This window comes from Salvelinus fontinalis, chromosome 21, assembly GCF_029448725.1.
Source record: "Salvelinus fontinalis isolate EN_2023a chromosome 21, ASM2944872v1, whole genome shotgun sequence".
Taxonomy (NCBI): Eukaryota; Metazoa; Chordata; class Actinopteri; order Salmoniformes; family Salmonidae; genus Salvelinus; species Salvelinus fontinalis.
Genome location: NC_074685.1, coordinates 30,314,724 through 30,386,812, shown reverse-complemented (window position 1 = coordinate 30,386,812; position 72,089 = coordinate 30,314,724). Strand labels below are relative to the sequence as shown.

Below are 72,089 nucleotides of genomic sequence, written 5' to 3'. Positions count from 1 at the left end.
GCATCTCCGGCGCGGCCCACGCTTGGATTGCGTCCTACCTGACAGGTCGCTCCTACCAGGTGGCGTGGCGAGAATCTGTCTCCTCACCACGCGCTCTCACCACTGGTGTCCCCCAGGGCTCTGTTCTAGGCCCTCTCCTATTCTCGCTATACACCAAGTCACTTGGCTCTGTCATAACCTCACATGGTCTCTCCTATCATTGCTATGCAGACGACACACAATTAATCTTCTCCTTTCCCCCTTCTGATGACCAGGTGGCGAATCGCATCTCTGCATGTCTGGCAGACATATCAGTGTGGATGACGGATCACCACCTCAAGCTGAACCTCGGCAAGACGGAGCTGCTCTTCCTCCCGGGGAAGGACTGCCCGTTCCATGATCTCGCCATCACGGTTGACAACTTCATTGTGTCCTCCTCCCAGAGCGCTAAGAACCTTGACGTGATCCTGGACAACACCCTGTCGTTCTCAACTAACATCAAGGCGGTGGCCCGTTCCTGTAGGTTCATGCTCTACAACATCCGCAGAGTACGACCCTGCCTCACACAGGAAGCGGCGCAGGTCCTAATCCAGGCACTTGTCATCTCCCGTCTGGATTACTGCAACTCGCTGTTGGCTGGGCTCCCTGCCTGTGCCATCAAACCCCTACAACTCATCCAGAACGCCGCAGCCCGTCTGGTGTTCAACCTTCCCAAGTTCTCTCACGTCACCCCGCTCCTCCGCTCTCTCCACTGGCTTCCAATTGAAGCTCGCATCCGCTACAAGACCATGGTGCTTGCCTACGGAGCTGTGAGGGGAACGGCACCTCAGTACCTTCAGGCTCTGATCAGGCCCTACACCCAAACAAGGGCACTGCGTTCATCCACCTCTGGCCTGCTCGCCTCCCTACCACTGAGGAAGTACAGTTCCCGCTCAGCCCAGTCAAAACTGTTCGCTGCTCTGGCACCCCAATGGTGGAACAAACTCCCTCACGACGCCAGGACAGCGGAGTCAATCACCACCTTCCGGAGACACCTGAAACCCCACCTCTTCAAGGAATACCTAGGATAGGATAAAGCAATCCTTCTGCCCCCCCCCCCCCCTTAAAAGATTTAGATGCACTATTGTAAAGTGGCTGTTCCACTGGATGTCATAAGGTGAATGCACCAATTTGTAAGTCGCTCTGGATAAGAGCGTCCGCTAAATGACTTAAATGTAATGTAAATGTAATGGTTCTTCTCGCACCTGGATTTTGCTGTGAAGTTCCACTGGAAACTACTGTAGTAGGTTTCTGAATGCAATTACCGCTGTTACATAATTGACGCTGCTCTCTGTCCCTCCCCAGCAGAATGGTTCTGAGCGCTGTTTGAACTCTCTGATTAAAATTAATTTCCCAATCAAAGGCTTCACTTCTTAAGTGAGGAATGTGTCATCTGTTTCCCTCAGTTTCATTCTCATATTGACCATTAACTTTAACCATTGTTTGTTTTCTTTAGACCATGTTCGAGAAGCAATGAAGTTAAGAGTAATTTCACAAGGAAACTTTGCACCTAATACAGTAAAGTTTCAAAGTCTTCCAAATATGTTGACCATATGTCTCTGTTGTCTAATGTTATTGTTAATCATTATAAAGTATGATATGAACTGAAAGTGTTGTCAATTGAAGCATATATGAGACACATTTAAGCAACAGCTATAGTGCCAGTAACACAACTATAATAAAAGTCTTGCCAAAGCTAAGTGTGAACTTTACAACAAATTATTCACAGGTTTTCTACTTTAATATTACGATGTCACTGTAATAACCTTTTATCCTAGAGCATATAGAGCATAACAAAGAGAGAGTACTTGAGTTGAAAGGTTATGCTGAGATTAATGGACTGGGGCAGAAGTCAGGTTTCAAAATAGATCCTCTATGGAGCAGGACTAACCGTGTTACTTTATTCCATTTGTCACACCCTGACCGTAGATTGCTTTGTATGTTTCTATTTTTTGTTTGGACAGGGTGTGATGTGGTTATTCTATGTTGTATGTCTAGGTGTTGTATTTCTATGTTTAGGCCTGGTATGGTATGAGGCAGCTGCCAATCGTTGTCTCTGATTGAGAACCATACTTAGGTAGCCTGTTTTCCCACTTTTGTTTGTGGGTGGTTGTTTTCTGTGTGTGTGTTTTCACCATTCAGAACTGTTTCGATTTTCATTTCGTTGTTTCACTTTTGTTATTTTGTATTCAGTGTTCAGTTGTAATAAATTTAACATGGACACGTACAACGCTGCATTTTGGTCCGATCCTTCCTATTCCTCATCAGACGAAGACGACGAACGTTACACCATTAAAAGTCATAAAGTCAGAAAAACAAAGGAGCGAAAAGTCCCTCAGCTTGAAAAGTTGGCATGTTAGTATTAATACATGACAGGCTAGGCACAAAGCAATCATCTTAGTGAGACGAGATAACATCTGCAAGGTTTCATGTTGTTCTCAATATTGAATGGGTGAGAGATTGTGGCAAGCCGGTCATGTTAAAAATCTGTACGGCATTATATCAACAAAAACCAGTCAGATGCATTATTCAGAGAAGTCTAACAGCAGGTAATTAGAAGGGGGAAACATATTATGATATAAGCAATGCATGGTTGTGGAAAAGTTCGGTTTTTACCCTGTACATACTCACTACTGGTTTACATAGGTTCTTATCCTCTACATGACTGGTGCGTCCAGAGATGCATACTCTCTTATCGTCACTCAATGCCTAGGTTTACCTCCACTGTACCCGCACCCTACCATACCTCTGTCTGTAAATTATGCCCTGAATCTATCCTACCACACCCAGAAATCTGCTCTTTTTATTCTTTGTCCCCAACACACTAGACGACCAGTTTTGCTAGCCTTTTAGCCGCACCCTCATCCTACTCCTCCTCTGTTCCTCGGGTGATGTGGCGGTTAACCCAGGCCCTGCTTGTCCCCAGGCGCTGGGGACTTCTGTAACCGTAAAAGCCTTGGTTTCATGCTGTTAACATCAGAAGTCTCCTCCCTAAGATTTTTTCCCCCCACTGCTTTAGCACACTCCGCCAACCCGGATGTCCTAGCCATGTCTGAATCCTGGCTTAGGAAGGCGGCCAAAAACTCTGAGATTTTCATCCCCAACTACAACATTTTCCATCAAGATAGAACTGCCAAAGGGGGAGGAGTTGCAATCTACTGCAGAGACAGCCTGCAAAGTTCTGTCATACTTTCCAGATCTATGTCCAAACAGTTCGAGCTTCTAATTAAAAAATGTATCTCTCCAGAAACAAGTCTCTCACTGTTGCCGCTTGTTATAGACCCCCCCCGCAGCTCCCAGCTGTGCCCTGGACACTATAGGTGAATTGATTGCCCCCCATCTATCTTCAGAGTTCGTTCTGTTAGGTGACCTAAACTGGGATGTGCTTAACACCCCGGCAGTCCTACAATCTAAACTAGATACACTCAATCTCACACAAATTATCAAGGAACCCAACAGGTACAACCCTAAATCCGTAAACATGGGCACCCTCATAGATATTATCCTGACCAACTTGCCCTCCAAATACACCCCTGCTGTTTCAATCAGGATCTCAGCGATCACTACCTCATTGCTTAAATCCGCTATGGGTCCGCGGTCAAACGACCACCCCTCATCACTGTCAATCGCTCCCTAAAACACTTCAGCATGCAGGTCTTTCTAATCGACCTGGCCCGGGTATCCTGGAAGGTATCCTGGAATATTGACCTCATCCCGTCAGTAGAGGATGCCTGGTCGTTATTTTAAAGTAATTTCCTCTTTAATTACCATCTTAAATAAGCATGCCCCTTTCAAAAAATGTAGAACTAAAAACAGATGTAGCCCTTGGTTCACTCCAGACCTGACTGCCCTCGACCAGAACAAAAACATCCTATGGCGGACTGCACTAGCATCGAATAGTCCTCGTGATATGCAACTTTTCAGGAAAGTCAGGAACCAAAACACACAGTCAGTTAGGAAAGCAAAGGCTAGCTTTTTCAAACAGAAATTTGCATCCTGTAGATCTAACTCCAAAAAGTTTTGGGACACTGTAAAGTCCATGGAGAATAAGAGCACCTCCTCCCAGCTGCCCACTGCACTGAGGCTAGGAAACACTGTCACCACCAATAAATCCACGATAATCATGAAATCAATAAGCATTTCTCTACGGCTGGCCATGATTTCCTCCTGGCTACCCCAACCCCGGCCAACAGCTCCGCACCCCCCGCAGCTACTTATCCAAGCCCCATCCGCTTCTCCTTCACCAAAATCCAGATAGCAGATGTTCTGAAAGAGCTGCAAAACCTGGACCCGTACAAATCAGCTGGGATAGACAATCTGGACCCTCTCTTTCTAAAATTATCCGCCGACATTGTTGCAACCCCTATTACCAGCCTGTTTCGTATCGTCCGAGATCCCAAAGATTGGAAAGCTACCGCGGTCATCTCCCTCTTCAAAGGGGGTGACACTCTGGACCCAAACGGTTTTTGACCTATATCCATCCTGCCCTTCCTTTCTAAAGTCTTCGAAAGCCAAGTTAACAAACAAATCACTGACAATTTCGAATCTCACCGTACCTTCTCAGCTGTGCAGTCCGGTTTCCGAGCTGGTCACGGGTACACCTCAGCCACGCTCAAGGTACTAAACAATATCATAAATGCCATCGATAAAAGACAGTGCTGTGCAGCCGTCTTCATCGACCTGGCCAAGGCTTTCGACTCTGTCAATCACCGTATTCTTATCGGCAGACTCAACAGCGTTGGTTTCTCAAAAGACTGCCTCGCCTGGTTCACCAACTACTTCTCAGATAGAGTTCAGTGTGTCAAATCGGAGGGCCTGTTGTCTTGACCTCTGGCAGTCTCTATGGGGGTACAACAGGGTTCAATTCTCGGGCCGACTCTTTTCTCTGTATATATCAACGATGTCGCTCTTGTTGCTGGTGATTCCCTGATCCAACTCTACGCAGACGGCACCATTCTGTATACATCTGGTCCTTCTTTGGACACTGTGTTAACAAACCTCAAAACGAGCTTCAGTGCCATACAAAACTCCTTCCATGGCTTCCAACTGCTCTTAAACGCTAGTAAAATGAAATTCATGCTCTTCAACCGATCGCTGCCCGCACCCGCCCGTCTAGCATCACTACTCTGGACAGTTCTGACTTAGAATATGTGGACAACTACAAATACCTAGGTGTCTGGCTAGACTGTAAACTCTCCTTCCAGACTCATATTAAACATCTCCAATCCAAAATTAAATCTAGAATCGGCTTCCTATTTCACAACAAAGCCTCCTTCACTCACGCTGCCAACCATACCCTCGTAAAACTGACTATCTTACCGATTCTCGATTCGGCGATGTCATTTACAAAATAGCCTCCAACAGTCTAGTCAGCAAACTGGATGCAGTCTATCACAGTGCCATCCGTTTTGTCACCAAAGCCACATATACCACCCACCACTGCGACCTGTATGCTCTCGTCGGCTGGCCATCGCTAAATATCCGTCGCCAGACCCCCTGGCTCCAGGTCATGTATAAGTCTTTGCTAGGTAAAGCTCCGCCTTATCTCAGCTCACTGGTCACCATAACAACACCCACCCGTAGCACGCGCTCCAGCAGGTATATCTCACTGGTCATCCCCAAAGCCAACACCTCCTTTGGCCGCCTTTCCTTCCAGTTCTCTGCTGCCAATGACTGGAATGAATTGCAAAAATTGCTGAAGCTGAAAACTTATATCTCCCTCACTAACTTCAAGCGTCAACTATCTGAGCAGCTTACCGATAGCTGCAGCTGTACACATCCCATCTGTAAATAGCCCATTCAATCTACCAACCTCAGACCCATATTGTTTTTATTTAATTTTCTGCTCTTTTGCACACCAGTATTTCTACTTGCCCATCATCATTGCATATCTATCACTCCAGTGCTAATTTGTTACATTTTTATTACTTCGCTACTATGGCCTATTTATTGCCTTACCTCCTCACACCATTTGCACACACTGTATATAGACTTTTTCTATCGTGTTATTGACTGTACGTCTGTTTATTCCATGTGTAACTCTGTGTTGTTGTTTGTGTCGCACTGCTTTGCTTTATCTTGGCTAAGTCGCAGTTATAAAGGAGAACTTGTTCTCGACTGGCCTACCTGGTTAAATAAAGGTGAAATAAAAAAAAATAATAATACTCACTGAAGTTTTTGCAAAGGTTCTTATCCTCTACATACTCACTGCAGTTTCTTTCAGCGACGTAAATTAGTCTCCAGAGGAGAAAAATGCTTATTTTCATGGATTGACAAATGATAGCCTCTAGCTCATTATTGGAATAATTATTTGTGGTACACTAATGCGTTTTTAACAACCCCATTGGACAATATGATCACTAGTTTGTGTGGCCTATCATCATTTCAGGCCAAGTGACCTAACAGTGAATGAATTGAAATGGATGAAGAATGTGTTGCCCTTGGTGATACATATCCAGCTACTGTTAATTGAAATGTATGACACAATTACTGCAGTGCCAGGCCTCTTTGTTTCAAGAACACTGGGACCAAACATTCTGTTCCCTGCATATTCCTGTCTCCAAACAGGAAGTGAATGATTATACCCATGAACATGAATATTATCAAATGTTCATGTTTGACTAATGGCAGTGATTGGGAGGCTAGATCATCCAGCTAGATCATCCATGCTCTACAGTGAGGACCTTGTCGATAAAGGGGTCAGACGTCTGGTCATAGTCATAGTCTTTTTAAATGTCATTTCACACCTTGAGAATATTGAAAATGCACGGACAGCAATAACAGTAGATGATTGATTGTAAAGTGTTCAGATGATTTACAGTGTACCTTATGGGGGTTTAATTATTCTTTGAGCCATACAGTACAGTTGTGATAGCTGAAGCGATGGTGAGGAGTAACCCATCTAAAACCCACTTGGGATTCACTTGTACACTGTATTTCTGAAGCTATTCCTATAAGAATGTGCATGTCTTACTTATACTTGGGAGTATACTATTCATCCCTGGTGTCCTTAACCTTCCGGAAGGTACACATCTTTGTTGTATCTCAACAACAAGTATCTCAACTTGTACCCCCACTTTTGCCCTTAGAACAGCCTCAATTCGTCAGGGCATGGACTCGAGAAGGTGTCGAAAGCGTTCCACAGGGAAACTGGCCCATGTTGACTCCAATGCTTCCCACGTTTGAGTCAAGTCGGCTGGATGTTTTGGGTGGTGGACCCTTCTTGAGGCACACAGGAAACTGTTGAGTGTGAAAAAACGGAGTAAATGGAACATGAACAACATCTACTTAATTTTTTCAGATAGAAATAACACCATTCTCCATGCACTGTAATTTACACATTGATATGAACTATTGATAAGAGCTAAGTAAATGAGTAAGGTGTTTCCATAAGGTGATTGTAAATATAGACGTTTTAAATAAATGAATTGTTTTAGATATATTTTAACTTGTGATCCCTGGAGACAAATGTGAAACTAGTCATATGCAGCAAACTGAAGCATATCAACATATCCCCTTTACCAAATGTATGAAACGCTGGCCTTATAACTTGCAATAAGGACATTTGGAGACCCACGCTATAGACTTCTGTAGCCATGGGCAGATGACAGCATAGCACCAAACCTACCGAGTTGACTTTTTACGCTTCTGCTACTCTCTGTTCATCATATATGCATAGTCACTTTAACCATACCTACATGTCTATACTACCTCAATAAGCCTGACTAACAGGTGTCTGTATATAGCCTTGCTACTCTATTTTCAAACGTCTTTTTACTGTTGTTTTATTTCTTTACTTACCTACACACACACACACATACACACACACACACACACACACACATAACTTTTTTCCCGCACCATTGGTTAGAGCCTGTAAGTAAGCATTTCACTGTAAGGTGGTGGCCTTATAACTTGCAATAAGGACATTTGGATTGTTGTATTCGGCGCACGTGACAAATAAACTTTGATTTGATTTGGTTTCTAGAATGTTCTAATTATGCTCTGCTTTTTTGACACTGCACTCCACTGCAGGCTCTAGTTTAATCTTATATTGATTATTGTCCAGTCATATGGTCAGGCGCTGAATATAATGACCTAGAAAGGCTGCAGATGGCCCAGAACAGAGCAGCACATTTTGCTCTTCTCTGTAAGCTGAGGGCTAATATCAATACTATGCATGCCAGTCTTTCTTGGCTAACAGTTTATGAGAGACTGACTGCATCACTTCTTGTTTTTATAAGAAACATTGATTTCAAATTGATTGCATAGTCAACTTACTCACATCACACACACTTACGCCACCAGACATGCCGCCAAGGGTCTTTGCACAGTACCCAGGTCAGGAACAAATTGGAACAGCAAACCTAAAGCAACACCTCATGGCACATCGCCTCTCCCGCACAATCTCTAATACACACTCTAGATACCCAACACATTATTATTCTTTGGTTGTATTGTTTCTTTTGTTAAATTTGTGTAAATTTGTGTGTCTTTAGTTGTAGTTTTTGGCTTTGGCTAATGGGGATCCTAATAAAATCAATCAAAAATTGTGCTCTGACTTTCGCTGTACTTTTTTACAATTTGTATCATGTTAAATATTAGCCACTATCAGTAGCCACCGTCAATTGTACCCACATACATGTATCACTGTCACATGAGTGTCAATTTTCTTACATTTTGCATCATTCCATTACATAGTTAGTTAACCTTTCTTTCCTCTGTCATGTTTGTGTGGTTGTTCCTGAGGATTGATTGCGATAGTGGATCATATTAAGCTAACTTATTATAAGTTGTGTAATCATTTGGGACATGTAGCCTATTTGAATCATTATGTAACGCAGACCATAGGTTTCAGTGTAAACCTGGAGCCTGACGCACAGTTCACGACGACTGGACCCTTGTCATCACAGTTCCATGATTAGTGAGGATTATTAGGGTACATTTATAGGACTACTGTTGAACCCCTACTGTACACTTTTCTCACCTTCCAATATTTCATGGTTTGAACAATTGATTATGGCATCTTTCAGGATGAATCAAACCACTGTTTGAAGGCTGTTTGAAAATATTTTTTTGCATTATTCTTGAATGACCCTAAATAATATAAAAGATCAGAGTATTTTTAAATCAACCAATTGTTGCTGAAAGTAGACAAATATGTGTGTACTTAGGTCTACATGGCTTTCTTTCCTTGACCCCTAACTGTTCTCTCCATATTGTGTCTCTCGAGAAAAGTCTAATCAAAGCTACACCCAATTAAAGGGAAGGCTTTAGATAAATGTTCAGGAAACCCTATTGAATGAAAACTCCACGAGAAATCTGTTGGCCAGCAAGTGGGAGGGTTTTCAGTCGTTGAATTACATTTATTCAGCGGGAGCAAGTAAGGCGTGCGTAAGAAAGGCGTAAATGTCCTAAGTCTGAATCGGGCCCTATATGAGTATATTATTCATTTATCATATATGATTGTTTTTGCTTTTCGCTTTGAACTGATAACCGGTTTTGAAAAAATAGAAAATCATTAATAGTACTGTTTGTCCATTTTGAGATGCCGTAGCCAGTCTACTATGCTATATGGATTTGTTTTAATTAAGAAGGTCATATCATTTAGCTATTTGATATTGAATTTTAAGACTCCTTGAAGTATCAAAAAATATATACGAAAATTATTATGTTGACATTTTTTATTTGGCCTTACTGCTATTAGCCTATACAAACGCATTGAATAACTGATTCACTACATGGAACATGAAGTCCCAAAAATAAAATAAAAAGGAAGTTTGTTCTGAAGTGTCTGTCCTATATTTGAGAGATATAAGAAAGATCTGGAAACATTTTCATTAATTGTTTTTACACCTATTGAACCCCTTATATTGGCACTAAACAGTCTCCATACTTACATCCATACATTTTTTTTCAACTGGTACCGTGGGACCTTCAGACGAGAGCAAAACAACTGACATGTATGTGTTTGTTAGAGTGTCACCTTACAATAGAGGGGTCATAATGTAGGCCAAACCGTTCGGACGCTACAGACGATTTTGTGAGAAGACCAATTTTCGGGATGTCTCATGGTCTGACAAACACTGCTCTGTCACCTTTCACTGCAGACGTGGAAGTACGACATCGGTGGATGCAGTGGATAGACACGCAATCAATGCAAAAAACAGAAATATCTTGCTTAAACCGACACATTTTTATGGGGATTTGTTTTGTTATGCTAATTACATTTCCGAAAGGATGCTCTCAATGGTGCATCTGTAGAAGTTTGTGAGGGTCTTAGGGGCCAATTGAAAATTAGGGACTATGTTTCACTTCCCTGTGTGTGAAACACTCATTTTATTTGACTAAGATAGATGAGCTGCAGTAATCACTCGTTCCTATTTGCCACCATTCATATCTAGCTACTGTCAGTGACTCAAGCACAATCAAAGGCATTTATCGAAACAAAAAGTCAAAGTGGAACAGAAGAGAAGTGCTGTAGTTTATCAGGAGTTGGCATCCGCAAACTATCGAGCAGGTCTCTTTTGAGTAATGCCAATAAAACCCAAGCGCCTAGGATGGGGTTCTGTGATGTTGCCTTGGGCTCTTACAGTATCGATCCTGAGCATGTTTGTGTTCCTGAATGATTCATGTGTTACGGAAATTGCCTATGGAATACAAATGGGATCTATGTTTAAATACTGAGAAACAAGTCCTAGTGCTCGTTATACAAGTATTAACAACCCTTTCACTCATAAAAGATTAGTCCATGAGGCCATTGGAAATATTTTTTCTGGTTAAATATTGATTTTATGAAATATTCCCATCAGAAAGTTAACCTTGAATGACTGTATGATTGACTGGAAAAACTATTGTCTTTTATTCTTTTATTTTTTCTCCAAAACAATTATTTGCATTGTACTTTTACCTACTATACATTATGCCAATAAATGTGTGGAGGAATCTAAAAGACCAAATTCCCCTGAAAGTTACAGTGGGCAGAACAAGTATTTGATACACTGCCGATTTTGCAGGTTTTCCTACTTACAAAGCATGTAGAGGTCTGTAATTTTTATCATAGGTACACTTCAACTGTGAGAGACGGAATCTAAAACTAAAATCCAGAAAATCACATTGTATGATTTTTAAGTAATTAATTTGCATTTTATTGCATGACATAAGTATTTAATCACCTACCAACCAGTAAGAATTCCGGCTCTCACAGACCTGTTAGTTTTTCTTCAAGAAGCCCTCCTGTTCTCCACTTATTACATGTATTATCTGCACCTGTTTGAACTTGTTACCTGTATAAAAGACACCTGTCCACACACTCAATCAAACAGACTCCAACCTCTCCACAATGGCCAAGACCAGAGAGCTGTGTAAGGACATCAGGGATAAAATTGTAGACCTGCACAAGGCTGGGATGGGCTACAGGACAATAGGCAAGCAGCTTGGTGAGAAGGCAACAACTGTTGACACAATTATTAGAAAATGGAAGAAGTTCAAGATGACGGTCAATCCCCCTCGGTCTGGGGCTCCATGCAAGATCTCACCTCGTGGGGCATCAATGATCATGAGGAAGGTGAGGGATCAGCCCAGAACTACACGGCAGGACCTGGTCAATGACCTGAAGAGAGCTGGGACCACAGTCTCAAAGAAAACCATTCGTAACACACTACGCCGTCATGGATTAAAATCCTGCAGCGCACGCAAGGTCCCCCTGCTCAAGCCAGCGCATGTCCAGGCCCGTCTGAAGTTTGCCAATGACCATCTGGAGGATCCAGAGGAGGAATGGGAGAAGGTCATGTGGTTTGATGAGACAAAAATAGAGCTTTTTGGTCTAAACTCCACTAGCCGTGTTTGGAGGAAGAAGAAGGATGAGTACAACCCCAAGAACACCATCCCAACTGTGAAGCATGGAGGTGGAAACATAATTCTTTTGGGATGCTTTTCTGCAAAAGGGACAGGATGACTGCACCGTATTGAGGGGAGGATGGATGGGGCCATGTATCGCGAGATCTTGGCCAACAACCTCCTTCCCTAAGTAAGAGCATTGAAGATGGGTCGTGGCTGGGTCTTCCAGCATGACAACGACCCGAAACACACAGCCAGGGCAACTAAGGAGTGGCTCCGTAAGAAGCATCTCAAGGTCCTGGAGTGGCCTAGCCAGTCTCCAGACCTGAACCCAATAGAAAATCTTTGGAGGGAGCTGAATCTCCGTATTGCCCAGCGACAGCCCCGAAACCTGAAGGATCTGGAGAAGGTCTGTATGGAGGAGTGGGCCAAAATCCCTGCTGCAGTGTGTGCAAACCTGGTCAAGAACTACAGGAAACGTATGATCTCTGTAATTGCAAACAAAGGTTTCTGTACCAAATATTAAGTTATGCTTTTCTGATGTATCAAATACTTATGTCATGCAATAAAATGCAAATTAATTACTTAAAAATCATACAATGTGATTTTCTGGATTTTTGTTTTAGTTGAAGTGTACCTATGATAAAAAATTACAGACCTCTACATGCTTTGTAAGTAGGAAAACCTGCAAAATTGGCAGTGTTTCAAATACTTGTTCTCCCCACTGTAAGTCAATGATAGTTTGGATGATACTATTTGGAAAGGAACTCTGTGCAGGAGGCACATTTCCCATTACATTACTGCCTTTCGTTGCAATGGGCTGACAGATGCCTTAAGCATATAATGCAAATTCCCATAGGTTCAATGCTGCCTAGAAACTGTCAAAAGAGGACTGCAAAAAAATCCTTCAGTAAAACAGCAGAATGTAAATGAGAATTTTCACTATTGAAGTGATTCTGTTATTCTGCTATTATATCATTCATATTTTCTTCACAAAGGATCGTGTTATTGCTTTTACAGTACATTTGGAAAGTATTCAGACCCCTTGACTTTTTCCATATTTTGTTACGTTTCAGCCTTATTCTAGAATGGATTGAATTGTTTTTTCCCCCTCAACAATCCACACAAAATACCCCACAATGACGAAGCAAAAACAGGTTTTAATTTTTTTTTTCTATTTTAGTTTTTTAAATAATTAAATATTTAATTTACATACAGTACCAGTCCAAAGTTTTGAAACCATTTGAATAATAGTGAAGACGTCAAAACGATGAAATAACACGTGGAATCATGTAGTAACCAAAAAAGTGTTAAACAAATCAAAATATATTTTATATTTGAGATTCTTCAAAGTTGCCAACCTTTGCCTTGATGACAGCTTTGCACACTCTTTGCATTCTTTCAATCTGCTTCATGAGGAATGCTTTTCGAACAGTCTTGAATGAGTTCCCACACATGCTGAGCACTTTTTTGCTGCTTTTCCTTCACTCTGTGGTCCATCTCATCCCAAACCATCTCAATTAGGTTGAGGTCGGGTGATTGTGGAGGCCAGGTCATCTGATGCAACACTCTATTACTCTCCTTCTTGGTCAAATAGCCCTTACACAGCCTGGAGGTGTGTTGGGTCATTGTCCTGTTGAAAAACAAATGATAGTCCCACTAAGCGCAAACCAGATGGGATGGCGTATCGCTGCAGAATGCTGTGGTAGCCATGCTGGTTAAGTGTGCCTTGAATTCTAAATTAATCACAGACAGTGTCACCAGCAAAGAACCCCCACACCGTCACACCTCCTCCTCCATGCTTTATGGTGGGAACCACAAATGCACAGATCATCCGTTCACCTACTTTGCATCTCACAAAAACACAGCGGTTGCAACCAAAAATCTCAGATTTCGAGTCATCAGACCAAAGGACAGATTTCCACCAGTCTAATGTACATTGCTCGTGTTTTTTGGCCCAAGAATGTCTCTTCTTCTTCTTAGTGTTCTTTAGTAGTGGTTTCTTTGCAGCAATTCAACCATGAAGGAATAATTCACGCAGTCTCCTCTGAACAGTTGATGTTGAGATGTGTCTGTTACTTGAACTCCGTGAAGCATTTATTTGGCCTGCAATCTGAGGTGAACACACTGATGAACTTATCCTTTGCAGCAGAGGTAACTCTGGGTCTTCCTTTCCTGTGGCGGTCCTCATGAGAGCCAGTTTTATCATAGCGCTTGATGTTTTTTGCGACTGCACTTGAATAAACTTCTTGAGATTTTCCGGATTGACTGACCTTCACGACTTAAAGCTTATTTGAGATGTTCATGATATGGATTTGGTCTTTTACCAAATAGGGCTATCTTCTTACTCATGAAGCTGGTTGAGAGAATTCCAAGAGTGTGCAATGCTGTCATCAAGGCAAAGGGTGGCTATTTTGAAAATCTCAAATGTAAAATATATTTTGATTATTTAAACAATTGTTTTGGTTACTACATGATTCCATATGTGTTATTTCATATTTTGTATGTCTTCAGTGTTATTCTATAACGTAGAAAATAGTAAAAAATAAAGAAAACCCTTGAATGAGTAGGTGTGTCAAAAACTTTTGACTGGTACTGTAAGTATTCAGATCCTTTACTCAGTACTTTGTTGAAGCACCTTTGGCAGCGATTACAGCCTCAAGTCTTCTTGGGTATGTCGCTGAAAGCTTGGCACACCTGTATTTGGAGAGTTTCTCCCATTCTCTCATCAGATCCTCTCAAGCTCTGTCAGGTTGGATGTGGAGCGTTGCTTCACAGCTATTTTCAGGTCTCTCCAGAGATGTTCGATCGGGTTCAAGTCTGGGCTCTGGCTGGGCCACTCAAGGACATTCAGAGACTTGTCTTGAAGTCCCTCCTGCATTGTCCTGTTAGAAGATGAACCTTCGCGCCATTCTGAAGTCCTGAGCACTCTGGAGCAGGTTTCATCAAGGATCTCTCTGTACTTTGCTCCGTTCATCGTTCTCTCGATCCTGACTAGTCTCCCAGTCACTGCAGCTGAAAACCTTCCCCACAGCATGATGCTTCCACCACCATGCTTAACCTTAGAGATGGTGTCAGGTTCCCTCCAGACGTGATGCTTGGCATTCAGGCCAGAGAGTTCAATCATGGTTTCATCAGACCAGAGAATCTTGTTTCTCACGGTCTTAGAGTCTTCAGATGCCTTTTCGAAAACTCCAAGCTGGCTTTCATGTGCATTTTTCTGAGGAGTGGCTTCTGTCTGGTCACTCTACCATAAAGGTCTGATTGGTGGAGTACTGCAGTGATGGTTGTCCTTCTGGAAGGTTCTCCCATCTCCACAGAGGAACTCTGGGGCTCTGTCAGAGTGACAATCTGGGTTCTTAGTCACCTCCCTGACCAAGGCCCTTCTCCCTCCGATTGCTCAGTTTTGCCTGGTTGCCAGCTCTAGGAAGAGTCTTGGTGGTTCCAAACTTCTTCCATTTAAGAATGATGGAGGCCACTGTGTACTTGGGGACCTTCAATGCTGCAGAAATGTTTTGGTACCCTTCCCCAGATCTGTGCCTTGACACAATCCTGTCTCGGAGCTCTACAGACAATTCCTTCTACCTCAAGGCTTGGTTTTTTGCTCTGACATGCGCTGTCAACTGTGGGACCTTATATAGACAGGTGTGTGCCTTTCCAAATCATGTCCAATTAATTGAATTGGTGACAGGATTTACCTGAGCTCAATTTTGAGTGCCATAATTATGTAAATAAGGTATTTCTGTTTTTGTTTTTTTATAAATTAGCAAAAATGTTGAAAAAACTGTTTTCGGTATGTCATTATGGTGTATTGTGTGTAGATTGATGATCATTTAAAATCAATTTTAGAATAAGGCTGTAACGTAAAAAGGGTCTGAATACTTTCCGAATGCACTGTATATTGGCTAGTACTACTGGGAGTGGTGGGATTCAATTAAATTAGTTTGAAATCCCGCAAGAATTGGACGAACAATATGAATTTGAAAGTCTTTTCATTTAAATGAAAGGAGTCAGTCACACCCTTCTATGACCTATTAGATATTCAGTGGCAGGAAAGCATTTTTACACTTAATAAATTGCCAATAACCCTCCGATTGGCCTTGCATTCACAGGGTGGTGGTGCATCGGCAACCCCACATTGATTTATGTCTGTTTCAATGTTGTTTTCAGCAGGTCTCCACTCTTGGGTTTCGCAATAATTACATCTTTATGATACATTCCAGCGTAATCAAGAAAAAATTGTGGTTTCTCAGGAGGTTAAACATGGTATTTATCCAAATAGAAAATGTTATTACGTTACTAGAGACAAGACAATCACTATTGACAATGCTTTCCCCTCTGTGGACATGATAACCAGGAACAGAGGCTATTTTTCCCACTCATGCAAAGCAAGCTGGTGATTAACTATACATTATTCATTTGCTTGAATAGATAACATAACAAATGTAAGAAAGAGAATACTTTATTTGTAATATATTTATACTTTTACACAAGTAAAATAAAATGCATATGAATGAAGAGTGAATGAATAGACAGCATTCTTTTGTGAATGCTAACTGTAACCACAGCGTGACAAGAAAACAAAACGTAGAAATATCAAGGTCTCGATTCAATCTGTTGTGCTGAATATCAGCATAACAACCTGTTCGAAACTGAAAGGCAATGTTCCTACGTTCGAGGAGACTGCATTCACGGTAAACGCTGCATATGTCAGCTCAATCTTGCTAAGGCTGAACTTCGGCGAGACGGATTGAATCGAGACCAAAACATTTGTACGTTTACACTTATAAACATAAAAATAGCATTTAAATCAATGTTTCACTCTTTAAAAAAAGATTAACAAAAATACATGGAGTAATAAGATCTGTCACATCTTTGGGGTTGTTATGAAGGAAACCTCAAAAGGTTCTTGATTTTAAACAGTAGTGCTGTTTCATTGTCTTTGTAATAACCAGTCACCACCATTGGCAGAGTAAGCTTAGAGACGATAGGACCTCCCAGAAGAAGTACTTTTTATAGCTGAGAAAAACATACAGTATCAACTGGGCACAAATCCATGAAATATATACATTTGGAATTGACATACTGTAGAAAGGCATCCATTTGTTGATGTGTTTTTTTTTACCTCTTCCATTTCTCTTTTCAGATTCATATCTTTAGATCTATGAAAGATTTTCCCCTTCCCACCCCTGGCACTTAACAGGGCCTCCTGTACTGGCCTTACAATGGCCCATATCATCCCTCAGTGATTGTAATTCCTAACAGAAGTCTAAGGATAGCCAAAACACAGGAACAATGACAAGCCTCCAAGCTCCGATTGTAGATCCGTGGGACTTGAGACACAGAGAGTCTGACATGTTCTCCTTTGTACACATTTTATTTTTTTCAGGGTCATTGGAGGGATCTAGATCCTCTGATGAATGGTCCAGATTGTTAGATAACGTTCCTCCTGGCCCATCGTTCAGACTCTCTTTGTTCTGGGGTTCGTTGGGGTCAGCTTCCATAAGCTTTGTTTTGGAGATGTTTTCCTTCTCCTTCAGAGGATTGTTGGTGATTTGTCTGCTGTTGTAGGAGGACTGATCTGGAAGACCCTTACTGGAGATGATGGAGGACTTGTCGTTGTCTGAGAGGCAGCACCTAGGAATACCAGCCCTAAGTGGACTCTCCGTGGTGAGTTTTCCAGAGCGCGTCTTAGAACTGAACACACTAATCCAAGTATGTTGAGAGCTCTCATAACAACCCTCCAGGTCAGGACTCATTAGCCGTTTCAGGTCTTTCCCAGCCAGTCTAGCTGGAACATGGCACTCAAGCTCTGAGCTAGATCCTTTGAAGCCCTTGAACCAGTCCCACAGGGTCCTGGCCCGGCAGTCACAGATCCACTGGTTCCCATTCAGACGCAGGTACTGGAGGGACACCAATGGGTCCATGGTCTCCCCTGTCAACACTGTTAAATTGTTGAAGAACAGAAACAAAGTGGTCAGCTTGCGCAGGTCATGAAATGCCTTGCGCTGGACAAATGTCACTAGATTCTGATGGAGAAGCAAGCGATCCAGGCTTACCAAGCCACGCAGCATGTGATCCGTCACAGTCTTTATCTTGTTGTTGTGGAGGAACAGGTAGGTCAGGTTAGCCAGGTCCAGAAATGTATCATCATGGAGAGTCAGTAAACTGTTGTCCTGGAGATAGAGGTGCTGCAGGGAAAAGAGTCCCCTAAACACACCCACAGGCAGCTCAGACAAGCCACACCTGTGCAGATGCAGGGTGTGCAGTCTGGAGAGGCCTCTGAAAGCTGTGGGGCTGATGATCCTTAGATCATTGTCCCCTATGTCCAGCTCCTCCAGCCTCTCCAGGCCGTAAAAGGCCCCGGCCTCAATGTGGCTGATGTTGTTGGAGTAGAGCCAGAGGACGGTGAGGTTCCTGCAGGGGCTGAAGCTGGTTGAGCGCACTACGGTTAGCTTGTTGTTCTGGAGGAAGATTCGCTGGCTGTGGACAGGGATTTCTGTGGGGATGGAGTAGAGGCCCTGCTGCTGGCAGGCCAGGGTGGGCCGTGGCTCGCTGTGGCATATGCATGGGGCTGGGCAGCCCTCCACTCGACCCTCTATCGGAGGCACTAATTGAAGCCAGAGGATCAGAATGTAGAGTTCGCCAACTGCAAATGAGAAAGACACAAGTGGGTAATGAGAGTTTGTTGGGGTTCACAGGGAAAAAAACAATCTGCTGTAAATCATCCAAAATAAATAAGGTGCTATCATTTAGCATACTGTAGCACATTTAAACAGTCCCTTAAAATTACTCACAGTTGCAATATAGCTATAAAAGCTAGAAACTAAAAATAATACAAGTAGAAGTGTGGAATTAATTTTATGCGAGAATATTTTGATTTTACATATTCAAATATAGTGTTCTTTAGATTTTATGATTTTATGGAATGAGGCAGCAACACACTACCTTCTATAAAATGGCCTTGGCCATATTTGCAAACGTTAAAATAAATCAGTTTTGCAAGTCTTAACAGAGTAGAAGATCCTGGTTTAGTTTTCGCCGGCTGTGCCACAACATTTCATCTCTGTTCAGACATCTAACTGCATAAGGACGGTGACATTCTTTTTTCTTCATGTATTTTAATGAAAAACTGAATTCAAAGACATCAGGGCAAACGCCAAGGGGATTATACAGCCCCACAGAAACCAATATTTATTAAGTGAAATGGATATAATGCAATTATGACACTCAGTCAATTTACATCAAAAACTCTGCATTTCCCCCTATGAGTAAAGCACACTTTACTAATCTAAAAGTGGAGAGCAGCTGGATTACACACCAGCTGGAGATTTATCTCAAATTGGGTAACCTTTAACCAGTTCAATTTCAATCCTTTCCTGGAAGCACAGACCAGAGAGAGGAAGAGGAAGGACAAGGATGGAGGGAGGGAGGAAACGAGAGAGTGGGGGTGGGGGTTGGACTATTTCACAAATTAATAAAACATTGGTGGGTTGAGCAAAAAATCCTCCACACTAACAGAGCAAATGGAACTAATCACATATGAGGACACCTGGGAATTGCCACTCGGCCTGTTCTAGAGATCTCAGAGTGGATTTGCATGCTTGAAAGGGCAATTGACACAGGTCTCTCATGCCAGTGCTGACATCATATGTAACCTTGTGGAGTGCCTACTGCAGATGAAATCAGACAGAACTCGTCTCCAGTGCCGGATGTGCTTTCCTCCTACGGTTACTACACTGTAAGTCTCTCTTATCGTAAAAGGATACCCCAATTTGATAGAACCAACATATTTGCTTTCATTGCCTTTAAAACGTGCCATTATGCTCAAAGGTTTAACATTGCATTACTATGTGCTTCACCAACACATTATATGGACTACAGGTATTTCCCTGTTGATATGTGCAGTTAATTCATGGAAACAAGAGGAATATAATATGGTTGTAATAATGGCTATGAGCAATTTAGAATTTGTGAGGCTTGTGAAGGCTGTCAGACCGGCAACAGTGAGACTGGAGTCTAATAAGGCACAGTTTCTTTTTAAACAGAAGGAGTGATCATTTGTAGAGACAAAGCATCTTCAAACCAGATGGCTTATAAATAACAGAGGAATTATGACTCCAAAGCCAAAGAACCAACAACCGAATGATACATAGACGCATAGAGAGAGAGAGAGAGAATGATGCTTGTGAACCAAACAATAGATAACGCTAATTCACACAATATAATCTATTTGTATTCTAGTCATTTCATCAGAGCAATTCCAACTAGACAGTCATATTATTAGCATTGCCCGATATGTTCTGGGATGTGGGCATTGCCCACTGGACTCAGAAGCAGGCCTTAGTCACCTAAATTAAATAATCCCCTGGCACAGATGCTAGTTTTGGGACTATTAGACCTCTCCGAAGAAATGCTCACAGCTCCAGCATTATTTTCTCTATCGTAAAGGTCCCCACGGCTAATTATTATGTAAATTAAGCCATCATAATTTCAGGCACTGAGTGGTGGTTCCCAAATGAATACTATATTTGGACACTGTAAGAACTAAACAGAATGTGTGCATTTTCCGACCATAAATTGAAAGCTAAAACTGTACAATGCACTCATTGATGTAGGTAAGTATTGACATGAGAGTCATTTCATGTCATTTCAGCAAGCCATGACAACCACCATCTCAGATTGTTCTGAAATCATTTCTGTAGTTAGAAACAGGTAAGATTGGCATTCCTGATTTCTGAGAAATGAAGATATTGATTGCACCCAAATTGCCAATTTTAAATGTAATTTATAGGATTTAGACAATATTCAATAAATATTCTGTAGTACCCAAAATTCGATCTGGACAAAACATTTTCCTACCAATGAGTAAGACATTAGGAATAAAAAAAGGCCAAAAGCCACCCACAGACGCCCCACACCACACAACAATCCCATCCCAACAACCAGTATACTGTATAAATTCTTTATGTTTTTGTAGTATAAGCGGTTTGGACCATTGCTTCGTCAAACTATGTAATGTATTACTGTGAATCTGGTGATGTTTTTGTCCACCACTGTTCAGAGAAATTAGTCATTGAAGTCGCGTGCATTGATTACCATCAAGTAGTGTGGAAGTACCAGATTTGGAGCACTAGTTGCTACTGTTCCTGCTATACCGCCTCACTATTTTCTCCATTTTGTTCGTCTCTTGTGTTTATTAAATAGATCACAACAGTTCCTTTGCAACTTTGGGAAGAAAACCAATAGATTTTACTCATGAGGAAAACATGAGGGTGGCAGGTAGCCTAGTGGTTAGAGCGTTGGACTTGCAACCGATCACATCCCCGAGCTGTCCCTGAATAAGGCAGTTAACCCACTGTTCATAGGCTGTCATTGAAAACAAGAATGTATTCTTAACTGACTTGCCTAGTTAAATAAAGATAAAATTGTGTGGTCATCCTCATAGTTCAAGCCAGTCCTCTGTGAAAGCAATTCTGTTTATCCTTCTCTTAGAAACATAATGCTTCCACCTAACAATCCTTAAATAGACCACAAGTGACAGCTCTCTGAAAGGGCTATCTCTATGGTGCAATTATAATATGAAGACTTTTCCTACAAGCCCATAACTTTGATGGAGAAGTGGGCTAGGGGACTAAAATGTTGTGACAACACTAACAAAATAATACATTGGATGGCACTCTTGTGTTGGTCAACAACAACAAAAATATCAGGAAGCATCTCTATAGGTATTGTGATTAGTGGCATTGACCAACCAACCTAATACCATTACAAAACACTATACAGTGTGTGTTTGGGACTTTTACCATTGAAGACCAGAAGACTGAATCTATTAGAACTGCTTTCGCCTAATGGTTTGCTTGTTCAACTGGAATGGTGTAACAGTAACTAATCTAGACCTTTTGTGAAGGGAATAAACCATACACAAAGGGGACGTTTCTTGGACACAGATTAAGCGTAAGAGAAGACCTGAATTGCTATCATGGAAGACATGAATTGTGAGGCTGACCACACAATGTATTTTCTTCATGAGCCAGGGAATACATTACATAGTATGGAAAAGCAATACTCCAAACAGCTTCATACTACTTGTCAAACATAGAGACTTGAAACTTATACTGGTTGTTGGGGTGGGATTGGCGTGGGGTGAGGGGGTCCGTAGATTTTTTTGCGATTTTAGAGATTCTCCATGTTTTACTCATTAGTAGTAAGAAGTTTGGTCCAAATCAGATGTTGGGTACTATATTTATTGAATATTATCTGAGTCCTATAAATTAAAATGGCCAATTTGGGTGCAATCAATTAGCTTAATTTCTCAGATATCAAATTATATTTCAGAAAAATTAAGTTGCAGGAATGCTCATTGTATCTGTTACTAACTACAAAACCAATTTTAGAACAATCTGAGATGGTGGGTGTTGAAATCCTCTTTCTTGTGCTTTTTGAGGTGGAACGACCCATAATGTGTTTACAGTAAATTCACAGCAACGTATCATCAAATGTCTTAACAGGGTGTAAAGATTTACAGGACCCCAATTATTTGAAAGCGAATGGAATCCAACCTTAGCCATTGTACAGATATCTTGCAATCACTTTGCACCATTGAGAAAGGACCTATAAGAATACAGCAAAAGATGTACGATCTTAATTTGATCACCCTGTTGCAGGTGCAAACATGTCTATTAATTATAATCCACATAATAATTAACATTTCCTTTTTGCTGCAAGATTATTTTCCTGCTGTAGCAAACTGGCTCAAATTAAGATCCTAGATCTCTATTAGATTGCCTCCTCCCAGCACAATTCTCAGGAGACAGCGGACTATGACATACTTTTTCATATAAAACCAATCTTTGCACTGCTTGGGAGTCTATGGCTATTATATGTGGCAGCCATCCCAGTGGTACTTTTCAGAGGGAGAAAAAAACATAGCTTTCAGCACCAAGCAATGCGAGAAGAAAAAGCTGATGCTTGCTAGACAGGATGCCACAGTACAGACAGTCACAACAAGCTATTAAAACTGCAGAGCGTTGAGGTCAGCTCATGAAGAAGTGTTTGCAGTAAATATCCATGAAGTCAACTCGACAGATTAAAACCACACAATCCAGCAAACTGTATCAGTAAAGATGAAGGATCTTCATTTGTGCCAATTTGCTACAGCAGGACAATAATCCTCCAGCAACAGGAAATGGCAACTTTTATGTGGATTATATGTAATTAATGGATATTTTTCTGAAAACTTAAGAAACCATTTTAAACCTAAAATACACCATAAGTTTGCATTTCGTTCTGTGCAGGAAAATTCTCAGCAACAAAAGAGTGATCAAATTACGATCCTACATCTGTATTTGAGCAAAATATTTTGTTTCACATTTGAATCAGATTTTTTCAATCAAATGAATCAGTTAGAATGAATTCCAGTATGAATGAATTCCAGATATAAACTAATACTGTAATTGCAGATGTGGCAGCATATTGCAAAATCAATATATCCCTGGTTAAACCAACTAGTAGGCATGGACAGAGCATCACATCAGTCACAGATTCTGCAAAAAAATACACCTCAAGATTATTCCCAATGAATGAAAAGGTATTAAATGCACTGGTGTGCATAGGTGCATAGCAATAGGTGTATCCTTGTGCATCATCTACATTCATGACAGACTGGTGCTTTTTAAAAACCTCTTTAATGTGTCATGAAACAGTTTGACAAATGTTTCTCTGACTGTGACGTGCACGTCATCAGAAAAAAGTAAAGATATGTTTTTTTCTTTTTGCACCAAGAGGCAAGAGAGATAGGGTGCTTCAACCCATCACAAAAAAACTAAACTAAAGTTTGACGGTGTTCTAAAAGGTTTTCTTCATCCAGGCATGTGTTGTGCTGAACATCCTATGGTGGAGGAAAAGGCCCTGCATTATTGACTAGCTGCTCCTGTCCGGGGGTGCCTGGGTACACTAAGCCCTCGTGGTAGAAAATGGATTCTGCAGTAACGAGGAGCGATAAGGCACGAGGCCACTGAACCCCGGTGCCTCTAGATCATCGCATGGCCAGGCACTGGAGTTTCTCATTGCACAGCTGATAAGAGATTCACAGCCACATCCCTTTATTGATCCATCACCTTTTCATTTAGTGAGCTGTCCAGTCTAAGCCCTGCCGTTCCCTACCCTCCACAGCACAGCGCCCCTGCTGGCCAGCCTAGCCAGGCATCCCTGTTGGTCTTGTTCCCTTTATTTTCTCATCCTCTTATCTCGCTTCTGCTGAACAACAACCAAAATGTAAGCTGACGTGAAATTAGTTTGTGTACCTCACTCGACTTGGCCCTGCATATAGGGGTAGGAGATGTTGAGCAAGCGGAAGAGAGCGTTCTGATAAGAGGCTGTGTTTGACAGGGGGCAACTGTGATGGTGGAGGATCGCACAGCTGTAAGGGCCCCTATCTGCTGCCTCCACTGTTAATGCTGTCACAGAGTAGAAGAGAAGGAGAGACTGAGCCCACTGTCCTCTTGCCTGTCACTGACAGAGTCTGAGCTGCCTTGGTACTGCTGTACTCACACGGAAAAGAAAACATATAAAATATAGATTTTTTATAAAAAATTTAGGATACATGTGAAATATTTACAATTGGCCAACTAATACTATATACTAATAATAATAGTATATACTGAATATGAAACATATTTCATACATTTTAAATACATTCCAACATATATTACGAAACGTATTTCAAATGAACTGTATATATACACACATGTATCTAAAATGTATATCACAGTATTTGTAAAATGGATTGGAAAATGAATTAAACCTATTTCAAAATATATTCTGAAAAACATTAAACAATGTATTTTAGAATATGGTTTGACATATTTATCAATATTTGGTAAATATCTATTTTTTTATGTATTTGGAAATGTTTTGTAAAATATTTCCATATACAACACCCATTTAAATGTATTTGTAATAATTATAAATATGCACTACTGTTCAAAAGTTTGGGGTCACTTAGAAATGTTCTTGTTTTTGAAAGAAAATCTACTTTTTTGTCCATTAAAATAACATCAAATTGATCAGAAATATAGTGTAGACATTGTTAATGTTGTAAATGACTATTGTAGCTGGAAACGGCTGATTGTTAATGGAATATCTACATAGGTGTACAGAGGCCCACTATCAGCAACCATCACTCCTGTGTTCCAATGGCACCTGTGTTAGCTAATCCAAGTTTATCATTTTAAAAGGCGAATTGATCATTAGAAAACCATTTAGAAATTATGTTAGCACAGCTGAAAATTGTTGTTAAGGATTAAAGAAGCTATAAAAATGGACTTCTTTTGGCTAGTTGAGTATCTGGAGCATCAGCACACAGGCTCAAAATGGCCAGAAACAAATAACTTTCTTCTGACACTTGTCAGTTTATTCTTGTTCTGATAAATGAAGGCTATTCCATGCGAGAAATTGCCAAGAAACTGAAGATCTTGTACAACGCTGTGTACTACTCCCTACACAGAACAGAGCAAACTGGCTCTAACCAGAATAGAAAGAGTAGTGGGAGGCCCCGGTGCACAACTGAGCAAGAGGACAAGTACATTAGAGTGTCTAGTTTGAGAAACAGACGCCTCACAAGTCCTCAACTATCAGCTTCATTAAATAGTACCCGCAAAACCCCAGTCTCAACGTCAACAGTGAAGAGGCGACTGCTGGCCTTCTAGGCAGAGTTGCAAAGGAAAAGCCATATCTCTGTCCAGTGTCTGTGTTCTTTTGCCCATCGTAATATTTTATGGTCAACTGCACCCAGCCCACCACAAGGAGTTGCTAGAGCGCAATGAGCCAAGTAAATCCCCCCCCGGCCAAACCTCCCCTAAACCCGACAATGCTGGGCCAATTGTGCACCGCCCTATGGGACTCCAAGTCATGGCCAGTTGTGATACAGTCTAGGATTGAACCCGGGTCTGTAGTGGCACCTCAAGCACTGTGATGCAGTGCCTTAGACCGCTGAGCCACTCGGGAGGCCATAACTGTTACTTTTTATAAAGATGTATAGCAAATATAATACATTTGCCAAATCATATTGTCTTAACAATTAACCTTTAGTAGGTACCATTAGGACCACAGAACTGGCAGTGTACAAGCTTAACCTTAAACTACAGAACAAAACAGAACACATTAACTGGTATGACAATCCATCACAGGAGTGGCCAAAAAATCACTAAGATTTCACCTCGCCTCCAAGTCTTCTAAAAGGCTGCCGCCGCTACATCTTTTGTTAAAAGAACATGATACTGTACATTAACGGTCATGTAGTGACTCCATATCTTTCATGTGCATATGACAAATAAACAAACAAACTTGATGAGAGCATTGTCACTCTGTGTAAAGGGGAGACTAACGAACATGAGTGTGTTCTCCGTTTTGCTCTACGACCCTCACGAATGTGACGGCACTTATCTGAAGGTAAACCATATAAACGAATGTGACGGGACTTATCTGAAGGTAAACCATATAAACGAATGTGACAGGACTTATCTGAAGGTAAACCATATAAACTAATGTGACGGGACTTATCTGAAGGTAAACCATATAAACGAATGTGACGGGACTTATCTGAAGGTAAACCATATAAACTAATGTGACGGGACTTATCTGAAGGTAAACCATATAAACGAATGTGACGGGACTTATATGAAGGTAAACCATATAAACGAATGTGACGGGACTTATCTGAAGGTAACCCATATAAACGAATGGAAGTATCAAGGTAGTTTTGTGCCAACAAAAATAAGTGGTTAAATATGTGTCCAAAAAAAATGAAAATATTTCCTGAACTTTCTTATGTCTCTTAGATATAGGACAGACACTTTAAAACCTTATTCTTTATGGTTTATTTTTTTACTGTCTTTTTTGCCATTTATGAATGTGTTAGTCAGTGCATTTATATGGGCTATAGTAATAAAGGTAACACTTGGAATGAAAAGTTTAGCAAACAAAAAAAAGGGCTGCGGAACCAGTTATTAATAACAGTTAGTTATTAACTACATTTATGGGTGTTTTTTTTTACAGTGTAAGACCGCTAAATAGCCATAAGACTGCTAAATAGTCCATGTAACCATTTAATTATCTGCATTGACCCTATCTTGCACTGACTCACAAGACTATATATACACTCACTCACACTTCACTGACACTCTCACACAAAACCCACACCGATTCACATACAGTACATTTTTTATTTTTTTTTATTTTACCAGGTAAGTTGACTGAGAACACGTTCTCATTTGCAGCAACGACCTGGGGAATAGTTACAGGGGAGAGGAGGGGGATGAATGAGCCAATTGTAAACTGGGGATTATTAGGTGACCATGATGGTTTGAGGGCCAGATTGGGAATTTAGCCAGCACACCGGGGTTAACACCCCTACTCTTACGATAAGTGCCATGGGATCTTTAATGACCTCAGAGAGTCAGGACACCCGTTTAACGTCCCATCCGAAAGACGGCACCCTACACAGGGCAGTGTCCCCAATCACTGCCCTGGGGCATTGGGATATTTTTTAGACCAGAGGAAAGAGTGCCTCCTACTGGCCCTCCAACACCACTTCCAGCAGCATCTGGTCTCCCATCCAGGGCCTGACCAGGACCAACCCTGCTTAGCTTCAGAAGCAAGCCAGTAGTGGTATGCAGGGTGGTATGCTGCTGGCATACGAACACTACACACATAACACACACACGCATTCCGACACAACACACACATACATACGGTGCCTTCAGAAAGTATTCATACCCCTTGACTTTTTCCACATTTTGTTAAATTGAGATTTTGTGTCACTGGCCTACACACAACACCCCATAATGTCAAAGTGTAATTATATTTTGAGAAATTTTTACAAATGAATTACGAATGAAAAGCTGAAATATATTGAGTCAATAAGTATTCAACCATTTTGTTATGGCAAGCCTAAATAAGTTCCTAAATAAGTAAAAATGTGCTTATCAAGTCACATAATACGTTGAATAGACTCACTCTATGTGAAATAATAGTGTTTAACATGATTTTTGAATGACTACTGTACCTCGTCTCTGTACCTCACACATAATACCGTTCAGGGATTCCCGTTCAGGGATTTACATTCAGGGATTACCGTTCAGGGATTTCCCCATGAGGCCAACGGTGACATTAAAACAGTTATAGTTTAATGGCTGTGATTTGTGAAAACTGAGGATGGATCAACAATACTCCACAATACTAACCTAAATTACAGAATGAAAAGCAGGAAGCCTGTACAGAATAAAAATATTGCAAACATGCATCCTGTTTGCAATAAGACATAAGAGTAAAACTGTAAACAATTTTGCTAAGATATTATGTTTATGTCCTGAATACAAAGCGTTATGTTTGGGGTAAATCCAACACAACACATCACTGAGTACCACTCTTCATATTTTCAAGAATGGTGGTGGCTGTATGAAGTTATGGGTATACTTGTCATCGGTAAGGACTACAGTGTTTTTTTTAGGATTGAAAGAAATGGAATAGAAGCACAGGCAAAATCCTAGAGGAAAACGTGCTTCAGTGTGCTTTCCAACAGACACTGGAAGACAAATTCACCTTTCAGCAGGACAATAACCTAAAACACAAGGTAAAATCTACACTGGAGTTACTTACCAAGACAACATTGAATGTCCCTGAGTGGCCTGATTGCAAGTCTGACTTAAATCGTCTTGAAAATGTATGGCAAGACTTTAAAATGTCTGTCTAATAATGATCAAAAACCAACTTGACGAAGCTTAAAGAATTTGTGCAAATATTGTACAATCCAGGATTCTAATATGTATTGACTCAGGGGTGTGAATACTTATGTAAATTATATATATATATATATCTTTATTTAATTTTCAATACATTTGCAAACATTTCTAAAAACGTGTTTTCACTTTGTCATTATGGGGTATTATGTGTAGATGGATAAGCGAAAAACATGCATTTAATAAAAATTGTATTCAGGCTGTAACACAGCAAAATGTGGAATAAGTTAAAGGGTATGAATACTTCCTGAAGGCACTGTACAGTATGGACACTAATCTTCCAACATTACCATGGGTTGAAGAACTAAATGTGGCAATTTTCAGAATTAATCAAACCACCGTTTTCATCCATTTGTTCATAAAGGCTCGCCAAACCTGTTCTTTTATGATTCATAAATACTTTCCTAAACCTAAATAATTGACAAGATCAGAGTGTTTTTCAATCTACCAATTGGTGCTGAAATGGAGACGAATATGCATATATTTACACAACATTTATACAACATCGATATACAACATTCTAACTTAAAGGTGTACCGTATTTAAAGGGGTGGCTTAGGATAAGTGTACTGAAAACCCTTATGAATGAAAACTCCACAAACAAATCTGTTGGCCAGCAAGTGGGATTTCAATTTTTATACATTTGCAAAAATTTCTCAAATCATGTTTTCGCTTTGTCATTATGGGGTATAGTGTGTAGATGGGTTGGAAATGAAAATCCATTTAATCAATTTTTCATTCCGGCTGTAACAACAAATAAGTTAAAGGGTATGAATACTTTCTGAAGACATACACTTTCACACTCAACGTATGCAGCTACTACTCTGTTCTTTATTCTTACTCTTATCATTATTTATTCTGATGCCTAGTCACTTTACCCTGCCTCTATGTACATATCTACCTCAAATACCTCGTACCCCTGCACATTAATCTAGTACTGGTACTCCCTGTATATAGCTTCGTTCTTGTGCATTTTATTCCTCTTATAGAGTTACTTTTATTATTTGTAGTTTTTAAATCTGCATCAATGGGAAGGGCTCGTAAGCAAGAATTTCACAGTAAACCCCTTGTATTCGGGGCATGTGACAAATAAAGTGTGATTTGATTTGGAGAATTCAATAAATCTGATTTTCAATAGGAATACAGACTTGGCAAAGTGCAAAAACGTAGCATTTTGACATGTCCCTCCATGCCCCCTCGAAAAAGATTTTAACCCATTAAACCCCCGAAACACTCCAGGTTTCCACCATCATTGTAAAGCCCTAGTTATTTTTGTGACTTTGAGAAAGTTCTTTCTGAAGATGATTGTTTATTTCTTGTGATTAATGTACGTCTGTCCCTCATGTTAAGGTCAACCCTGTTACTTGAATTGAACTCTTATTTTATTCCTTTTAAAATATTTCTTCCAAAATCAAGATTGAACATCTAATAGTCAAATTATAGTGTAAAATCAGGTGAGCAGGTTCTATTTGGCCATTTTCGGGAGTTTAATACTGTGCCTACAGTATTATTAATCAGCTGCCTAAAACCTGCCATAGCAATATTTATGTAGCAGCTTTTTTTACAATAGTGTCAGTGCACACACTTGTTTTCTTCTGAAATATGGAAGGCTCTATGTGTGACTCCTGTGCCTATACTCATATGTTCCATTTGGAGTTAAGCCTATGATTATGTGAGCTCAACCTGGAATTGTGTTTGTTAAAAGGAGGAGCCACCTTGAATTCATCCTATTTTGGACGTTTTCAATGGGTACGCTCTCCAGCATGAATATCATGAAGACTTCAAAACGAGTCTGATTGTATTGGGTCCCATGGCAGTCCGCTTGAAAGCCAAACCAGTTATCTCACCTCACCATCCTCCCATTGATAACAGAACAAAGCGCACAATGTATATATTTTTTTTCATGGAGGCTGAAAGGTTGAGTCATACAGCACCAGTCTTCTTCACCTGTACTGCAAGTAGTCTCACATTGCATCTATTATGCAGCAATGTTTTACAAGAAAAGTGGAGCTTGCCTTTCCAATCCATCCACAGTGAAAAGCAGGTTCCTGCTCTGTAATCTTTGAACATCTCAGATGTAACAAAGGATGAAAGCCCTGCCAAACCTGAGTAATTTCACAGAAACAGGCCAACATGGCAAATTATGCCAATTGAAGTAGATACTGAGAAGCGATGGAGACACAAACGGTGACAGCAACAGCTCCTTCCCATATACCTATAATCATAAATGGGAGAAAAAAATCCCTATTACATCAGCTTTCTATCAAAGTGCTTTAAAGTTCCAATGCAGCAGTTTTTATCTAAATATCAAATAATTTCTGGGTAACAATTAAGTACCTTACTGTGATTGTTTTGAATTAAATTGTTCAAAAAGAAACAAAATAGCTTCTTAGCAAAGAGCAATTTCTCATGCAAGAATTTAGCTAGGACTGTGTGAGAGTGGTCTGACTGGGAAGGGGAAACTGAAAACTAGCTGTTATTGGCAGAGAGGTTCGGAACTCTCTTTCTTATTGGTCATTGATGTCACCAGGCAGGCCAAAACTCCATCCCACTACAACAGGCTGAAATTTCAGGCGGTCTTTTCAAACTGCTTTTAAAGTAAAAGGGCATTACCATATTTTCATTCCAACCTCAGTGTGGAAATACATTTTAGTCAATTAGCAGACACTCTTATCCAAAGCATACACTTTCTTCATACTGGTCCCACGTGGGAATCAAACCCACAACCATGGCATTGCAAGCCACCAACTAAGCCACACAGGACCCAGAGTACAGAAAACATTTCCATGACATAGACTGACCAGGTGAATCCAGGTAAAAGCTATGATCCCTTATTGATGTCACTTGTTAATTCCACTTCAATCGGGGTAGATGAAGGTGAGGAGACAGGTTAAAGAAGGATTTTTAAGCCTTGAGACAATTGGCACATGGATTGTGTATGTGTGCCATTCAGACGGTGAATTGGCAAGACAAAAGTGCCTTGCCCAGTGCAGTCAACTCAATATTAGGAAGGTGTTCCGAATTTTTGGTATATGCAGGAAATCATGTTTTTGACTGCGCTGGGCCTTTAGCATCATGTTGTCATTACTAATAGAGTTAGATTTGTATGGGAGTCACACTTTGTGTCGCTACTGCTTTGTTTCATGACTGTGTGGTGGTCCTTGAGTGGGCGAATGATGCGAAAAGCATTAGCATGCCCTCTAGTGTTAGCACAAGCCTCCCTGCTGGTGTGACTGGCTAGCACAGTGACCAGGCTGTCAAATGACAGCGGATATCCAACCTGACGTATTTAAGTGCCACAGCAAGCAGACCATGGAGAGAGCACATGCCAAAGACAGCCAGGGAAAAGAAAAGGGCTGTGTGATGTTGCATCCTAATGGCCCTCATAAAAACCCTGCATATCTGCCATAGATCCTCCATACAGTGTATTATATGGCTTAGCCTATTTGAATATCTCAAATATCTTGTGTGTTTTGTCACATATACACACACAAATATTAATGCCGGTATTAGATCGTACAGTTATACTGATCAAACAGCATTATTTTCAGATATGAATAAGCTGTCTGCCTGTACACAATCATGTATGTACTTTGGCAGCTTGAATTTAAATTGTATCAATGAATCAACTTAATAAGCATCACACTCTCTGCTTCTCTCCATCCCTCTTTGTCTTTCACACCCTCTGTTTCTTACCTCTGTAAGTCCCCTCTACCTTGCATCTCTCACGCTCGCTCTCTCATTCCCACCCACATTGACCTAGCATCGATCATCTGCCCTACCCCCTCCTGATATATATCATTTTGGAATGAAACTCAAATACAGTTGATCTGTCTCTCGCAAAGACTGAAATAGAGAGGCTGAAGTTCTAAACCATAGTGGAAACCATCAAAGTGAGCAGGTAATACTTTTGGAAGATAAAATCCCCAGAGAAGCTTCTGACTGTGGATAAGGGTAAATTGGATTAATAACACTATCTGCTTTAAGCTACACTATCATAATGTTTGATTCTGTTAATTTGTGGGTGACCTGGTGTCTTTGTTCCTCAAGTGATTTGTGAGCGGGACCATGAACCAACAATGACAGTACTGCCTGGCAGTTCAAACTCACTTAGTAATGCCATTGTGCTCCACTTGGCAGAGCAAATGGGTCATCCCACTAAAATGGAGAGAGGAATAAGAGTGTTTGTGAAGAGATACAGAGTTTGCAGTAAAAAAGCCACTTGAAACTACCAGGCTTAAAAAGCTAGCAGAGTACTGATGACAGAATTGTCCAACAAAGGATGGCCTACATAACACAGTTATAACCATGACATAAACAGTCATTAATGACAGCTGATGTCAGATTAAGATTCAGCAAAAATAATTCTCAGTCAGCAAAACACAAAAAGTCCATAACTATCTAAAAGGAAAGCCAGAAAATAAATCCTCAAAACACAGATGAACCCTACAAACTAAAGACAAGCATCTGACATTTACAGGTGATAATGCGTGTTCAAACTTTTATCAACCCTTTGTAGCTATTGCACTTTTCTAAAAGACACTGAAGGGCAACGGAATTTAGGAGATGAATGCCTATTTTTAAACTGAACCCAAAAGGAGGAGGGAGTAAACAAACAATGACTTGAAATTCTTTAGAAATGTATTCCTTTGTGTGGCATTAATCCACATGCAAAGCAGATTGGCTGTGTTTGGGGGACTTGTCCTTCCATGAGAAAGGATTTGTTGAAGATGGGGTTTGAGTCCTATAGGCAGTACGGATGAATAGAGGAGCAGAATGCAGCCAGACAGACTAGTGAAAAACAGACAGCAGTTCCACTGTAAAGTGAAATTGATCTTGTTGCCAGTCAGATATATCTTGACCATATCCATGTGCTCCATAGTGTGCTCCTCCCCATCAACACAGTTTATTGGATTACCAGGTAATTAATTAACTTTAAAAGTCATTGGAACTCCACTGGAAACTCAAATTCTTCCCCATCCATTCTCAGTGTTCCGACTGAGAAGTGAGCAGCGATATCACTATTATGATATCACGTTTACCATAGGGCCTGCTAACATAGAGTAGAGTGCTTTGTGGGAAATCTCATAATATCTGACCTAATCACAATTCCACAAAAATTAGCTTACGGAGCAGAGTGATATCGGAGAGGGCAGGAACAGTGATTCACTGCAGCTTGCTGTATTTCATCTATGGAAAATGTTTTACTGAGGAAGATGAAGGTTAGAAAAACCAATGCTGGTTGGTTTACACATGTACACACTTTAGCAGGACTCTTGAGCATCCAGGCTTTTCATGCTCAATGGAAAAATGTACAGTGGCAAGGAAAAGTATGTGAACCTTTTGGAATTACCTGGATTTCTGCATAAATGTGTCATCAAATTTGATCTGATCTTCATCTTAGTCACAACAATAGACAAACACAGTGTGCTTAAACTAATAACACACAAATAATTATATTTGTCTTGTCTTGAATACATCATTTTTGAAAAAGTTTATGAACCCCTAGGCTAATGACTTTTAAAAAGCTAATTGGAGTCAGGGGTCAACTAACCCAGAGTCGAATCAATGAGACGAGATTGAGATGTTGGTTAGAGCTGCCCTGCCCTATAAAAAACACTCACAAAATGTGAGTTTGCTATTCACAAGAAGCATTGCCTGATGTGAACCATGCCTCGAAAGAAAGAGATATCAGAAGACCTAAGATTAAGAATTGTTGGCTTGCATAAAGCTGGAAAGGTTTACAAAAGTATCTCTAAAAGCCTTGATGTTCATCAGTCCATGGTAAGACAAATTATCTATAAATGGAGAAAGTTCAGCACTGTTGCTACTCCCCCTAGGAGTGGCCGTCCTGCAAAGATGACTGCAAGAGCACAGTGCAGAATGCTCAATGAAGTTAAGAAGAACCCTAGAGTGTCAGCTAAAGACTTACAGAAATATCTGGAAAATGCTAACATCTCTGTTGACGAGTCTACAATACGTAAAACACTAAACGAGAATGGTGTTCATGGGAGGACACCACAGAAGAAGCCACTGCTGTCAAAAAAAAACATTGCTGCACGTCTGAAGTTCGCAAAGGAGCACATGGATGTTCCACAGCGCTTCTGGCAAAATATTCTGTGAACAGATGAAACTAAAGTTGAGCTGTTTGGAAGGAACACACAACACTATGTGTGGAGAAAAAAAGGCACAGCACACCAACATCTGAACCTCATCCTCACTGTAATGTATGGTGGAGGGAGCCTCATGGTTTGGGGCTGCTTTGCTGCCCTAGGGCCTGGACAGCTTGGTATCATCAAGTTTATCGAGTTTATCAAGACATTTTGCAGGAGAATGTAAGGCTATCTGTCTAAAAATTGAAGCTCAACAGAAGTTGGGTGATGCAACAGGACAACGACCCAAAACACAGAAGTAAATCAACAACAGAATGGCTTCAACAGAAGAAAATACATCTTCTGGAGTGGCCCAGTCAGAGTCCTGACCTCAACCCGATTTAAAATGCTGTGGCATGACCTTGAGAGTGGTTCACACCAGACATCCTAAGAATATTGCTGAACTGAATGTCACGACTTCCGCCGAAGTCCGTCCCTCTCCTTGTTCGGGCGGCGTCACCGGCCTTCTAGCCACCGCCGATCCACTTTTCAATCCCACAATTACTTGTTCATTATTTAACCCTCTGTTCCCCCATGTTTGTTTGTGAGTGATTGTTTATTGTATTTTCGGTCTGTCATGGTGTGTGTGTATTTGTTACTTTGACATTTTGAGTAAAAGTACGTTAATTACTCATATCTGCTGTCCTGCGCCTGACTCTCTCCACCAGCTACACCTAAGACCCATTACACTGAAACGGTTTTGTAAAGAGGAATGGTCCAAAATTCCTCCTGACCGTTGTGCAGGTCAGATCCGCAACTACAGAAAACTTGGGTTGAGTTTATTGCTGCCAAAGGAGGGTCAACCAGTTATTAAATCCAAGGGTTCACATACTTTTTCCACCCTACAGTGAATGTTTACACGGTGTGTTCAATAAATACATGAAAACGTATAATTGTTAGTGTTATTAGTTTAAGCAGACTGTGTTTGTCTATTGTTGTGACTTAGATGAAGATCAGATCAAATTGTAGGACCAATTTATGCAGAAACCAGGTAATTCCAATGGGTTCACATACTTTTTCTTGCCACTGTACGCTGCTGCTACTGTTTATTATCTATCCTGTTGCATAATCACTTTATTCCTAGATATATGTACATACAGTATCTACCTCAATTATCTCGAACCCCTGCACATCGACTCGGTACTGGTACCCCGTGCATATAGCCAAGTTATCGTTGCTCATTGTGTATTTATTTCTTGTGTTCTTTTTCTGCATTTTCCTCTCTGCATAGTTGGGAAGGGCCCATAAGTAAGCATTTCACTATTAGTCCACACCTGTTGTTTACGAAGCATGTAACAAATACAATTTGATTTGATTCAAACCCTCAATCAGACCACAGAGAGGACATCACAAAGACCTAATACGCTGTCGTCCCTGCTAGACCTGCTGAGCCTAATCTAGGCAGGTATGATAGACAGGGGCACAACCCTGGCCTGTATAGCGGCCAGCATTTAAGGGACAGATATCACTGAAACTATGCTATTATAAAGGCGAGCTGAAATCGCAAGATGTTTCCATTCTGTCCTCTAAACCGTCACGGTAAGTTGCAGCTTTTGTTAAGGCCAGGCTAAAAGTGTGGGCTGCATGAAGAGAGGGGCATCAATATTCTATTACCTTTCTTCTTCTTCAGAATTTCCCTTTGAGAGAGAGCTTTTGAGAATCCTCTGTTCTCTAGTCGTCCAAATTTCCCTGTCTTCCCGAGAGGCCTGAGATGTCCCACCGCTCTCTCAGGCGATGTGCGTTTGTACAGTATCTTTAAGGGGGAATTCATTAAATGGAAAAACAAATGCTCTGGCATTATTTATAACATGCACTGTCAGAACTCTCTGGTAGGGCTCCTTCTGCATGGAGTTGGGAAATGAATAGGGTTGGAAAAGGTAGCCCCGATTCAGTTCCAGGGGAGAAGTCCAGTTATTACATTAATGGAGATAAAAGCAAAATATTACTAACCTTTTCTTTTCCCATTAGACATTCTGTAGTTTCCTCATACTACCATTAACAACATTGTCCATACCAAACGTTGCTCATTGATAGAGTACTCTGCATGAAAATCCTGGGTAGCTTATTGGTGTGCTACCGAATCATCACGGCGTAGGAATGAACCATGTTTGTGGCCTTACTGCTCTACTGTGTTTAGCCAGTTAGGCCATCAATGTATTATCAGGAGCAGTAGCATAGCCAGCAGTAGCGTAGCCAGAGATTCGTTGGCAGGTGGGCCAACAGAAATTTGGGTAGGCCCAAAAAATAAAAACAAACACATATTTTGCCATGGGGCAGAGAGGAAAATGTGCCGTTTTAAAACTAATCTCATGCTATTCTACACATTTTGCCATGAGGCTGAGAGAAAATGTTAAAGCTTAATGTTAAAGCTAAATGTTTAGCTAATTAAAGCTAAAATATACTGTAGGTGCATTAACTGTGATAAAGGCAATGGATTATGAGCTCTCTTGTTTGCTAAATGAACCTATTAAGTAGGCAGTGGCATGGTGCATATAGCCATAGAAGCACAATATACCTCAATCGGTCATACTCGTGGTTTATTGGGGGTGTGGCTTTCAGTTAGTTATTTTTGGCCACCAATCCCATGAGAGTGAATGTCATTCCAGTGCACTGCTTGCTATTAATTTTATCTGATGGTGTTTGCATGTTCAGGTGAAAATACAAATAATGTCCCGTTTGGAACAGTGACAAGTAGAGAGCGTATTATGTTTTGCTCAATCTGATTGGTGGGCCTGGCTCCCCAGTGGGTGGGTGGGTAGGTGGGCCCACCCGTGCCTATGCAGCTGTTCAGGAAAGGCTAAGTCTGAGGGCTACGCTATCTTCTTTCATGCCTCGATACAGCACAATCTCACTACCTGACTGTCCGTGTGCAGGCTTTTCTCAGACTCACTTCTCTCGCTGAATGAATGTATTCACTTGTTATTATTCAAAGAAACTCAACACTTTATTGCACTTGTTTAAAAGTTCACGTTTAATGGTGTGAAGCTGATAGCTATAAACCTTTGTTTTTATTCTCTTTTTAAGTTAATCAAATAAAGGTTACTTTTCTCCCATAGTGAGTGGGTATGCGATGCTTGGTGCACTGACTGTTAACTGTTCTTAGCTTTGTTCGTTTACTCATCTGCTTCTCACTCTTCTTCCTTCTCTCCATATGTTGTAAAGGACTGCAGCATATAATGATGAGACCAGTGGGATGGTCATCATTTTTTATCTTTGAAAGATTTAGGAGCACTTTCTTTGGACATAATATCTCAACACGAGAGTTCTGGCTCCAGTCTCCTTGCTTGTACTCACATTGTCCACCAACAGCATGGGCGCCATCTGTTCATATGGAAGTAGGAGGCAAACTATGCCAATGCGCCCATAATGTGTGATGGATTAGTGCAATCTGTTAATACAGCAATAAGGCACTCGAGGGTGTGTGTTTTGATTATGATGATTGTCAGTTGTGCTCCAATCACTGAATACCGTTAACTTGCACAGCCATGACAATAATCACAATAACATACAAGCTCCAGTTTCTTATTGTTTTTATAATATATATTTTTTCACACCTAGTCAATAGTTATTGGCTTTATTTAAAAAAGCTCATGATTGCTTTAAAGTGGCAATCTGCAGTTCAATCAATAACACCCCGCCACTGTTTTGGTTAGAAGCTGAGGGATGGGGCAGGACAAATGTAACCAATTTCATAGACAGAGCCATGGTTTCTGACCACCAACATTCTAGTTCTAACCATGTTTTGAGGCTACGTTGTTGAGGCTACGCTGAACTGTCTGTTCACATTTACATTGTTTACTAACATTAGAGTAAAACAAGCCTATATTTTGGATTCTGACAGCTGAACTAAGCTCTGGCAGCATTTATAAGTTACATTATTCAATAATATATGGCTATATACAATTTATTTAACAGTAACAGTATGTATCAATCACAGATTTCCCCTTTAACTACAGGGTTGACTTGCTGGGGGTGGTATGAGGAAAAAAACACTGAAATATTGCTGAATCTCTGCATTGTCTCTATATCAATCAATTCTATGGAATGTCTACAGTCACGCCTACAGGATCCTACTTTTCTTAATGCTTGTAGTCTACAGTACTGCTTGCAATTATTGAACAAGAATTGCACTTTGTTTGCATCAATCACACCATCATTGTAATGTGGACTGTTAAGTGAAGATTCTAAGAGTAGTTGTCTGTAGCGGCTCTCGTCGTCGGTTGAAGGAGAGGAGGACCAAATCACAGCGTGGTATATATCCATATTTATTTGAATACTTTCTTTAAGACGAACAAAACAATAAACAAAACGAAACCCAACGACGCTACAGTCCTGAACTTGAGAATATAATAAAACACAAATAACGTACGAACAGGAACAATCACCCACAAACAAACAGTAAACACAGCCTACCTAAATATGGTTCCCAATCAGAGACAACGTAAAACACCTGCCTCTGATTGAGAACCATATCAGGCTAATCAGACACACCTCCCAATGAAACACACAACATAGAATATACCCACCCAGCTCACGTCCTGACCAACTAAACACAGACTAAACAAAGGAAATAAGGTCAGGAACGTGACATTGTCATTCATGTTAAATACATTGGAAATATGTGGGAGATATTTTTGGGGAGAATGCATGTATGGTGGATGCAACTGAGTGTTCTTACTGGCATGAGTAAGAACACATGGCATGTATGATACATGTAGTAATGCAGTGGGATGTTTCAGGCGATGCATTTATGATGCCCAAGGAGAGGTATGAACCATCACCTTCAAGCTGTTCACAAAATCCCATCACTGTCAGAAAAACATTGTAGATAGTAGTGTTGCAACCTTTGAGTCTGTGCCTTTCTTCAAAAATAAAATATTCTCAGCTGACATTACAACGTATCTTACATGGGAAAGTATTGCATTCGTTTATTCCAAATGTTAATTGGTATAAAAATGAATTTGTTAAAAGGCTCTGTCTTTCCCTTTACCCAGTCAGGAAGCTCAAACCTGAGATATCAGGGCCTGCTATCAGCAAGGATACAGGGCCTTGCAAAAGTATTCATCCCCTTTGGCGTTTTTCCTATTTTGTTGCATTACAACCTGTAATTTAAATATTTTTTTAATTTGGATATCATGTAATGGACATAAACAAAATAGTCCAAATTGGTGAAGTGAAATGAAAAAAATAACTTGTTAATAAAAATGTAAAAAAATGATTTACATAAAAGTGGTGCGTGCACATGTATTCATCCCCTTTGCTATGAAGCCCCTAAATAAGATCTGGTTCAACCAATTACCTCCAGAAGTCACATAATTAGTTAAATAAATTCCACCTGTGTACAATCTAAGTGTCACATGACCTTTCACATGATCTCAGTATATACCTGTTCTGAAAGGCCCCAGAGTCTGCAACACCACTAAGCAAGCGGCACCATGAAGATCAAGGAGCTCTCCAAACAGGTCAGGGACAAAGTTGTGGAGAATTACAGATCAGGGTTGGGTTAAAAAAAACATCCAAAACTTTGAACATCCCACGGAGCACCATTATTAAAAAATAAAAAAAACATGGCACCACAACAAACCTGCCAAGAGAAGGCTGCCCCCCAAAACTCACAGACCAGGCAAGGAGGGCAGTAATCAGAGGCAACAAAGAGCCCAAAGATGACAATGAGGGAGCTGCTAAGCTCCACAGCTGAGATTGGAGTATCTGTCCATAGGACCACTTTAAGCCGTACTCTCCACAGAGCTGGGCTTTACGGAAGAATGGAAGAATTAAGAAGAATTAAAGAAAAAAATAAGCAAACACGTTTGGTATTCGCCAAAAGGCATGTGAGAGACTCCCCAAACATATGGAAGAAGATACTCTGGTTAGATGAGACTAAAATTGACCTTTTTGGCCATCAAGGAAAACACTATGTCTGGCGCAAACCCAACACCTCCCATTACCCCAAGAACACCATCCCCACAGTGAAGCATGGTGGTGGCAGCATCATGCTGTGGGTATGTTTTTCATCGGCAGGGACTGGGAAACTAGTCAAAATTGAAGGAATGATGGATGGCGCTAAATACAGAGAAATTCTTGAGGCAAATCTGTTTCAGTCTTCAAGAGATTTGAGACTGGGACAGAGGTTCAACTTCCAGCAGGACAATGACCCTAAGCATACTGCTAAAGCAACACTTGAGTGGTTTAAAGGGAAACATTTAAATGTTTTGGAATGGCCTAGTCAAAGCACAGACCTCAATCCAATTGAGAATCTGTGGTATAACTTAAAGATTGCTGTACACCAGCGAAACCCATCCAACTTGAAGGAGCTGGAGCAGTTTTGCCTTGAAAAATGGGCAACAATCCCAGTGGCTAGATGTGCCAAGCTTATAGAGACATACCCTATGAGACTTGCAGCTGTAATTGCTGCAAAGGGTGGCTCTACTAAGTATTGACTTTGGGGGGGTGAATAGTTAGGCAAGCTCAAGTTTTCTGTTTTCTTGTCTAATTTCTTGTTTGTTTAACAAGAAAAAATATTTTGCATCTCCAAAGTGGTAGGCATGTTATGTAAATCAAACTATACAAACCCTCAAAAAATCTATTTTAATTCCAGGTTGTAAGGCAACAAAATAGGAAAAATGCCAAGGGGGTGAATATTTTTGCAAGCCACTGTAGATAGCACTTACAAGTTTAAAAGCTAGTCTCAATGCTGCATTACTTATTTATTGAAACACTGATTATTGGCTTACTGGCACATGCTTCTATGTCTTCATCATCATCATCTTCATCATCATGTCATAATCATCAAAACACTCATAGACCAGTTTACTATACCAAAACGCCTCATTGCATCACAGAGCTCTGCCTGTATTAACATGGATGTACCATAAACCAAAATGAGTTCTAACCACAGTAAATCCCATCAGTGTCATTCAATCTCCAGTGATCCACAATGTTCAGTGTATGAGGAAACCATTTATAGCACAGACAATGATCTGTGGCTTTACGCTGCAATATCCAAGCAAAGGAAAATGCAGGTTTACCCATGCAGGTCTGTGTGATCTAGTTGAAGATGCACATCTGCCACACACAATTCCTCAATTCCTCAATTCCTCAATCTGGCTCAATTATCAATCAACCAAGCCATTGTTCCCATCCTCTACAACACGCAGAATAATGAGCAGCACATGCCTTCCACCAATAAACCACCACCTAACCATCCACCTTCCCACCCCCTTTAATGGTGGATCCCGCCCCCTCCATGTCCACAACTAATTGAACCATAAAGTCTTCAGCGAGCTAATGAAAGGGGCCCACCCACACCATGCTCACACACAGGAATGGATCTAACCCTCCTTCAATTACGTCTTAGCTAAGGCCAAAGGCGTAGCTAATGGATTTCAATAAATGAGGCTGGCTGCCCCAGACAATTTGGATGTTGATTTATGTGTGCGGAGCTGTAGAGGGAGAGTGGTTGATGTACAAGAGCACTATAGCAGGAGGATCTGTGAACGTGTCCGTAGGTGTTTCTCCTATAGGAATATCATGCTCTGAGTGTTATGACCACCGGCTCAACCTTATAGAGGTCATAGGTTTAGGGAAGGATTTACCTTTAAGCTGCTGGCTAAATTCCTGGTGTTAAAACACTGATGTTTCCACTCAACATAACAAATCGTAAGAGCATCTGACTGATCTTTAAAGCTGAACAAACACAGCAGAGCTGTAACAAAGGAATTAGGATTCTTTTCTTGGATAGGAAAGGATTCATGCCTTGTTCTCATTAGCAAAAAAGTATATTTTTACAGTGCAGACTGTTCTCAAGGTCTTCCCTCCAATAGATAAGAATGAACAATGCCACAATGATTTATAACAATTGTCAGTGGAGACCAGATAATCACTCTCTCTCTTCCTACAGACCAAAGTGTAACTGTGCACACTATAGGGAACTAAGACTAGCAATACCTGTCATGCGTGTCATATTGCAAAATGCCTCACACTTTTTATACACAACAAACTCTCGATAACTCCAGATATCCATTATTCCTCAATCCTCTGTCTCTTGTCTCATCTTTGCTCTTACTTTATAACATGGTTTTCAATATCTGCTCGCAAGTATTCTCCATGCCTCTAATCCCAACACCCTTTAAGCAATCTCTCACATTCTCTCTCACATTCTCTCTCTCTCTCTCACACATTCTGTCTCTCTCTCTCTCGCTCTCTCTCTCTCTCGGAAGATGGCGACGTACTGTATGGTCGCCCTCTTGCAAGCTCTGACCCAATTTAAATATTTTGTTATCCTTTTGGTGTTTATCTTGACTGTTTTTGCACAAAATGTGTCCGCTATCATTTTTTATGATCGACAATAACCTCAATTCCGGCTTCAACTTCGACTCATCTGCCCTGGGCTCTTTGTGTACCTTCGACCCTAATCTTTGGACTAACCAATAGGAAATGCAGAGGCAGGAGAGTGGGCATCCTGATGAGAATAAGATTAAGGTATAACCGGCTACCACTTCTCTCTATTCTATTCTATTGGCCAGTCACTTGATAAAAAAATGGATGACCTCCAATCCGTGGATTTGCTATCAACGAGACCCTCATAACTGCAATATCCTCTGTTTTTCTGAAGCATGGCTTTTGTACAAGATAACCCCCATGGCTATCCAACTCGAAAGATTCTCCATTTACCGAACGGACAAGACATTGGATTCAGGGAAATCCAGCGGGGAATGAGGATGTCTCTTCACGAGACACAGGTGGTGTGGTCAGCATGTAAGACACATAATGCCCAACTTCTATCAACACATCTTCTTTGCCACTAGGGGCGAAAGAGTCCTAGACCACTGTTACTCAACCCACAAGCAAGCATACAATAATTATAATAATAATAATAACACACTACATGACCAAAAGTATGTGGACACCTGCTCGTCGAACATCTCATTCCAAAATCATGGGCCTTAATATGGAGTTGGTCCCCCCCTTCGCTGTCATAACAGCCTCCACTCTTCTGGGAAGGCGTTCCACTAGATGTTGGAACATTGCTTCAGGGACTCACTTCCATTGAGCCATGTGCAGGCCAGTCAAGTTCTTCCACACCGATCTCGACAAAGCATTTCTGTATGGACCTTACTTTGTGCATGGGGGCATTGTCATGCTGAAACAGGGAAGGGCCTTCCCCAAACAGTTGCCACAAAGTTGGAAGAAAAGAATCATCTAGATTGTCTTTGTATGCTGTAGCGTTAAGATTTCCCTTCACTGGAACTAAGGGACCTAGCCCAACCATGAAAAACAGCCCCAGACCATTATTCCTCCTCCACCAAACTTTACAGTTGGCACTATGCATTGGGGTAGGTAGTGTTCTCCTGGCATCTGCCAAACCCAGCTTTGTTCATTGGACTGCCAAACTGTGAAGCGTGATTCATCACTCCAGATAACGCATTTCCACTGCTCCAGAGTCCAATGGCAGTGAGCTTTACACCACTCCAGCCGACGCTTGGCATTGTGCATGGTGATCTTAGGCTTGAGTGCGGATGCTCGGCCATGGAAACCCATTTCACGAAGCTCCCAAAGAACAGCTATTGTGCTGACATTGCTTCCAGAGGCAGTGTGGAACTCGGTAGTGAGTGTTGCAACCGAGGACAGACGATCTTTACACGCTTCAGCACTCGTCGGTCCCGTTCTGTGAGCTTGTGTGGCCTATCACTTCTCAGCTGAGCCGTTGTTGCTCCTAGACATTTCCACTTCACAATAACAGCACTTACCGTTGACCGCTGCTCTAGCAGGGCAGAAATTTGACGAACTGACTTTTTGGAAAGGTGGCATCCTATGCTCTTCTGTATGGCCATTCTACTGCCAATGTTTGGCTATGGAGATTGCATGAGTGTGTACTTGGTTTTATACACCTCTCAGCAACGGGTGTGGCTAAAATAGCAGAGTACACTAATTTGAAGGGCTGTCCACATACTTTTGCATATAGTGTACATGGGACTGAGAGTGCAGTATTCATACCCCTTGACTTTTTCCACATTTTGTTACTTTACAGCCTTATTCTAAAATGGATTAAATTGTTTTTATTCCTCATTAATCTACACACAATACCCATAATGACAAAGTAAAAACAGATTTCTAGATTTTTTTGCAAATATACCAACAAAAAAAAGTGGAAATATCATATTTACATAACTATTCAGATCCTTTACTCAGTACTTTGTTGAAGCACCTTTGGCAGTGATTACAGCCTTGATTATTCTTGGGTATGATGCTTAAAGCTTGGCACACCTGTATTTGGGTAATTTCTACCATTATTCTCTGCAGATCGTCTCAAGCTCTGTCAGGTTGGATGGGGAGGGTTGCTGCACAGCTATTTTTAGGTCGCTCCAGAGATGTTCGATCGGGTTCAAGTCTGGGATCTGGCTGGGCCACTCAAGGACATTGAGACTTGTCCCCAAGCAACTCCTGCATTGTCTTGGTTGTGTGCTTAGGATCGTTGTCTGGAGTAGATTTTCATCAAGGATCTATCTGTACTTTGCGCCGTTCATCTTTCCCTGAATCCTAGTCTCCCAGTCCCTGACGCTGAAAAACATCCCTACAGCATGATGCTGCCACCACCATACTTCACCGTAGGGATGGTGCCACGTTTCCTCCAGACGTGGCGCTTGGCATTCAGGCAAAATAGTTCAATCTTGGTTTCATCAGACCAGAGAATCTTGTTTCTTATGGTCTGAGAGTCTTTAGGTGCCTTTTGCAAACTCCAAGCGGGATTATCATGTGTCTTTTACTGAAGAGTAGCTTCCGTCTGGCCTCTCTACTATGAAGGCCTGATTGGTGGAGTGCTGCATAGATGGTTGTCCTTCTGGAAGGTTCTCCCATCTCCACAGAGGAACTCTGGAGCTCTGTCAGAGTGACCATTGGGTTAAGGCCCTTCTCCCCCGATTGCTCAGTTTGGCCGGGCGGCCAGCTCTAGGAAGTTTCTTGGTGGTTCCAAACTTCTTCCATTTAAGAATAATGGAGGCCACTGTGTTCTTGGGGACCTTCAGTGCTGCATACATTTTTTGGTACCCTTCTTCAGATCTCTGCCTCGGCACAATCCTGCCTCAGAGCGCTACGTTTTTGCTCTGAAATTCACTGTCAACTGTGGGTACTTTATACAGACAGGTGTGTGCCATTCCAAATCATGTCCAATCAATAGAATTTACCACAGGCGAACCCCAATCAGAAACAGCTCAGGATGATCAATGGAAACAGGATGCACCTGAGCTCAATTTAGAGTCTCATAGCAAACGGTCTGAATAGTTATGTAAATAAGGTATTTCTGTTTGTTTTTTTCTAATACCCTTTTTTCGCTTTGTGATTATAGGGTATTGTGTATAGATTGATGAGAAGAAGAAAAAATTCTATCCATTTTAGATTAAGGCTGTAACCAAACAAAATGTGGAAAAGGGAAAGGTGTCTGAATACTTTCCAAATGCACTGTATACAGCGCTTTCAATGACCCCAAGTCGCTTTACAATTGTAGAAATTAAAAAGAGAAACAGCAAAACAGTCGTCAAAACAAAACATCAGACTAAACAAAACATAAAAAAGAGAGAGGTAGTCTCAAAGAAGGGAAAGAGTATGACGTATCAGTGTATGGAGAGGGAAGGGTTGGGATATGGATACGAACACGGTTTAGGGTAAGGGCTGGGATTGGGATATGGATACAAACCAGGTTTAGGGTAAGGGCTGGGATTGGGATATGGATACAAACCAGGTTTAGGGTAAGGGCTGGGATTGGGATTGGGATATGGATACAAACCAGGTTTAGAGTAAGGGCTGGGATTGGGATATGGATACAAACCAGGTTTAGGGTAAGGGCTGGGATTGGGATATGGATACAAACCAGGTTTAGAGTAAGGGCTGGGATTGGGATATGGATACAAACCAGGTTTAGGGTAAGGGCTGGGATTGGGATATGGATACAAACCAGGTTTAGGGTAAGGGCTGGGATTGGGATATGGATACAAACCAGGTTTAGGGTAAGGGCTGGGATTGGGATATGGATACAAACCCGGTTTAGGGTAAGGGCTGGGATTGGGTTAGGAAACGAACCCGGTTTAGGGTAATGGTAGGGTAAGGGTTTGGTTTAGGTGCAGTTCAGTATGGTGAAGAGAGGAGTGTCTTTGGGGATTGGGAGCTTAAGGGCAGGCCTTGTCAACGAGGTGGGGCTTTAGGAGGCACTGAAAGATAGTGATGGAGTCAGAGTAACGTCTGGTTGGAGGGAAGGAGTTCCAGAGCCTAGGAGCTAGACTGGAAAAGACCATGTCGCCGAAACTATGGAGCTTCAACCTGGGTATGACAAGGTGGCCTGCTGTGGTGGATCGGAGTGTGCATGTGTGTTGGTGGAGTAAAAGAAGGTCTGAGAGGTACATCGGGGCAAGATGGTGAAGGGCTTTGTAGGTCAGAAAGAGGATCTTGTAGTCAGGGAGCCAGTGTAGTTCATGGAGGACAGGGGTGATGTGCTGTCAAGATTAAGTGTGAGTGAGGAGTCGGGCTGCAGAGTTTTGAACCATCTGGCGCTTATGGAGGGAGCTTGAGTTAATGCTGGAGAGTAGTGAGTTGCAGTAGTCAAGACGGGAGGAGATTATTGCATGTATGAGGATTTCAGCGGCAGGACGGGAGAGGGAGGACCTGACTTTGGCAATGTTGCGGTGGTGGAAAAATTATGATTTGTCCAAGATGACGGCAAGATTGCATGCATGGAGGGAGGGAGAAACAGTGGTGTCTTCAATGGGAGGGTGAGGTTGCCAGGTTTGGTGAGGGTGGATTTGGGAAGAGTTCCGTTGTATCACTGTTGAGCTTAAGTAAGTTTTGTTGCATCCCTGTTTTTATTGCAGAGAAGCAGGATTCAATGTGGGTCATAGGCAGGTTGAGGAGGGATTTGGTGCTGAGGTAGATCTGGGTGTCATCAGCATAGCAGTGGAAGTCAAGGTTAAAGTAATGGAGGATCTGACCAAGAGGGAGGATGTAGATAATGAAGAGTAAGGGACCCAGCACGAGCCCTGAGGGACACCCTGTATAACTGCAGCTGAGTCTGAGGTGTGGCCATTGAGGGAGACGTAGTGGGTCCAGTTTGTGAGGTATGATTGTTGCCAGGAGAGTGCAGTTCCCTCAACACCCAAGCCCTCCAGCCTGCTGAAGAGGATCTGATGGCTCACTGTGTCCAAAGTGGCACTCAGGTCCAGGAGAATCAGGATGTTGAGGGCACCTGCATCAGCATAGGTGAGGATGTCATTGATAACTTTGAGGAGTGTTGTTTTAGTACTGTGGAGGGGGTGGAAACCACACTGGAGGGGTTCGGACAGGTTGTTGATTAGCAGGTGGGTTTGTAATTGGGAGGAAACAGTACGTTCCAGAGTCTTGGCAAGGAAGGGGAGGGTGGAAATGGGGTGGAAGTTATTGAGGATGGTGGTGTCCAGTTATTTTAAGATGGGGGTGACTGCAGCTGTTTTGTAGTTGGAGGGGACAGTTCTGTGGTCGAGGGAGAGGTTGACAATGTTTGTGATGGACAGAGAGCAGGCAGGAAGGCAGGCAGGCTTTGATGAGAAGACTGGGGAAAGGACCCAGGGAGCAAGTTGTAGTCTTGGATAACATGATGAGTTTTGAGATATAATGTAGGGAGAGTCAATGGGGACAAATTCGGAGAGCCGGGTTTCAGGTGTGATGGTTGGGAGGTTGACAGCGGGAGGGGCAGCTGAGGGAGATTGGTCAGTCAGAAATTAGTTTATTTTGCCAGTGGAGAAGAGAGGGAGTTCTTACTGGGGCAGTCAATGTTGTTAGAGAAGTAAGTGGACCTTGCAGCACAGCGGTACGCGCTAAGCTAAAGGACAGAGCTACCGCACACATCGCAGCCAACCACAAGGTTACAACTGAGGAGACGAACGCATGCAAGAAGTCCCACTACGACCTCTGCAGAGCCATCAAACAGGCAAAAGGACAATATAGGAACAAGGTGGAATCCTATTACACAAGCTCTGACGCTCGTCGCATGTGGCAGGAGCTACAGTCCATTACGGATTATAAAGGAAGACAGCCGTGATCTGCCCAATGATTAATGCTTTTTATGCACACTTCAACAAAAACAACACCGAGCCATGCAAGAGGGCCTCCACCGTCCCAGAGGACTGAGTGATCTCACTTTCTGAGGTGGATGTGAGTAAGGCTTTAAATCTGGTCAACACCCGCAAGGCCGCGGGGGCCAGTAATATTCCAGGGTGTGCTCTCAGAGCATGTGCAGACCAGCTGGTAGGAATCTTCAATGTCATTTTCAACCTTTCATTGTCCTAGTCTGCAATCCCCACATGTCTCAAGCTGACCACCATCCTGTTCCCAAGAACATTAAGGCTACCTGCCACAATAACTATTGCCCTATAGCACTCATATCTGTAATCATGAAGTGCTTTGAAAGACTGGTCATGGCACAAATCAACTACATTATCACAGACACCCTAGACACACTCCAATTTGCATACCGTCCCAACAGATCAAGAGATCTCAATCTCAATTGCACTCAACACTGCCCTCTCTCAACTGGACAAGAGAAATACCTATGTGAGAATGCTGTTCATTGATTATAGCTCAGCGTTCAACACCATAGTGCCCTCCAAGCTTGCCACCAAGCTTGGGATCCTGGGACAGGACACCTCCCTCTGCAACTGGATCCTGGACTTCTTGACGGGCTGACCCCAGGTGGTGAGAGTAGGCAACAATACCTTTGCCATGCTGACCCTCAACACAGGGCCCCCCAGGGGTGAGTGCTTAGCCCCCTCCTGTACTCCATGTTTACCCAAAACTGTGTGGCCATGCACAACTTCAACTCCATTTATTTATTTATCTTTCTCCCCTTTTCTCCCCAATTTTCGTGGTATCCAATCGCTAGTAATTACTATCTTGTCTCATCGCTACAACTCCCGTACGGGCTCGGGAGAGACGAAGGTCGAAAGCCATGCGTCCTCCGAGGCACAACCCAACCAAGCCGCACTGCTTCTTTAACACAGCGCGCCTCCAACCCGGAAGCCAGCCGCACCAATGTGTCGGAGGAAACACCGTGCACCTGGCCCCCTTGGTTAGCGCGCACTGCGCCCAGCCCGCCACAGGAGTCGCTGGAGCACGATGAGACAAGGAAATCCCTACCGGCCAAACCCACCCTAACCCGGACGACGCTAGCCCAATTGTGCGTCGCCCCACGGACCTCCCGGTCGCGGCCGGCTGCGACAGAGCCTGGGGGCGAACCCAGAGACTCTGGTGGCGCAGTTAGCACTGCGATGCAGTGCCCTAGACCACTGCGCCACCCGGGAGGCCCTCAACTCCATTTTAAGGTTTGCTGACGACGCGGCGGTGCTAGGACTGACCACCAACGGCGATGAGACATCCTAAAGGGAGGAGGTCAGAGACATGGCAATGTCAGGACAACAACCTCTCCCTCAACGTTAGCAAGACCAAGGAGCTGATCATGGACTACAGGAAACAGGGGTGGTGGCTTCAAGTTCCTCTGTGTCCACATCTTTGAGGACTTAACATGGTCCTCTCACACCAGAACAGTCGTAAAGAAGGCATGACAGCACCTCTTCTCCCTCAGGAGGCTGAAATTATTTGGTATGGTCCCTCAGATCCTCAGGAACATTTCCAGCTGCACCATCGAAAGCATCCTGACTGGTTGTATCACCGTCTGGTATGGCAACTGCAACGCCCTCGACGGGAAAGCCCTACAATGGGTGGTGCAAACGGCCCAACCCATTACTGGGGGCAAGCTCCCAGCCATCCAGGATGTACATGCCAGGCAGTGTCCGAGAAAGCCTTGAAATATTGCCAAGACTCCAGCCACCCGAGACATGGACAGTTCTCCATGCTCCTGTCCGACATCAAGGCTCAGACTCCTAAACAGCATCTATCCCCTGGCCATGACACTGTTAAAAACGACTATTCTCCCACACTAACTCTATGTCAATCCACAGGACACTACCAACTCAGACACACACACCTTCACTGTCACTCTTACTCATACGCACACACACGTACTCACATACACACACTCACACACACCCTCACTCACACACTCATTACTGACGCCACAGACTTAAACCCACACGCACACAGCTCGTCAAACCTACACTGCTGTTCATTGATTATTGATTGCAATTACCATGAGTATCTACTGTATTTGGGTCATGGGAAGGGTTAGCTAAAATATATTACATGTATATATTACCATTAGTATGCCATTGCCATGCTATGTGGTTGTTGCCATGCTATGTGGTTGTCTTAGGTCTCTCTTTATGTAGTGTTGTGGTGTCTCTCTTGATGTGATGTGTCTTTTGTCCTATATTGTATATATTTATTTATTTTTAATCCCCCGTCACCGCAGGAGGCCTTTTGCCTTTTGGTAGGCCGTCATTGTAAATGAGAATTTGTTCTTAACTGACTTGCCTAGTTAAATAAAGGTTAAATAAAAACAAAATGATATTACCATAAATATTGATATATTCCTGCTACCCGTCACTTTTCAGCCCTGTTTACATGTATACTGTATCCCACTACCAGTCACTTTGTATGTATAAACCTACCTCAACCACTCTAGTACCCCTGTACTGACCTGTATTTACTAGCATTTTCTTGTTTCTTCAACTTATAGTGTACTTCTTGTGCATTTATTAAAATTTGTTGCTATTATCTGTATTATTATATAGATGATTTATTCTGTGCATGTGGCAAATAAACTTTAAATGTCTCTCTCTCACACTCACACACACTTTGCACAGGTTTCTCGCTGCCTAGATTTCTAGCACACACTTAGATACTTCCAACCTCTGCTCTCTCCCTCTCTCTCTGCTGTTCTTCTCTCTCTCTCTCTCTCTCCCCCTCTCTGCTCTCCCTCTCTCTGCTCTCCCTCTCTCTGCTCTCCCTCTCTCCCTGCTCTATCTCTGCTTCCTTTGAGCTATGGATCGTTTGATGTATTTTCAGCACACTGGGCATTTGCTTGGGATTATTATTAATTATTCAGGGCTGTTCTTCTCTACTCTTCTACCTGGTGTGATAGACAGGGGTCCAGCCTCACTCCCTGGGCCTGGTGGTGAATCATACTTTATGTATAATCATACTTCATGTATATTAAATTAATACTTTGGAGGCGTACAGTGGCATCACAGATGCACAGACAAGGTAAAAGTAGGCATGTAATCACAAAACAAGCAACACAACCTGGTCTCATAAAGTAAATGTAACATAGTAAACATAAATCCAAGACACTCAAATTAGTATATGTTTCATTTGGCATGGTTACATAAGACAGATGGTTAATTAAGGCAAAAATGAAAGTAGGGTGATTGGTTGGGGTGGATGGGTAGAAAAATAAAACAAATGTCTGGCAACCCAAAGGTTGAGTTCAAAACTCATCACGGACAACTTTAGCATTATAGCAACTTTTCAACTACTTACTACTTTTTAGCTACTTTGCAACGACTTAGCATGTTAGCTAACCCTTCCCATAACCCAAAGGTTGCAGTTTGAATCTCACCATTGACAACTTTAGCATTTTAGGTAATTAGCAACTTTAGAACTAATTACTACTTTTTAGCTACATTGCAACTACTTCAAATGTTAGTTAACCCTTCACCTAACCCTCATCTTAACCCTTTTAGCTAAACCTTCACCTAACCCTCACCTTAACCCTTTTATCTAACCCTTCCCCTAACCCTAACCCTTTTAGCTAACCCTTCACCTAACCTTAAGCCTTTTATCTAACCCTTCACCTAACCCTCACCGTAACCCTTTTAGCTGACCCTTCCCTGAACATTAACCCTTTTAGCTAACCTTTCACCTAGCCTTAAGCCTTTTAGCTAACCCTTCACCTAGCCTTAAGCCTTTTAGCTAACCCTTCACCTAACCCAAACCGTTTTAGCTAACCCTTCCCCTAACATTAACCCTTTTAGCTAACCCTTCCCCTAACCCTTTTAGCTAACCCTTCACCTAACCCAAACCGTTTTAGCTAACCCTTCACCTAACCTTAACCCTTTTAGCTAACCCTTCCCCTAACCCTTTTAGCTAACCCTTCCCCTAACCCAAACCGTTTTAGCTAACCCTTCCCCTAACATTAACCCTTGTATCTAACCCTAACCCTTTTAGCTAACCCTTCCCCTAACATTAACCCTTTTATCTAACCCAAACCGTTTTAGCTAACCCTTCACCTAACCTTAACCCTTTTAGCTAACCCTTCCCCTAACATTAGCCCTTTTATCTAACCCTAACCCTTTTAGCTAACCCTTCCCCTAACATTAACCCTTTTATCTAACCCTAACCCTTTTAGCTAACCCTTCCCCTAACATGAACCCTTTTAGTTAACCCTTCACCTAACCCTAACTCTTTAACCTAACTCCTAAACTTAACTCTAACCTTAACCCTAACTCCTAGCCTAGCTAACGTTAGCCACCTCAGCACCAAGCTAGAATTTGTAACAAATCATATGTTTAGCAAAATCGTAACATATTGAACATTTTGCAAATTTGTAACATTGTACGTTTTGCAAATTCAAAACATATTGAAAGTTTTGCAAATTCTTAAAATATAATAAGAATTGTAATTTGTAGCATATCATACGAAATGGGTGATGGACATCCACAAATGAATACATACATTACCATACGAAACATAACATATCATACTAAATGGAGTGTCTTGGATTAACATACATAATAATACAAAATGCTCTGAGACCAGGTTGTGCTATCAGGTAATACACATGCCCTGCCCAATCCCCAACTCCCCATTGCGTGACTAGATCCAATTTGACTTACAACATGAGCAGTGAACAGTGCAGTGGATAAATACATTTCATGAGCTCTGGTGGTCTCAATCAAAACCGCTTAGCATGACAAGGGTGATTGCTCATGGTGGACAATATTCTTAAAGTTTCTGGCAAAGAGAAGGAAAACAAACGTTGCGCAGAACCCCTTTTTTTTAGAAATCTGAGAAATTGAGCCCTTGGAATGTCACATGAGTAAACTGGAATAACTCAGGCTTTACCTATAAAACAACATGACATGTTTACCATGCATGTTTTATGTGTTCCAAGTAACTATTATGTAACATTACAAGATAATATAAGCCTATTTAAAAGATCAGTGTAAAAAAAATGCATTGGCATGTTAAAGTATGGCGCCTAATTGAAAAGACATTGAACAAGAAAACTGTAAAGCAAGTAGATGTATATACATCAGTAAATTGGCTCAGTTGGTAGAGGATGGCACCGCCAGCGTCGTGGGTTCGATTCCCAGGGCCACCCACACGTAAAATGTATGCATGCATGACCTTAAAATGCGTTGGATTAAAGCATCTGCTAAATAGTACATTTTATATTATTACAGTAGTAAACACTGACAGGTATTTCATTGTTTTCTCCAAATAACCATAAAATACTGTGCAAATGGAATCACATTATGTAAAATCATTATGTAAAAGACAAACAAGCAAGCAAACACACATACAACACATTTGGATCTGATGTAAACGTAGCCCATACATACATACCTCGGATAAAAACGGACTTCATTTTGGAAATAGAATCCAAAAGGCACCCCTTGTGTGCGTGGTAAAATACTCGTTCTCTGCTTGAAAAACAAAGACCCCGGTCAGAGAGATGGCAGTGGAAAATCCAGGGCACCGTCCATGAAAACTTTAGCCCAAGGTTTTAACATAGAACGGAGGTGGAGAACGCGGTCTCCTCTTCACGCCGCGCTCAGTCATTTGAGAGATGCGCGGGAAACAAACCCTTTTTTTTTTTACATTCGAATACAGGCAACCCAAAGGAACGTCTCCAAATGGACCACATAAACGCACGGGTGGCAGCAATCCAATCGGCAATAGGCTACAAAATTAAAACCATCAGCAGTCACAACGCAATCCACGGTTAGGAAAAGGCATATATCCAACCGTCCTTCGTTTGGTTTCCAACGTAGAGTTATCCTAGATGAGTGCACTGCCGGTTGGCTTGTTAGGGTGGGGATCCAAAGACATGCGCCTCTCTATCAGCATAGAACAAGACAGGACAGAGGGAGTTGCAGGCGCGCGGTCGTGTTCTTAGTGAACGTGAGAAGGTAACTGAGATCATAGTGCTCCTGAACTTCTCTGCACTCTTTGGTCAGAACCCATATCATGGGACAACAACCACATAGGCTACAAGCAGAACGAATGATCCCAACAAACGATAATGCGCAGTTCAGGCACGTTATGTGATGAACAGCAGAACATATTGTTTCTGATTATTTAGTGATAGGCGTTGGGAGTGTGCTCTTAATTTATCTCGACCCATTTAATTGATTTTAACATAACAGAGAAAATGACATAGAAAACGAACGTCTTATATGATATTCGTAATAGGTGGTTCGTGGTTGAGATCTTCCTGTCAGACTATTCTAAGATAGAGACGCCTCCCAGCGGCAGTGTGTGAACACCTCCCCGATTTTATAAGTCTATATTAAATTCTGAACAGCAAATTGCTGTAAAAAGCAAATAGAAACCAACATTGCTTCATGCAATGTTTGCCACAGAGCCGACGAACATATACTTTTCTCTGAATGTCGGTGACACACTTCAACAGAGATTGATGTTTGAGCTTTTCCACCTAGGCTCGTGTTTATGCTAATCAGCACCATGGACAGCGCACGTAGCCACCGCACTCTTTCCTCAGACGGGTAAACTTGAGTCGGCTCGGCTGTAGTAGCCTGGAGTTCAGATGACTGCCATGATCGATGGTTGTTTTGGCTCCATGTGTTTAATGACCATTGTGTGCGAATAATAGCAGGCCTAGCTCATGCAATGCAAATTAACACATTGTTTGCTAGATTGAAAACGATTTTGTTTCGTAGAAAACATATACAGGGGAGTTAACAAAATATGAAAGGAGAGGCACAACCCCTTTTATATTTTATATCTTCACTTAATTAATAAAAAATGTGTATTCCAGAAAGACAGTGCTGATGTTACAGTAGAATGTTTCAGTGATGGCCCTAGAAAACGTACAGCTCAAAGAAAACAAGAGCAGAAATCTGTTAGGATGAGTAATTTGTGAAAATCTCTGCATGCATCAGTTTTATTTATTTAACCAGGCAAGTCAGTAAAAAACAGATTCTTGTTGACAATGACGGCCTGGGAACAGTGGGTTAACTGCTTTGTTCAGGGGCAGAACGACAGATTATTACTTTGTCAGCTTGGGGATCTAGCAAACGTTCAGTTACTGGCCTACCGCTCTAACCACTAGACTATCGGCCTCTCTATGTCACATTTGGCATCTATTCACATGACACAGACATTCTTTATGCCATATTGGCTGGGACCTCTCAACCCTTCTTATGAGATGTGGCTAATTTGCCTCTCCAAGCTGAGAAAATGCTGCAGCCCACTGCATTGTCTTTCAGCGAGAAAGCCAAACCTCATTAACATATTGGAATCAGGACAATGTCAAATAGCTTATGTTAAGCTCTTTTTACTCATACTCACATTTCATCATTCAATTGGATTGTCTAACACTTCCTGCTGTCTGCAAGCTGCAGGATGGGGGGTGTTAGTATGTAAATGTAGTGACTTCTGTAAAATGCATGTCTAAACCTGCCTACCCTAACAATGTGTATACAGTACATAAGAACATCTGGCAGACAACAAGCAACTCAATATAGTGTAGAAGTAACTCTACATGGACATATGACGGACCTCTCTCTTTCCCTTACAGTAGGTCAGTTCAAGGTTGACAATCTGCATATCAACCAAGACATTTTAACTGGAGTAATCAGTGTATCAAATTGACTCTCTTGCTATACTGTATAGCTATGACTAGGCTGTAAAGCATTCATTCACATTGCAACTAGACAGCCAGCACAATGATGTAACATGCTCTGCTGCCTCTTGCAAACAGAAGTTTATATGAAGTTATTATTAGCTTATTTTTCGTTTATTAACTGCTTACTCTAGTTTTCGTCTGTACTATATTTGTCCCATCCCTGTGACACATGTTCCACCCTTATGTTGTGCATTAGTGAACAGCTTTTGCCAGGTCAATTTTTCTGAGGCAGGAATTAATGATGCAGTCATAAATTAGGTATGTTCCCTCATCTGCTTATGGAATTGTCATAACGAAGCCAGCCTTTCTGATATATGAATGTCAGCTATTGTAACGTGCACTTATTTATTTACAGACCTATAATAAAGAATCATGTCTGGCTGCAGGCATTTATCAAAAGACAAACACTTTTATTCACACCTCTTTTAAAATGCATACATTTATGCTGTTGATATTGCTATGTTCAGAAACATTCTAAAAAAATATTCCACACTTACTGTATCTTATATCAATGTTCTATGCACTGTCTTTTGGTATTAAGTTTACTGTGAGCTTGGAGGCACAGACAGTTCTATATTTCTCTAAATTGGTTGGTTTGTAGTAGAAAAGCTCTGTTTACCGTGTTTAGTGTGTCTCAGAAAAGTCATATTTTCAGCCAAATGCATGAAATTACACATTGACACAAGGAAGGTAACATAATTGTTACAAGTTTTGCCCTGAGGCATGCAGACTTCATGGATTTTGACTCAGCTTGTATGTCTAGCTGAGTATTCTCCTCTGCGTCACAAAAACAAGTTTTCTTTATGTACGATCTATCCACAGCATCTCCAGAACTCGACCCGTCTCCCACTCACTCCCAATTATATATGGAGCCTGTGATTGAGCAATGCAAACTACTGTGGGTGTTTCAACCGTTAGGGGACCGGGTGAAACAGGAAGGGCTTTGTGATTCAGACTTTCTGAAGTGCCTATGACACACTGTTTGTAGTGTTATTCATTCTACTTTCAGAAAGCTTTCCTGGTCTATTTGAAGACATCTCCAAAAACACTTTACATTTCCCCAAGATGCATTGGGGTGCAGTTTCGGCAATACTATCAGGAAATAGGCACAGACATGTACTGTAAGAGAAGGTTCCAAAAACAACATTTTATTTAGAACCACAAATCATCCTACACTCTTAGAAAAAAAGGCTTCTGAAAGGTTTCTTTGGCTGTGTCACGCCCTGACCTTAGAGATCCTTTTTATGTCTCTATTTTGGTTGGTCAGGGCGTGATTTGGGGTGGGCATTTTATGTTTTTGTTCTATGTTGTCTATTTCTATGTGTTTGGCCGGGTGTGGTTCTCAATCAGAGGCAGCTGTCTATCGTTGTCTCTGATTGAGAACCATACTTAGGTAGCCTTTTCCCACCTGTGTTTTGTGGGTAGTTGTTTTCTGTTTTTGTGTCTGCACAAGACAGAACTGTTTCGCTTTCGTTATCCTGTTTGTTGTTTTTGTTCGATTTGGTTTTTGGAATAAATTATGAACACTTTAAATGCTGCACCTTGGTCCACTCTTCCTTCAGCCCAAGAGAATCGTTACAGAACTACCCACCACCAAAGGACCAAGCAGCGTGGTAGGAGGGAGCAGCATTTGTTGGAGAGTTGGACGTGGGAGGAAATCCTGGACGGCAAGGGACCCTGGGCACAGACGGGAGAGTATCGCCGTCCTAAAGAGGAGCTGAAGGCAGCTAAGGCGGAGCGGCGACGCTACGAGGAGTTGGCTCGAGGAGGCGTGCACGAGAGGCAACCCCAGAATTTTTGGGCGGAGTCAGGTCATAGACCTGAGCCAACTCCTCGTGTTTGCTGTGGGGAGAGAGTGACCGGGCAGGCACCGTGTTATGCGGTGAAGCGCACGGTGTCCCTAGTGCGCAATCATAGCCCAGTGCTCTACATCGCAGCTCCTCGCATCGGCCGGGCTAGAGTGGGCATCGAGCCAGGAGGGATGGTGCCGGGTCAGCGCATCTGGCCTCCAGTGTGTCTCCTCGGCCCGGGTTATCCTGCGCCAGCCCTACGCACGGTGTCCCCGGATCGCCAGCACAGTCCAGTGCGGCCTGTTCCAGATCCCTGCACTTGCCGGGCTAAAGGGGGTATCCAGCCAGGACGAGTTGTGCTAGCCCTGCGCTCGAGACCGCCAGTGCGCCTCCACGGCCCAGTGTATCCGGTGCCTCGGCCAAGAAAGAGGCCTCCTGCATGTCTCCCCAGCCTGGTGAGTCCTGTGCCTGTACTAAGCCCTAACCCTCATGCATGTCTCCTCAGCCTGGTGAGTCCTGTGCCTGCTCTCAGAGCCAGATCTCCTGTGTGTCTCTCTACTCAAGATATGATCCATGGCAAGAAGCCTCCAGTGATGATCCATGGCACGAAGCCTCCAGTGATGATCCATGGCACGAAGCCTCCAGTGATGATCCATGGCACGAAGCCTCCAGTGATGATCCATGGCAAGAAGCCTCCAGTGATGATCCATGGCACGAACCCCCCTAGTGATGATCCAGTGACGCCCTTCAGTCCGGAGCCGCCAGAGTTGCCCTCTTGTCCGGAGCCGCCAGAGTCGCCCTCTTGTCCGGAGCCGCCAGAGTCGCCCTCTTGTCCGGAGCCGCCAGAGTCGCCCTCTTGTCCGGAGCCGCCAGAGTCGCCCTCTTGTCCGGAGCCGCCAGAGTCGCCCTCTTGTCCGGAGCCGCCAGAGTCTCCCTCCTGTCCGGAGCCGCCAGAGTCTCCCTCCTGTCCGGAGCCGACAGAGTCGCCCTCTTGTCCGGAGCCGCCAGAGTCGCCCTCTTGTCCGGAGCCGCCAGAGTCTCCCTCCTGTCCGGAGCCGCCAGAGTCGCCCTCCTGTCCGGGGTCCACGTCCCGCACCAGAGCCGCCACCGCGGATAGATGCCCACCCAGACCCTAAACCCTATAGTTTTAGGTTTTGCGGACAGATTACGCACCTTTGGGGGGGGGGGGGTGGTACTGTCACGCCCTGACCTTAGAGATCCTTTTTATGTCTCTATTTTGGTTGGTCAGGGCGTGAGTTGGAGTGGGCATTCTATGTTTTCGTTCTATGTTGTCTATTTCTATGTGTTTGGCCGGGTGTGGTTCTCAATCAGAGGCAGCTGTCTATCGTTGTCTCTGATTGAGAACCATACTTAGGTATCTTTTTCCCACCTGTGTTTGGTGGGTAGTTGTTTTCTGTTTTTGTGTCTGCACCAGACAGAACTGTTTCGCTTTCGTTCTCCTGTTTGTTGTTTTTGTTCGATTTGGTTTTTGGAATAAATTATGAACACTTTAAACGCTGCACCTTGGTCCACTCTTCCTTCAGCCCACGAGAATTGTTACAGGCTGTCCCCATAGGAGAAGCCTTTTTTGTTCCAGGTATAACCAAGTTGGGTTCCATGTAGAACCCTTTGTGGAAAGGGTTTAACATGGAACCCAAAACAGTTCGACTAGGAACTAAAAGGGTTCTACCTGGAAGCAACAAGGATTTTAGATACCACTTTTTTTCTAAGAGTGTAGTACCGTCTTGGTACTGTTAGAAAGAGCTGTGAGCAGCTGCAGCAAAGGTCTCTAAGGACAGGCAATTTTCTGTACAGTAAACTTGAGCAAGAGCCATATGATAGACCATCCAGCACCACATTCTAATATTCTTGAGACAGTGTTTGGGAGCAGAAACCCAAAGCTTCTTATCTGGGGGATGAAAAAGTCAATAGGAACATGAATTAATAATTCCTAAGCTCATCAGCAGCGCATAGCTCACCAAAGCAGACATTTTGTGTACAGTCATGAATTACTTCTGTGCATACATCAGGCAGGAAAGAACACATTCGTGTTTGACATTGTGGGACTTCCAATATGGGTGGAAGACACTGATGGGCCCATGTCCAAGCAGGAGAAAGCTTGCCATCTGCCAATGACAGAGAGTCAAACACGGTCACATCTGCTCTTTTCACCAGTTTGGCGTTAGCATCAGACATCCATGCAGGAGACTCATGGACACAAACCATTTAGCAAAATGACTGAAAAGTAGTAGTCAAGTCACACACTTTTATTATGCAATCCTCCCAGCACATTATTAGTCATTTATGAGCAATTATACTTTTTAAATACTCTGAAAATTCCTTGTGCAGATGCCTGGATCGATCCCCCTCATTGTGGTCCTCTGGAGCTCCGTTGGTAGAGCATGGCATTTGCAATGCCATGGTAGTGGGTTTGATTCCTGGGACCACCCACACATGAAATGTATGACTGTAAGTCACTTTGGATAAAGCGTCTGCTAAATGACTCTTATTGTGTTATGAACAAAACCTATAGTAGCTCAAGATCCAGAATCATTCATGAAGTGACCGGTAAGAACCAACTTCTGTCTCCAATGGAAAATAAGAAGGAAGAGGGCAATTCCACTGTAACAGATTTGCCCCGAGACTCACATTTTTCACTTAAAATGTATACCAAACAAAACCCATTGATTTCAAAGTTTTACAAACCAACTCTGTCCACAAGGACTTCTTTTAACAATTTTACCAAAACACATTTACTGAAAGAACTGTGCAGATGCAAAGTTTGGTAACAGAATTTTTGTAAAATCTCCTTCCGTTTTTTTATGTGACTACGTCTTCCAAAATCTCTGTTAAAAATGTTGGATCATTGTCCCGAGTTTTTAGTCTTGCTTTGATCAAAAGACAACAGAAAGAGAAAGAAAACCATCATCAGCTGAACATACAGTATGCAAGTGGAAGGGAGGACATCAGCAGGTGACCTAACTGTGATTTGTGCTTACTGTGACGCCTTCATTTCTCAAAAGTATAGACTCTTAGCTTTCATTTGACACCCAATTTGAGATGTTTCTATGAACTTCACATGTTGGTGCTCATGGGTCCTTTTACATGGAAATGACCTATTATACAGGAGTGCATTTCTAATTAAACTTCAAATGTAATGAAAAAGGAAACTCAGAGAGATGCATCAACCTCAAATTGCCACATTTATACAGCAGTGGTTCAACATAATTACCCTTGTGAATTATCCTCAGCCACAAAGCAAAATAAAACGTTTCGTGCTGATTGCTACTCAAAATGTGTCCATGACAATGACAATATGTCAGTGATGTGTTTTCAGTGACTTCTTTCTACAAGGGCTAGAACAGCCAAGGTTATGTAAAGTTCAGCTACTTCTCAACCCTAATATAGAAGGGACATATGTATGGCTTAGTGGTAGGGTTGCAAGGGGAGGGTATATTACTGGAAACTTTCGATGCTTACCAGTAAACTACCAGAATGCTGGTATATTTTAAGGATTTTATATAATCAATCACAAGACATCTAGTGGCCCTGGTACTACAGATTATTACAGGCGTCTGTAACTATCTGTCCCTCTGTGTGGCCTTATCACACGTAAAATATGTGGCATAATTCAATAAGATAAACATTTTAAATAAAAGAACTAAATGACAAAGCTGTAAAACATTACCCTAAATATAAACAATCAACTTAGTGAATTCTGTTTGTGTTTAATATGAGGACTTTCATCATGTTATGCCAAAATGTATTTTGTTTTCAATGTTTTGGTGTCAAACTCGTGGCAGTTGTGAAGAAAAGTTCATAGTTGGAAGAGTTGCAGAGTAAATAGAAAATAATGCTTAGATTATTTTTTCATTAATTAGGATATTTTCTCTTGAACCATGTGGTCTATCTGCTCGACACTCATGGACAATATGGACACAGATATAATAAATGAATACTATATATGAATACATTTTTTAAAAGATATTCAAGTATACATTTCCAAAGTTACGAGAGATTGCCATAGATTTTCTGTTAATTACCAAAAGAGATTCCAGTGAACTTTGGTAAATTACCAGTAGCTTTGCAACTGTACCTAGTGGGCACCTTTCTCACAGTACATTATCTTTGTCAAGGTGCATTGTCTATATGTGTTGACCGACCTTTCCTACATTCAGATAAATTGCAAAGGGATGGTGTTCTCTGACAAGGTACCAGCATATTGCATCACCATATATAATACTCTACTGTATAACGATGTGAAGACTTATGATTAATCTCTTCCATTGCTACAGTAGTGTGTTTTACATGTATTAGACAGTGTAAATACCCCAGGTACAACAACTGAAATCATACATTGTAACAGCATGATTACGATCTCTGTTGGTTACTAGAATGAACAGAAAGAACAGAGGCAGAAAAGCCATTTCCTTGTCCTGAAAAGGGCTCTCTCTGGATGCTTAGCTGACTTCTGATGAACAATTACATCCTCGGGTTTCTTCTCTGCTGGTGATGCAGATAGAAGACGAATGGGGAGGAAGAGAGGGAAATGCTAGCTTCTGTATCATTATGTTCATAGATCAACAGCAGCTTGGATTTCACATTTTCAGTCAAGTCTCATCTACCTATTCAAATAGCTGGCTCTTTGGGGTGGTCAAGACCCGAGTTTCTGCAGTTGTAATATATGATGATACAGATGCACAATCAAACTAAATCAATTCATAACTTTGCCTAATTCAAATCTGGGCCACTTAGCTTTGCAATCATGAAATTTGCTCTGTGTGTTATGAATTAATAGGCCTACATTCAATCCACATGACATTTGGTGATAAAATCCATTTCATCCTTATGATTGTAGTAAGCTTTAAGTTCCTCGACGTACACATCACTGACAAACTGAAATGGTCCACCCACACAGACAGTGTGGTGAAGAAGGCCCCAACAGCGCCTCCTCAACCTCAGGAGGCTTTAAAAAATTGTCTTGGCACCTAAAACCCTCACAAACTTTTACAGATGCACAATTGAGAGCATTCTGTCGGGCTGTATCACCGCCTGGTATGGCAACTGCGCCGCCCGCAACCAAAGGGCTCCCCAGAGGGTGGTGAGGTCTGCCCAAAACATCATCGGGGGCAAACTACCTGCCCTCCAGGACACCTACAGCACCCGATGTCATAGGAAGGCCAAAATGATCATCAAGGACAACAACCACTCGAGCCACTGCCTGTTCACCCCGCTATCACCCAGAAGGCGAGGTCAGTACAGGTGCATAAAAGCTGGGACCGAGAGACTGAAAAAATCTTCTATCTCATTGCCATCAGTCTGTTAAATACTGTTAAATAGCCATCACTAGCACATTAGAGGCTGCTGCCCTATATACATACACTTGGAATCACTGGCCACTTTAATTATGGAACAATAGTCACTTTAATAATGTTTACATATTTTGCGTTACTCATCTCATATGTATATACTGTATTCTATCCTATTCTACTGTATCTTAGTCTATGCCGCTCTGACACTGCTCACCCAAATATTTATATATTCTTAATTCCATTCCTTTCCCTCAGATTTGTGTGTATTGTTGTGAAATTGTTAGATATTACTGTTAGATAATACTGCACTGTTGGAGCTAGAAACACAAGCATTTTGCTACACCCGCAATAACATCTGCTAAGCACGTATATTCGACAAATACAATTTGATTTGATTTGAAGAAGTCATGTCTCACCACCAATCTGACATTCCTCAGAATTCACACCATCCAAAGCAAGCAGACCTGTAATGACATGTGAAGAAGGAGGAAGGCCACAGACAATAGAGCCACCTCTTTGTGCCTTCACCAACCTGTGCCTGAGGCCTCCTACACCCCAACACCCCCATATTATTTATGTCATCCTATATCTTGTGTAATATAGGGATGACTGCACCTTGGAAACTGGAACGTGACTGCCGTTGTTTTGCGAACAAGCGGTCTCAAAGGTCTGACAGCTATTGTGAGATCTGGAAATGATGCCATTCACCCCTCGGTTCTAAGTGTTACATAGAAACACAGTCTCGGTGTTGCTCTCTGTGAAATGGAGACCAGTGATGTGTAAACAAGCGCCTGTCGTATTAATATTCCACAGGGCGAAAGTCAAGGCTAAGCTCCTGGTGCTAATATACACAACCGGGGAAAATAGTGTTTGTGGAAGCCAATGTCTACAGAACACAGAGAATAATGACATTTTAAACCATATAGGAAGAAAAAATATTCTGTACAACAAACAGGTGCCCCTACAGTAAACCACTCACCGCCTGGTAAAGAGCCTATGTGAAACTAACCCCACTGCCTTTATCCAAGACAAATTAGCCAGGCCATTTTAATAACTGCACACATATACATCTCCAAATAATGTGTCAGTGTTCTGTCAGCAGAGTCTGACTGTCTCACCAGCAGCAGCAGCTTGTCTGGTGAGAGAGTCTTCATACAGCAGGAACATTTGATCCCATCTGTAATTGATATTCATGTAATCCCTCCTCCAATTCCAGGTGGTTAGACATGCTAAAATCAGTGCAATCCCTTCTGCTCATGCTGTAAAGCCTTCTCCTGCTTTGGCAAATTGATGTGTGTCCCGGAGGGCCTCGATGCACATTAATCTGCTTAATCCAAATGTAATTGCTGCCTGCTTCATCTCCCCAGAATGGCTCTGACAGGTATAGTGGTGTTTTATCATCACATAGGGCAGTATTTCCTTGTCTGTTCTGTTGTAGAAAAGAAGAGACTCATTGTCATCTTCACACCTTAACTGCTGGTCTGGTAAACATTCAAGGGCATTGCATAAGGCTTACATATATTTATACTACAGAGTGTACTAGGGGTGTTGGCTGCTCTGCCTGAAAAATATATCAAATAAGTTAAAAGGGCAAACACAATGTTCTGTCATTGTGTGCTGAGTATATTTAAAGGCCAAACATTTCTCTCCCTGTTTTTGGAATCTCTCAGAATTATTAATGGCCCAAATTCAGACTCGAGAAGGAGAGCACACACATTCAACCCTCTTTGCTGACTCTAGCAGAAATGATAAAACTCCTAAAGTGCGAAGTTTACTTTTGATAAAGTGGTACTGAAGAAAGCTGTTGTTTTTGTGTTTAATCCTGCTTAAGACCGAGGTTGTCCCATGATCGATTACAGGTCAGCCGATGATGGATGGCATAATGTTTTCAAATGTTTACTTCAAGACAATGTATTCTTCTGAGCTGACCTAGTTGTAGGTCCACATACCATACATGGTGGTGCTGCCAAGTTAGCCCTTTTTGTTCCCAATCAAGTTCTCTACTCAACTTTTCATTAATCTCAAGTATAATGTACTTAACAGAAAACAACACAAACAAAATCCCCTGTCAAACCATGTTTTCCTCTCATTGTTTTATCTACTCTGAGTGTACAAAACTCTTTCCATGACATAGACTGACCTGGTGAATCCAGGTGAAAGCTATGATCCCTTATTGATGTCACGTGTTATATCCACTTCAATCAGTGTAGATTAAAAGGAGGAGATAGGTTAAAGAAGGATTTTTAAGCCTTGAGACAATTGAGACATGGATTGTGTATGAGTGCCATTCAGAGGGTGAATGGGCAAGACAAAATATTTAAGTGTCTTTGAACAGGGTATGCTAGTAGGTGCCAGGCGCACCAGTTTGGGTCAAGAACTGCAATGCTGCTGGGGTTTTCATGCTCAACAGTTTCCCATGTGTATCAAGACTGGTCCACCACTCAAATGACGTCCAGACAAATTGACACAACTGTGGGAAGCATTGGAGTCAACATGGGCCAGTATCATGGTAACTCAATATTAGGAAGATGTTCTTAAAAGGTTGTACGCTCATTAGTCAAATTAGTCCAAATCTGAGAATAAAATGTATTAGGAAAACAAGATAGAGGGTGAGACTTGTGAACAACAGCAATAAGGAAAGGCCTTGCCAGGCTTAGAGATACACTACAGAATCTGATTGATATGTGATGATAGTGTGTCTTGGGTTGGGGATGTGAGATACATGTCACCATTGGCCCATGCAGCTGGGCTAAGAGTAGAGGACGTATCCTGGCTCCCCGGGCCTCCACACACACAGGAGCTCATTAGAAGTGAATTAATCAAGACTATTGATCCGTTTTCACTTCCCTGTGCTGGTGCCTGGGTGGAGCTCAGGGTTCAAGTTTATCACGGCAGCCTCCACAGGGATGAAAGACCCCTGTCTGTAGGCTCCTTGAGCTGACCTGAAGAGGCTGGGGGAGTCCGGGTGGCGCCATTTCAACTCTTTACCCCCAGTAACTCCAGCCACCTCATTCTCTCTTTATCTTTCTCTTTGTCTCTCACTCACTTGCTTTCTCTCTCTTTCTCAAGGGAACTACAATAATAACTATGCCAATCCCAAAATACATTTTTTTTGTTTACATATAGGGGGAATGTAGAATCGTATTTGTGAGTACAAAGCAAAAGTAAATTAACAAATGGAGAATAATTGGACTCTATATAAGATAAAGAAATGTGTTTACTTTGTTATAATTGTATGTGATTATGTTCACTACCGGTCAAAAGTTTTAGAACACCTACTCATTCAAGGGTTTATCTTTATTTTTATTATTTTCTACATTGTAGAATAATAGTGAAGACATCAAAACTATGAAATAACACATATGGAATCATGTAGTAACCAAAAAAGTGTTAAACAAATCCAAATATAGATTATATTTGAGATTCTTCAAATATCCTCCCTTTGCCTTGATGACAGCTTTGCACACGCTTGGCAGTCTCTCAACCAGCTTCACCTGGAATGTTTTTCCAACAGTCTTTAAGGAGTTCCCACATATGCTGAGCATTTGTTGGCTGCTTATCCTTAACTCTGGGGTCCGACTCATCCCAAACCATCTCAATTTGGTTGAGGTCGGGGAATTCTGGAGGCCAGGTCATCTGATGCAACACTCCATCACTCTCCTTCTTGGTAAAATAGCCCTTACACAGGCTGGAGGTGTGTTGGGTCATTGTCCTGTTAAAAAATAAATGATAGTCCCACTAAATGCAAACCAGATGGGATGGCGTATCGCTGCAGAATGCTGTGGTAGCCATGCTGGTTAATCACAGACAGTTTCACCAGCAAAGCACCCCACATAATACCTTCTCCTCCATGCTTCACGGTGGGAAATACACATGCGGAGATCATGCTTTCACCCACACCACATCTCACAAAGACACGGTGATTGGAACCAAAAATCTGATTTGGACTCCAATTTGGACTCCAGACCAAACAACAAATTTCCACCGGTCTAATGTCCATTGCTTGTATTTCTTGGCCTAAGCAAGTCTCTTCTTAATATTGGTGTCCTTTGGTAGTGGTTTCTTTGCAGCAATTCGACCATGAAGCCCTGATATGTGTAACTATGTGTTGTTGTATGTGTCGAACTGCTTTGCTTTATCTTGGCCAGGTCGCAATTGTAAATGAGAACGTGTTCTCAATTTGCCTACCTGGTTAAATAAAGGTTAAATAAAAATAAAAATAAATAAATATACACAGTCTCCTGTGAACAGTTGATGTTGAGATGTGTCTGAACTCTGTGAACTCTGTGAAGCATTTATTTGGGATTTCATTTCTGAGGCTGGTAACTCTAATGAACTTATCCTCTGCAGCAGAGGTAACTCTGGGTCTTCCATTCCTGTCTCGGTCCTCATGAGAGCCAGTTTCATCATATGGTTTTTGCGACTGCACTAAGGCTAATGTTTAAAGTTCTCCTTTCTCTTATAATATGCCTAGCCTCAACTGTCAACCTTTATGTAAAAGAAAACACTTATATATTCAGTACCAGTCAAATGTTCGGACACAACTACTCATTCAAGGATTTTTCTTTATTTTGTACTATTTTCTACATAGTAGTATAATAGTGACGACATCACAACTATGAAATAACACATATGCAATCAGAAAGTATTCACACCCCTTGACTTTATCTACATTTTGTTGTGTTACAGCCTGAATTTAAAATGGATTACATTCAGATTTTTTTGTCACTGGCCTACACACAATAAATGTATAAATGTCACCTTGTCCGAGAGAGATTTACATGGTCATCAAAACATCACACCAGGGTAAGCATACACAAAACACAGGCCTTATCGTCACAACAGCCTTCACTTTGGCTCTCCCTCCTGTCCAGCTCAGGCGTTCGGCGTCGCCGGTCTTCTAGCTGCTGACGAACCTGCTGCTGGCAAACGCCCTTCACTCATCAACCCCGGACCTGTCTCGTCATCGTTACACACATCCGGTTCCAATCCCCACTCTATCACTGTATATAAACTCCCTCTGTCAGTTGTCATTGTAAATGTTGCTTGTTTTCCTGAGAGGAATCTTGCTTACTATTTCCTGAGTACTTTATTATTTTGCACATTGGGTTTCATCCTGCTTTTATATATGGCGCTTTAATAAATTCAGTAGTTCTAAACCTGAGACTGCCTCCTGCCTTCTCCTCTCTACACTTGCGACAGAATGACCCGACCCAAGAGAACAGGAAGCAGCCTGGAGCACCTCGGGACTGCCATGGATGAGGTGCTCTGGCACGTACGCCAGCTGCAGGCCACACCATCACCTTCCCAGCTTTCCGCGGCTGTTCTAACCACCCCATCACCATCTACATCACCCAGTCAGATCAGCAACGTCCACCTGCCCCTCCCGGAGCGGTTTGACGGCACCCCAGCTCACTGTAGGGGGTTTCTCCTGCAGTGTGAACTCCACCTTACCCGTCATGCCGGGACGGCCTCTGAGAGGGACATGGTAGCCTTGGAGATCTCGGTGCTGACAGGCCAGGCTCTGGAGTGGAGGCTCTCTTCTCTCACGTCATCTGGCCATAAGGGATCCCGGATGACATCGTGTCTGACCGTGGTCCTCAGTTCACCTCCCGTGTCTGGAAGGCCTTCGTGGAACGACTGGGGGTCACGGTCAGCCTCACCTCTGGGTACCGTCCCCAATCAAATGGGCAGGTGAAAAGGGTAAATCAGGAACAGGGTAGGTACCTTCTTAGTTACTGTCAGGAATGGCCGGAGGAGTGGGCTGAGTTTCTTCCTTGGGCAGAATACACACAACCCCCTCCGTCACTCCTCCACTAACCTCACACCCTTTGTGTGTTCTAGGCTAACAGCCGACCCTGGCACCGGAATCAGATCGAGGCTCCTGCGGTGGATGATTGCTTCCGGCACTCCGAGGAGGTATGGAACACACAGCGCACACCTGTCTCCAGCGCATCGTTCTCCGGCAGAAGGAGCAGGCCGATCGTCACTGCAGTGTGGCCTCGGTCTTTCACCCCGGTGACTGGGTATGGCTTTCTACAAAGGACCTGCACCTCCACCTGCCCTGCCGGAAGCTGAGCCCGCGGTTTGTGGGACCATTCAAAGTCCTGAGGAGAGTCAATGAGGTGACGAACAGATTACAGCTCCCCATCAATTACTTGGATGTCGAGGGGGCCCCAGCGTACTCTGTCCGGCGGCCTGTTGGACTCCCAGCATTGTGGGGGTCTCTTCAGTACCTGGTCAACTTGGAGGGGGGTACGGTCCTGAAAAGGAGTGCTGGGTTCTGGCGCGGGACGTCCTGGACCGTTCTCGCCGGAGGGGGGTTGTACTGTCACACCAGCCTTCGCTTTGGCTCCCCCTTTAGTCCAGCTCAGGGGTTCGGCGTCGCCGGCCTTCTCGCTGCTGCTGAACCTGCTGCTGGCAAATGGTCTTCACTCATCAACCCCGGACTTGTCTTGTCATCATTACACACACTTGGCTCCAATTCTCGCTCTCACTCTCTCTCGCTCTCTCCTTGTTTTACTGAGTACTTTATTTTGCACCTTGGGTTTCCTCCTGCTTTATTAAATTCAGTAGTTCTAAATCTGCGACTGCCTACCCCTCTCTAAACTTGTGACACTTATTTCAAGTGTTTCTAAAATCCCTATAGGGAAAAAACTATTGGAACCATTTCCCTGTTTGACTGCTAGGTTTTATGAGTATTATGACACCAGCACTGTGTGGCTTTATACTAACCTAATTGACTTAGTTAAAAGACAGAACCCTGTAAAGAATACAACTATTCCACAACATGCATCCTGCTTGCAATAAGGCACTAAAGTAAAACTGCAAAGAAATACAAAGCCTTATGTTTGGGGCAAATCCAACACATCACTGAGTATCACTCTTCATATTTTCAAGCATAGTGGTGCCTGCATCATGTTATGGGTATGCTTGTCAATTGCAAGGGAGTTTTTTTTTACGATACAAAAAAAATGGAATAGAGCTAAGCACAGGCAACATCTGGTTCAGTGTAACGGCTGTCTAATGCCTCCTCCTCGGATGAGGAGGAGGAGTAAGGGTCGGACCAAAAAGCAGCGTTGAATGTAGACAAAATGAATTTAATAAATGAAAGACAAAACACGAAGAACACTTGAATTGATTACAAAATAACAAACAACGTAGACTGACCTGAACAAGAACTTACATAAACACGAAGAACGCATGAAACAGGAACAGACTACCCAAACGAACGAACAAACGAAACAGTCCCGTGTGGTGCGACATGCACAGACACAGGCACAATCACCCACAAACAAACAGTGAGAACAGCCTACCTTAATATGGTTCTCAATCAGAGGAAACGTCAAACACCTGCCTCTAATTGAGAACCATATCAGGCAACACATTTAACCCAACATAGAAACACATAACATAGAATGCCCACCCCAACTCACGCCCTGACCAACTAAACACATACAAAAACCACAGAAAACAGGTCAGGAACGTGACATTCAGTCTGCGATCCAACATACAATGGGAGATTAATTCACTTTTTAGCAGGACAAAAACTTAAAACATAAGGCCAAATATACACTGGAGTTGCTTACCAAGATGACATTGAATGTTCTTGAGTGGCCTAGTTATTAATGTATTGGCTTGAAAATGTAGGGTAAGGCTTAAATGGCTGTCTAGCAATGATCAACAAACAACTTGACAGAGCTTGAATTACTTTTTTAAGAATAATGTTGAAATATTGAACAATCCAGGTGTGCAAAGTTCTTATCACTGCCAAAGGTGATTCTAACATGTATTGACTCAGGGGGTTGAATACTTATGTAAATTAGATATTTCTGTATTTCATTTCAATAAAAAATCAACTTTGTTATGGGTTATTGTGTGTGTAAATGGGTGAGAAAAATAAATACATGTAATCCATTTAGAATTCAGGCTGTAACACAAAATGTGTAATAAGTCCAAGGGGTATGAATACTTTCTGGAGGCATTGTAACAGCTCTGGGGTTCTATTTTAACAAACCTAATGTAATGGTACATCTTAGCATTGGCAGGAACATATAGGTACAGGGGTATGTCAGAAATATTTTAGCTATTTTCACAAGTGAAATTTATGGGTGCAGTAGCTGCTGTGAAAGAGATGGGTTTTGATGAATGAACAAATCAAAGTATTTGTCACTTGCAAGTAGACCGTGAAATGCTTACTTACAAGCCATTAACCAACAATGCAGTTTTAAGAAAAATAAGTGTGAAGTAACAAAAATAGATAAGTAAAACATTTAAATAAATATTTAAAGAGCAGCGGTAAAATAACAGTAGCGAGGCCATAAACAGGG

General features: G+C 42.1%; 1 protein-coding gene across 1 annotated transcript; it reads right to left on the bottom strand.

Moving 5' to 3' along the window:
• Window positions 1-16,302: 16,302 nt before the first annotated feature.
• On the bottom strand, window positions 16,303-55,220 carry LOC129818634 (reticulon-4 receptor-like). The gene is made up of 2 exons (XM_055874720.1): window positions 54,353-55,220; window positions 16,303-18,505 (listed from the first exon to the last, which is right to left on the bottom strand). Exons 1-2 carry the CDS (start codon window positions 54,372-54,374, stop codon window positions 17,115-17,117), a joined length of 1,413 nt encoding a protein of 470 aa, XP_055730695.1. The 5' UTR covers window positions 54,375-55,220; the 3' UTR covers window positions 16,303-17,114.
• Between the last annotated feature and the right edge of the window lie 16,869 nt (window positions 55,221-72,089).

What these genes read in the sequence shown, in the direction of transcription:
- LOC129818634 (XM_055874720.1), bottom strand. Translation starts at nt 54,374, where the DNA reads ATGAAGTCCGTTTTTATCCGAG. An exon ending in GAAGTCCGTTTTTATCCGAG is followed by an intron (nt 18,506 to 54,352) that starts GTATGTATGTAT and finishes TCTCATTTGCAG; the next exon opens with TTGGCGAACTCTACATTCTG.